The sequence below is a fragment of the Alosa sapidissima genome, chromosome 7 (assembly GCF_018492685.1).
Source record: "Alosa sapidissima isolate fAloSap1 chromosome 7, fAloSap1.pri, whole genome shotgun sequence".
Classification (NCBI taxonomy): domain Eukaryota; kingdom Metazoa; phylum Chordata; class Actinopteri; order Clupeiformes; family Clupeidae; genus Alosa; species Alosa sapidissima.
The window spans coordinates 36159771-36231859 of record NC_055963.1 but is presented as its reverse complement, the minus strand read 5'-3'; the positions used below and the strand labels follow the sequence as shown (position 1 = coordinate 36231859).

The 72089-nt window shown below is 40.9% G+C and overlaps 2 protein-coding genes and 2 long non-coding RNA genes across 9 annotated transcripts; 1 reads left to right on the top strand and 3 right to left on the bottom strand.

The window, feature by feature from the left end:
- Positions 1 to 30595: 30595 nt before the first annotated feature.
- Positions 30596 to 63000, bottom strand: LOC121713414. Its single transcript, XR_006032815.1, has 3 exons — positions 62616 to 63000; positions 62020 to 62084; positions 30596 to 31968 (listed from the first exon to the last, which is right to left on the bottom strand). It is a non-coding gene; the product is annotated as an uncharacterized LOC121713414 (long non-coding RNA).
- Positions 43352 to 49867, bottom strand: LOC121713411 (uncharacterized protein C15orf39 homolog). Of its 3 annotated transcripts, none has more exons than XM_042097983.1 (6): positions 49685 to 49867; positions 48923 to 49020; positions 48215 to 48611; positions 47243 to 47877; positions 45013 to 45305; positions 43352 to 43714 (listed from the first exon to the last, which is right to left on the bottom strand). In XM_042097983.1, the coding sequence occupies exons 2-6, from the start codon at positions 49017 to 49019 to the stop codon at positions 43703 to 43705; spliced, it is 1434 nt and encodes a 477-aa protein (XP_041953917.1). In that variant the 5' UTR covers position 49020; positions 49685 to 49867; the 3' UTR covers positions 43352 to 43702. The 3 variants fall into 3 exon arrangements, with proteins under 3 accessions (XP_041953917.1, XP_041953916.1, XP_041953915.1); XM_042097981.1 differs by having other exon boundaries at positions 43355 to 43714; positions 44997 to 45305; XM_042097982.1 differs by lacking the exon at positions 49685 to 49867 and having other exon boundaries at positions 43354 to 43714; positions 44997 to 45305; positions 48923 to 49023.
- LOC121713410 lies at positions 49989 to 55170 on the top strand. Of its 4 annotated transcripts, XM_042097980.1 has the most exons (6): positions 49989 to 50118; positions 51130 to 51231; positions 51310 to 51364; positions 51982 to 52119; positions 52297 to 54347; positions 54379 to 55170. In XM_042097980.1, the coding sequence occupies exons 2-6, from the start codon at positions 51145 to 51147 to the stop codon at positions 54430 to 54432; spliced, it is 2385 nt and encodes a 794-aa protein (XP_041953914.1). In that variant the 5' UTR covers positions 49989 to 50118; positions 51130 to 51144; the 3' UTR covers positions 54433 to 55170. The 4 variants fall into 4 exon arrangements, with proteins under 4 accessions (XP_041953914.1, XP_041953913.1, XP_041953911.1 ...); XM_042097979.1 differs by having other exon boundaries at positions 52348 to 55170; XM_042097977.1 differs by having other exon boundaries at positions 52297 to 55170.
- LOC121713413 lies at positions 59500 to 61453 on the bottom strand. Its single transcript, XR_006032814.1, has 3 exons — positions 60872 to 61453; positions 60441 to 60537; positions 59500 to 59552 (listed from the first exon to the last, which is right to left on the bottom strand). It is a non-coding gene; the product is annotated as an uncharacterized LOC121713413 (long non-coding RNA).
- Positions 63001 to 72089: the final 9089 nt, after the last annotated feature.

The following is a 72089-nucleotide window of genomic DNA, read 5'->3' as shown; positions in this document are numbered from 1 at the left end:
CTCAGATTCACCACAACAGGAAAAAGTGAAGGGACGCCACCCCCAAGTCCTCGGCCTTGTGGATAAAACAAAAGGTGAAGTGAAATCTGCAACTATTTCGGATACATCGCGAATAGTGAAGGCAAGCCATCAGGTACACAGAGGCCCGTTTGTGAAATATGTTTCAAAGTCATTTAAAAGCAGTAGGCTACGCATGGAACTTGGTTAAACACCTCGCAGACATATCCCAAAATTTTTGTTCAAAGAACGGCAGGTTAACGAATATGCTATAGAAAACACGACTACATGGTTAGTGCCAAGTTCTTCTCTTCTGTTTTAGTCTAGCCTAAGTGAAATGAGTAAGGTTCTCTGGGATAAAGCGAACCTTTCTTCATCAATGAATTTTGACGAGACATAACGAGCTGTAATCATAGGGTGCTAACGTGATGAAAGCGCAATGTTCACGCCAGAATAACATTACCATAACTTGTAAACAATATATTTCATGTTCCGTCAGTATTACTGGTAATATTTGTCATTGCATGTAGACTGCAATTTGTTCAATAAGTATTGCCCAGATGTAGGATAGGCTACCCAAAATGCGCTAATTAAAGCCCACAGCATATACCACCAAAGCGTGTTGAGTCCTCATAATAATAGCGGCTTATTGTTACGTTGTAGCAAATCATGTTATCAAAGAAATAGACGTAGGCTAATGTAGGAATGCACACAGACATATTGCAACAGGTAATGGTGTAGGCCTATCTGACGAAGACCTGAGTGGTTGGAACGTCGTACTTGTACACTGGGCGCAAAGAAGACTATCCTCACATTTTTCCCTTTGCAACTGTCAAAGAAATCCCATGAACACGGGAAGGCCTAGGGAAGCCTATACTGTACATCAGATGGCCTAAAGATTAGGCCCCTCTGCATAGCATTCAGTGATTTGCATGCAGTAATTTCAACACTGACCTTGATCTAGCCTAGTTTGGCTATTTAAAGCTACTTTATTGGCAAAACACAACACAATGTAAATGAACTATAACAAATAACTGTTATATAACTTACAAATAACTTACTATTTTACCGACTATAAAAATAATAATTATGTAGGAAGTTTAGAACCCAGAATTGACCTGCACACTACAAAAGTGCACCAAATTCAACACAAATGACTCAATACAACTGGAGGAGGTATGAGTCCTTTCTTTTCCAGATATCTTAGGATTTCACCGTAGTATTGTTTCAGTATCGAGCATAGTGATATTTATGGCAGGTATCGTACCGAAGTCATAATTTTGGTATCCTGACAACACTATGGGAGACCAACTCCGGATTATCCAAATCCCGTCGGCATAGCAACACCAGGCCAAACCAGAGACCTTGGAGGCTGCAGAAAGCCGCCGGCTAAACGGTAAGTATGTTCAAAAATACATAGAAATATGGCATTAGTCCTCCATCTCCCTCACTACTGATGAAGAGAACAATGCTAGTGACAAAGGTAAGTGATATTTATTGTTTGATATTTATTGCCCTCTAGTTGAGGTAGTAATTGAAAAAGAAAGAGTCAAGCTTGTTCTTCATTTGCTCCCATTTGGCCTCATCAAAGCATATCCGCTCCAGGTGGTAGTTTTGTACACACAGTACAAAGAAGTCACATCACTAATGCCAAGCTGGCCCATCACCTGGTAATAGTAGCAGTGGGGCTCTTAGTTTGTACCTTCCATCTTCGCAAGATAAGTTAAGGTTTCAAAGCTGTCCTTAGTAGGGCATTTTCTCTCAAGTAGTCCATATTCTGGGCTGTTGCTCTGTCCTCCCTCTGTTACTTTATAGTCTGGTGAAGCACCAAGGTGTGGGGCATGGGGATTTACAACAAACCCACAGGGTAACAATATTGTTACTTAGTTTTGTGTATTCTGTTGCTGCTACACTCTCTAATGCCAAGCCCCTTCTCATATCCTTGGTCTGCACTGCTGATTTGTGCTTAAGGCTTGTTGCAAGTTTTTCTCCTAGAGCAGATTCTTTTAAAATCACTTGCTGTAAGACGCTGTGATGTAGCATCAAACCACAGAGTTGTTCTACTTTGAGGTTTGGTGTTGTATTCTAATAATTTACAAGCTGATAATGGCATTGTTAATTTGTTATAGCGTTGCATGGCAATTTGACTCATTACTGTGGTGAAATGAGAGGGTTGGGGTGGTAAAGGGAAATCAGGAAATGCAGGTTGTTGGGCCGAAGATTCTCCATCAGTAGGTATTTCTGTGTTAGTAACAAGGGGAAGCTGTGAAAAAGAAAAGAAAAGTGGTAAATATAATGAAATGGAAGGAGTTGATGTAACTATTTGTCTTTCCAGAGAATCTTCAGAGTCCAGAGTCTGAACACCAGGATACCCTGGAACAACAAGCACAACTGGAGAGAGTGAAGAAGTTAGAGGAAGAGAATGAAAAGTTAAGGGAGAAATTGGTTTTAAAAGAAAAAGAGATTGTAAGGTTGACAGTACACGTACACACACTCCGAAACAAGATGGTAACACCTGAACTGCTACAAGGCAATTATAGTCCTAAAATGTTCCAATACAGCACTGGTTTTACATATGACCGCTTTAATCAGTTGTGCGCCCTATTTGGCATTCCAAAAGATCCTCTGTGCAGTCTACTGAAATCTCCCATAGTATACATCAGAAAAGACAGAAGCACTGATGAGATGCCCATACACAGCCAGCTGCTTTTTGTTTTAACGAAACTGCGCAACTTTACACAGGCTCCGTGTCGGACAAGGAAATAGTTAAACAGTGTGGAATCATTCCACAGCTGGAAAGATTAATTGAGAAAGGGTACTTGCATAAGGCTGATGGTGTAATGGCAGACAAAGGATTTCTTATAGAGGATGAACTCAATTCAATAGGCATTCAGTTAAACATGCCACCCTTTGCAAAGTCCAAAATGCAGATGCCAGCTGGTGATGTTGAAACAAAGCGTATAGCAAAGCATAGGGTGCATGTCACCAGCATAGTAGTAGCCTTAAGGCTGCCCGTGACCAGACAGCAATATAGGTTAAAGGAACCATATGTAAGATGGTGGCCAAAACTGGTACTGCAATCACTTTCAAATTACTGTAGAGCGGTGTGTATCCCCTCCCCCCTGACTAGAGGTTGCCAACACGGATGCCGAAACACTACGGACTTTGTGATTACTAGATAGGTGGAGGGTGGCGCATCAGGCCAAAACACAACATGACATGACAAAACACAACATCAACATCAGTTGAGGGCTGCAACTTCACTTTTTAAATGACAATATCCTGGCCGGACTACTGTTGTCAGTGATATAAGTATTTGAAATGAACATGATTTCTTAATGTCTAGTGACTTATCAGGGCCATTTTATGATTAATTGAATTACATTTCTTACATACGGTTCCTTTAACCTTTAAGTAATTGAAGATAAACGGCAGTAGGCAGTGCAATTAATCAATGAGGCAAAGGGGCTCAAACTCACATTACAAATTTATTAAATTAAATAAACACAGTCAATCACATTGAATTCACAGTTAAAATGTACGTCAAATACGACACTGTAATAAAACGAGACCACAGCCAGTAATACCGCCGCCAGCCACCAGCAGCGCCAGACGCCCCACAGCAGTCCCCACAGTCAGCACAGCAGTAAACAAACGAGCAAGCAAGCAGCAGGCGAGTTAGTAGCTTCAGTGTTCTCCGGCCTAGCCTAGCCAAGCAGTCATCCGTACGGCAACCCACAAATGTTCCAATCGCTCGGTACCTTCCCGTAAGTCCTCCACAGATCGTAGGCTACTCAGCTCTCCACCCGATCACCAGCAGCGATGTAATCGCTCAGCTGAAACAAAGGAGACTTTTGGCAGTACGGAGCAAACTACCACTGCTAATACACGTTGTTGTTCGAGGCAAAAAAGGAGCTACTCACATTGCCGGGTGCAGACCAAATCTGCCACCCGGAATATAGCTTTTGCGTGGATGCCGAAATCCTGGAACTGCTCTGCTGTGTGTCCGACTGGGTAGGCCACCTCTGGCTCGGCCGCTGTGTCTTTTGCAGTTCTGACTTGATACGTCCTCTATGTCTGTCGATCCTGCAAATATAGGGGGAAAAACACTCCCACACACCTGTTCCCCCTCATTAAATTAAGCAACCTCCTTCCTATATGTTCGATTGAGAGTCTGGGAGTCTTTGTTAATTGTCAGTTTGATTTGGGACAGCCGTGACTGGAATATCAAAGTCCACACGTGAAAGCAAAACAAAACACAGCACACAGGACACAAATAAATGCATTAAAACACTACAAACGTGAAACATGATATTTTGCACACCATGACATGCATGTAGAGAGGGCTATTGCAAAAAAAAAAAGTTTAAAATAGTGTCACACAAAATTCCAAACACAAGACTGGGAAATATTAATCATATTTGGTCTGTGGTGAGTGTACTGTGGGGTATTCCAGAAAGGAGGTTTAACAAACACTGAGATAAAACTTGACCTCTGGGTTGTCTGAACCAGTGGCGACTAAACTCGAGCTGTCGGTTCCAAAACACCGGTTACCAGTTAGTTCAATCAACCCTGTGTTAGATAACCTCGAGTTGTGCGCGTTCACGGCGAACTTATAAAGGCATCATCTATTGAGAGTCGAAACCATGAGTGAAACCGGCGAAACGAAGAGCACCGTATTTTTCAGAGGCGGAGTAGCAAGTTCTCCTCGAGGCTTACGAGGAGGAGAGAACTGTGATAACAAAAAAAGAGCAATACTTGAGCATCTGCCAAGGAACGAGACCTTGCTTGACAGAGAATAGCCTAACTGACCGTGTAAATGCGTACATTTAGGATAGCCTATGTCAAAAGCACAATTAAATAATTTAGTGGACATTACGTATTGTATTGACTGCTTTGAATGATGCTTTCTTAAACTAGCCTACCTTGTCACAGATTGAGTGGGCCATAGACTCCTTGAGAATCACAAATGTAATTTTCTATTTTAACGCGGGTTCTGCAGCTGTGGGCCAAGTTAAACCTTTGCGCTCCAGCATCGGAAGGGTGATGAATGTCGGAAGGCATGGGTAGCCTATCCTCTATCCCCCAGTAGCATACCTATCAAGTTGTCCTGTAATTGCACATATAACATGAAGTTACAGCCTACACATTAATAAGTCTGTAGTGGATCTGATAATATTCTAGTAAGGTGTAGGCCTGCCCAAACGCACCCTGTTGAAATGTGTCGCTCAAATTAGACTCCCGGATAGGCGACATCATTCCTGGCATCGTGTAGGTCTACTGGGCCCTGCCATTTCGCCTCCACGTTTGTGATAAGATGTGAAGCATAATCACATATAAAAAGAGAAGTGGCCTATGACCTATCCATTCGACCATAAGGACATTCTGAAAAAGCCAAAGCCCGTTAATTGAAGCTCACCAGCTAAGACAGCCTATCGTCGGTGCACATTAAGTGATGCTGACCTGCCAGTTGGGTAGGCCTACTAATGATCCTCGTGGGTTTGTGTCCATGAAAACGAATGAACTGCTTTAGCGCAAGGCAAACTTTACGCACCGACCGACACTACAAAAACTCCCAGTCGGAGAGCGCGTGTGTAGCCTATTAAAAACTATTTTATCCAAAATGCCATCAGCATTCTTAACCAAACTTAGTGACAACACGCATAGCCCTACCTGCGTGACAGCTGTTATGCAGTCTTTATTTAAACGTATTTATTAATTTTCTATATGTTTTCCCTTTTTTGTAGGCTACTGTACTTGTTTTAATTATATCTTCAATGTGTCTGAGATGTTGTTTCTCCATCTGTCTGGTGGGCCAAAGACACATGTCCACTATGGTGTAGGCTAGCTAGCCTACATTAAAGATTTATTTTATTCTATTATAATCCACCATGTGTAATGTAGGGATGGAGAATGCTTTTCAAGCCTAGAGCCTATATTTAGGATTCAGCTGAAAAACTCTAGCGCTCTTGAAAAACTCGTTTAGAAAAGAATGGATAGGCTATCATGTGATGTCGTGGTCTTATCGCCCTCTCACGGTGAATTGCACGGATGAATATTACATGATTTTGTGCTTCTTTGTCAATTGGACCTTTGTCAAAATGAAACGCCATTGTGTGACAAGTGTAAAAATAGCGGCCTGATTGAACATGCACTAAAATAACCGAACATAACTGAACATAACCTGAACAAAACCTACCCCCTAGGTTAAGTTCAGTGGCCGGTTGCACAAAGCACCTTAAGTTTTTTCCCTTAACACTTAATTTCTCCTCAGGTAAGGGATTTACTTAAGGGTGTTGCACAGAATACCTTAGTTAAGGAGAAACGTCAAGGGATTTACTGCACTAAAAGGGATTTTCCGGCATGAAAATTCTATAGTTTCCACGGAGATTGTTCAACAGCTGTAGCCTAGCTAACTGCCTTTGCCGCGATGCCGTTAGTTAACCCACCGAACACAGTGCTTATATCTTATCATTCATCTTACCTTAATAATATTAGCGGAAATTATCCAGGTAGCAAGTAAAACATGTTATATACATGAACTGAACAATACTGGCAAGTTAGAAATGATCCTGACTGTCATCAGTGCACCAACGTTTTGCCTAGCGAACCGAACCGAAGCTCATAGGCTAACAAGACATCCACATGAAGTGTTAACGTTAGCCTACGTAAACGAAACAATAACAATACGGCATGTTTCTGATAGGCCTATCTATTTGACAGAGGAAGCATATTTTTATATTGTTTTGAATGGTCAAAAGTAGTTAATAAACTTCTTTATCAGCATCAATTCAGTTAATAATATGGTTAAGGTAGAGTCAGATGTCCCTTAGGATTTTCCCCTTAGTTAGACTACTAAGGTCTTTTGTGCAACAGTTTAAGGGATTTCTTACAAGATAAGGACAAACCCTTAAATACAAAGGGAAAATGTTAAGGAACCCTTAAGGAGAAAACTTAAGGGTGTTTGTGCAACCGTTTTTATTTTAAGGGACCCTTAAATCAGATTTTAAGGGAAAAACTTAACTTAAGGTGCTTTGTGCAACCGTATGTTACCATAGTTACTTACATAGCCTGATCATTTTTGAGCTTTCTGGAACTGAAATCCCAGGTTTACCGTTTACTCTGGGTTTACATAGCCAGTTCAGTTCAGAGCCTGTGTTACCATAGTTACTTACATAGCCTGATCATTTTTGAGCTTTCTGGAACTGAAATCCCAGGTTTACCGTTTACTCTGGGTTTACATAGCCAGTTCAGTTCAGAGCCTGTGTTACCATAGTTACTTACATAGCCTGATCATTTTTGAGCTTTCTGGAACTGAAATCCCAGGTTTACCGCTAACTCTGGGTTAACATACCCAGTTAAGCCAGTAAACCTGCTTTCTGGAATACCCCTCTGTCCAATTTCCAGCCTCATATTTTGAGAAAGTAACAACTGTGAGTGTGATGTGTTGGTTGGCTATGTGATAAATAAGACTATGCTTATAGTATGTATATATTCTCAATATAAGAACACATAATAAAACAAAAATTATAAACCTGGATACTGCATCTTTTTTTGTTATTTCTCTCACCTTGTGGCTTAGACCACATCCCAAGGCATATTTCTGGCCTTTCACAGCTGAGGTGCATCTTTATCTACAAGGTAGCTGATAGGTGCATCTGTAATTTCCCTAAGCAGATCGAATATTTCTGGCCCTAGCATTTTCCTAAAAAAAGTTCACATGTACATTAATACATTGTTTGTTTGTAACTACAAGTTTTTGACAATGTGCTGAAGAGAGAAACATCTTACTTCTTGTGTGTAGGTATTGACAATCGGTTTCCTTTTTCTTTGAATTTTGGCCTTGGCAACCACTAAATTTACTACAGGTGTGGCTGATATTTTGCCCCCTCTTGGTTGATGCCATGTTTGTGGAACACTTGTTGAAGCTACCTCTTCTTGTTTCGCACGCCAGAGGTCCAGCGTGTATACCAGGGGCCGTATTCACAAAGAATTTTAAGGCTAAAAGTAGCTCATAAGTGGCGAATTTAGGAGCAACTCCTAAAAATAATGTGCGTGTCACTCCTAACTTTAGGACTCCTAATTTTTTTCACTAAAAGTAATTCACAAAGCATTTTAGACCTAAAAGTAGCACCTAAGTCTGGGACAGCTTAAAAGAAGTCGAGAGGACTCCTAACTCACTAAGACCTATTCACAAACCCTTTTTGTGGCATTTCACGTCGCGATGTTTTGAAATGCGTATGCGGCAACAGGAGCTTTCAATAGCGAGGGAACAATTTTGCATTGTAGGCATAGAAGGGATGCAATAACACCACCAACAACAACCAAAACTACTCATTGTCAACATGTAAATTAAATGTAACGTTTAAAATGTTCTCCTCTTTACAAACGTAGGCATGGTGACAGATTAATTTAATAATGTTGCAAAGATAGGCTACTGCATCAATCCGTAGGCCTATGTTTCATTAGGCTATAGGCTATTTGTTTTGCCTTACTCTTTATTCATTTAGGCTAGGCCTTTTTATTCAGTTATTCATCATCTTCCGTCCTTCACACTACTTGTGTAGCGCACGCATTCTCAGACCTGTCACTCATCATCGTAAGGGAGGTGTTTGGAATCATTCCCGCGTTACAATCATCAGCCAATCAAGGTGGTCACTTCAGTCAAGCTCGTGCATGAGTAATGACGTCATTCATAGCAACGAAGACTCACTCTTAGTTTAGGAGTTGTCATTTTTCCTTACTAAGAGTAGGTCTGAAAGGCTTTGTGAATAACTTTTAAGAGAAAACTCCTAGCTAAAATCTTTTAGTGCGATTTAGGAGTACTCCTAGTGGTAAGATAAAAGGCTTTGTGAATAAGGCCCCAGACCCACAACATGGGCACAGTAACCTGGCAAGCTAATATAGAAATCCTTAGTTTCGGTTAGCTACGTGTTGGCCACACACACGCACACTGTATTGTAGTTTTTATTTGATCATTCGCTCGTATGTGACAGTACATTGTTAGAACAGTAGCTGTTAGTCTAACTTGTAGCCTAACGGTATCATTAACGTAAGTACAAGCACAGGCATAAGTCACTAGTAACAGATATCAAAGATAGCTATTCATTTAGCTGATGCTTTAAGTGAAAGCGACCAGCTGTATTTTTTTTTTACTTACCCTGCAGTACACGAACATGACTGGTCCACAATAGTATTACTAGTATATTGTAAAAAAAGTTGGTGAGGCTTCTCGTTTTTACATTGGGACCGATAGGCTTTAGCTTAAATTGTAGGCTATTACTATCCCCCTCGTTTGTAAACTCTAAATTGTGAATATAGCCCTCCATAGCGAACTGCAAACCCTTTTGCCTTGCTCTCGATGATATCAAAGATGTATTTCTCCAAAATATTTCGCTTAATTCTTCATTAAAATCCTCCATACTCGGTCTCCCCTCTTGTTGTCAATGGTTGTTTACGGTTACTTCCTTGTTAATTCCGCAATGTTTGACAGACGTAGCAACAGTATCTAAGGTCTTAGAATATGGCGCGGGAATCGTGCCTAAAACCTTCCGACCGTCCATCTGATCAACCAACGGATCGACCAACCGAACGTCATACCACCCGCCTTACTTACATGTATCAGAATAATTTCCTTTTTATAAGCAGCCTACATGAACTTACACGTATCCAACATGTGCCCAGAATTGTTGCAACATGTACTTATTCTGTTGGAACATGATGGATACATGTAGGTTTGTGTTGGAACATGAATACATGTAGGAACACTGCACAATGTTGAAACTTCATTAAATGAATATTCATTCGTCTATTTGTGTCGTTATTAGTGACAAGCTATTGCTATTGTTGCTCAAACTATTATGCGTTATAACCATCAGCAAAACAGGACAACCAATTATCTGCGAGATATGAGAAATGCCATAGGCTGGCCTTACCACATTTTCTCTTTCTTACATCAATACGTTATGGAAGCATATGAGCCCACTTCAAATCTCCAAATATGTGATTATGTATCCTAGCCTATAGGCTAAGTTTAACAACGTTTTATGGACAATATCCCTCGGACTGCAATTTGAATAGATTTTGCTGTGCTTTACTCTAAAAGTAGAGTGGCTTGAGATTAACATAGCCTAAATACTGTAATATTGACACTAATAAATACGTTTATAGGCTAACAAATGAAAAGTGTTTTCAGCTGAAATGGCATGAAGGCTATATGTGGACCGCCTGGACCTTTGAGCAAAACATCAGCAGACAGAGAAGCCCTCAGTGTAGCAATGCAGACTGTTCGGGGGACCTGCTTATCCAACTGTGGGTCGCCAGTCGAACTGACAGGCTTATCATAAATTCGCATTTACTTCAATTTGGCTATAGGCTACGATTAAAGTTCACAACTAGGCCTACTCGCAATATGCTGTCGACAACTCGACACTAGTTAACCACAATTTGTAGCCCTATTGGTCATGTTAAGCGTTACTTGCAATGTGAAACTAAAATCTAAGACAGTAGAAAATTATGTTTTTAATTTAATTAAGTCTTTAAACATAATTTTCTACTGTCTTAGATTTTAGACAAACAGACAAAATGCACCAAAAACAAAACCTCCGGAGAGGTAGCTACACATTTGTTGTTGCATGATAAAGCAATGAACGTGCTGGTAGGCGTTTGACATGACGTTTGATGGATCTACCGGATGGTAGGAAGGGAGGTTTTTGGCATCATTCCCGCGCTATATTAGAACACTTGCGAAAGGTCCAGCAAGAGATCACTGAATGAGCCACTAATTCTAATGCACAAAATACATAGTATATGCACTCACACTGTGGAGACAACTTAACAGCAAGGCCTAATGCTCTTCTTGCACGTTGGCATGACACAGGCTAGCTAGGCATACAAGGATACAAGGATAGCCTACAAGAAAGTTTATTGTCACATGCATATAGTTACTGGAAGTAAGACATTCAGTGAAATTATGTCTGCATGCATGCGTAGGCTACTCCTCTGGTTAATGTCCATTCACAATTGGGAACACACACATTCAGTTCACACACCACAGTTTCTATTGACACTTAACACACAGGGCTGGACAAGAGCGTCCGCTATACAGTTCTTTTCCCGTGTGCAAGTTAACGTGTGCAGGAGTCAGGTGGACGAACAACGTTATGGAGTTATGACGTCAGCTTTTCAAATTAAATGTGGCGGCCGTTGTCACGCGGTCTCCTATTATATTATGCTACGCTGTCTGACGGTGGTCAGCGCGTTCCCGAGTGCACGCTGGCACGCGACATCTTATGAAGCCAAGTGCGTGACTGTTTGTAACTGTTTGCTTTCTGTTTGTTGCATAAATATTAACTGCAAACACATAGGTGAGAGTTGATTTGGTTTATATCAGACAATTTAAGTATAGGCCTAACTAGGCTATTTGATCATGTAGTCTATGTTTGGAAGAATTGTATCGCCGGTTCGCATCCGGCCTGATGTTACGGCAGTTTCCGCGGTCTCACGTTGTTTTACGCGACAACGCCCCCTGTTCATTGCGTTCCCGATTGCCCACGACATCTTATTAAGTCAAGAGACTGACTGTTTGTAACTGTTTGCGTCCTGTTTCTTGTGCTTTTTTACTGAGGGCAATCATATTGATCATTGATATCAATTGCAACACCCAGAGGAATAAAAATTAATTTTACAAAATAGGGGAATGCCGCGATCGGCGGACTTTGACCTACAGACGCAGTAGCCGGCGTCACGAGACTCTAATCATGTATATAATGAGCACTGCACTAATCAGCGTCTCCGTGGCACACATAAGGCAGGGCTGTGCTATATAGCTCTTTAAGAATTGCATCGCCGGTTCGAATCCCGCCTGATGCACTGTGCGCCGTTACGGCAGTATTCCACCGATCTCACGTTGTTTTACGTGACGCTGCCCTGTGGTCATCGCGTTCCCGATCGGCCGCCACATCTTATTAAGCCAAGAGCCTGACTGTTTGTAACTGTTTGCATCCTGTTTCTTGTGCTTTTTTACTGAGGGCAATCATATTGATCATTGATATCAATTGCAACACCCAGAGGAATAAAAATCAATTTTACAAAATAGGGGAATGCCGCGATTGGCGGACTTTGACCTACACATGCAGTAGCCAGCGTCACGAGACTCTAATCATGTATATAATGAGCACTGCACTAATCAGCGTCTCCGTGGCACACATAGAAAAGGCAGGGCTGTGCTACATAGCACTCTAAGGATTGTATCGCCGGTTCGCATCCGGCCTGATGTTACGGCCGTTTCCGCGGTCTCACGTTGTTTTACGCGAGGACGCCCCCTGTTCATTGCGTTCCCGATTGCCCACGACATCTTATTAAGTCAAGAGACTGACTGTTTGTAACTGTTTGCGTCCTGTTTCTTGTGCTTTTTTACTGAGGGCAATCATATTGATCATTGATATTAATTGCAACACCCAGAGGAATAAAAATCAATTTTACAAAATAGGGGAATGCCGCGATCGGCGGACTTTGACCTAAAGACGGAGTAGCCGGCGTCACGAGACTCTAATCATGTATATAATGAGCACTGCATTAATCAGCGTCTCCGTGGCACACATAGAAAAGCAGGGCTGTGCTATATAGCTCTTTAAGAATTGCGTCGCCGGTTCGAATCCCGCCTGATGCACCGTGCGCCGTTACGGCAGTATTCCACCGGTCTCACGTTGTTTTACGTGACGCTGCCCTGTGGTCATCGCGTTCCCGATCGGCCGCGACATCTTATTAAGCCAAGAGCCTGACTGTTTGTAACTGTTTGCATCCTGTTTCTTGTGCTTTTTTACTGAGGGCAATCATATTGATCATTGATATCAATTGCAACACCCAGAGGAATAAAAATCAATTTTACAAAATAGGGGAATGCCGCGATCGGAGGACTTTGACCTACACACGCAGTAGCCGGCATCACAAGACTCTAATCATGTATATAATGATCACTGCATTAATCAGTGCCCTGTGGCACACATAGAAAAGGCAGCGCTGTGCTATATAGCACTTTAAGAATTGCATCGCAGGGTTCGAATCCGGCCTGATGCACCGTGCGCCGTTACGACCGTATTCCAAGAACCTAACTGTTTGCGTCCTGTTTTTTGTGCTTTTTTACTGAGGGCAATCATATTGATCATTGATATCAATTGCAACACCCAGAGGAATAAAAATCAATTTGACAAAATAGGGGAATGCCGCCGAGCGACGGACTTTCACCCATCTCCATTGGCTTTACTCTCTTGGATTTGGCTACTGTACCACAGGACAAGATAATGTTCTGGTAGTCACAAATGTTTTTGACCCAGACCTTTCCCTCCCCTAATCAGAGAGCTTCCACCGTAGCTAATACTTGTGGTATACACCTGGTGGGGTGCATTCTTCAGTTACCTTATTGGTAACTGTCACGGTCGCCACAAAATCCAGGATACTTGGGTGTCCACCAAGTATGAAATTGTGGAGTACCTGGATGGAATTGGCACATACTATAAGATCAGGCTGTATTTAGAGGAGCTGTATTTGTCTGCCTGTCTGTTTGTTTGTTTGTAACTTATTTCCATGGTTTGTCTGTTTGTTTGTACCTTACATATATTCTTTGGTTTGTTAATTAAGTGTGCTTGCAAAGCACACTTATTGTTCTTCTTATAAGTTTTATTAGGGGTCCAAGCAGCGTAGCTGTAGGACCCCTATTGTTTCTGTACCGTTCATTTTTGGCCAAAATTCTTTAAAAGTCATACTGCAGCCTAAACCTTAACTCCAAAACTCTTCAAATTTTCAGGTATGGTTACCAGTACCCCCCTCTGCCCATAACCCAATTTTTGGGGTACTGCACCCAAAGGTGGCGCTGTTGGGAAAAAAAGTTAATTATGCTAATTTCTCCTTACCAGATTGACCTAGACTCAAAATTCTTTCATAATATTAATCTCTAAACTCAGATGCATCTTTTTGGCCCTGGTCTTATGGTCTAAAAATGTTTACTTTTGACACCATTTCATGGAAAAGCCAAACATTATAAAATAATCAAATCTTCACCAAAATTCTCACAGACAATGTTTAGACCAAGCCTCACAAAAGTCATCAAAATAATTTGGATAGGTTGTTCCATTTCAGAGATATAGACCAATAAAGTTCGACCACTCAGCCCATTTCTCTAATTGTATTAGCAGTTATCTCATACAATAAGTAGAATAATGTATGTAGATGTAGCAGTAACATTATAATAGTATAAATAATAATATAGATATATGCAGTGTATTAACAGAATATAATAAAACAGATATGTACATAACATACAGCTATGTGCAGTGTGGAAACAGTGTCAGTGTAGTGCAGAAACAACATTATAAGAGTAGTAAGAATAAGTCTATGTGCAGGACGAATAGTATAAAGATCAGTAGAATAACTATGTATAAATGTAATTACAGTAGGCTTTAATGTCACGCAAAAAGTACAACCAAAGCTGAGCTTGATCAACTAGAACGTCTAAAGAACCAGAACTTGAGTGTAGTTTTTTGCTGGGTCCCAGGCCATGTTGGTCTGAGGGGAAATGAGAAAGCGGACAGTGCTGCTAAGCAAGCCCTCAATGAAGAAGTCACAGAATCTCAAATCCCTGCCCCAGACCTTAAACCTATACTGAACTCTTACATCTCAGATAAGTGGCAATCTGAATGGGATTAATGTACCAACAACAAGCAAGGAATGTGAATTTTGGCACATTTTCATGATCCACTGGGTCGTTATGGGCCACACAAAATACGGTGTTGCTAAAATTACTCCTATTGTGGCTATTAGAGACATGCGCACACACACACACAAAAAAACATCACTAATGTTGTGGACATTCCTTTATTCTGAGATACATCAGTAGGCTCTCAAAACAATCCCAAACAGACATAAGGTCTTTATAGAGCAAATCTATATAGATTATTTGTCAAATAAACCAGTAAAACAGAATTAGGGGATGGAATATATAACATTCACACTCATAGCTCATATTTTTTAAATAAATCAGTGAAAAAGTATCCTGACAAACAAGCAGCAATTTAATGCCTTAGTCATATTTCATAATTTCAATTTTTTCTCTAGGTTAGCTGATAGCCCAGTTTGAGAGGTGCAAGACGCGTGACATTATTTATTTTTGCAGCAATCACTGCTGTTGTTTTATTTTATTGATTTGATTTTAGTCATAGAAGCTAAATTCGAAGGCAGGCCACAGGTAAAATCCAACGAACTGCATTCACTCCGCAAGGCAATAGTTGAATAGAGCTTTTGAGGTATTGCCACTGCTCCAACACTGAAAGGCACTGTTAGAATGCTTGGATCAAGCCAGGTTCAGCATAGCGTATGTCACTGTCTGCTCACGTTGGTGACCGGACCAGGGCAAGGACACTTTCGCAGTTCCCGCCGGAAATGCAGTCTAGTTTTGCCTACTGTTCAACATGCTGTCAACTAGTTGTACCCAGCTGCAAGCAGCCCATGATGCGTGGGCCAAGGATTATGCACACTGTTCACGTGCTAACTTTGTGGCCATACAGTGCTCAGCTCGAGAACCAATCAGAACTGTCAATTACCTCGCACCGGCGGATCTACGACCGCACAGAGTGGAGGAGGAACTTTTCCTGTCGTTGGAGTTCGGTGGATATTACAAGGACATTTCTCTGTAATCATTGCTACCGTGCGTCCATGAGACTGTAAGTCTTTGCAAATATGTTTGTGTGCTTATCTGCAGTAACATGTGAAACGTTAGTTATTATTATTCATGTGTAATTGTTGTCGCGTGTGGCGACACATTTGTTATTTCTTTGAAGGAACGGTAGCGTGTTCAGTATACAATGTTTACTCAGCTTAGCATTAATAAGCACTGCCTCTTAGAGCATCTGTGATTCGGTCGCATGCTTTGCTTGCTTTTAAAGAGGCGGTCTCCGTGTTCTAATGGTGCATTCAGAGCACCTCGGGAATGACAAGGACCGCCCCCATGGCTACGTTAGGCCCTTTCACACTGGCAAAATCGCCGCGATTTTATGTACCAGAATCGCGGAACGACTGTCCCTTTCACATAGACCGAGGCGGAACGGCGGGACAAAAGTCCCTTTCACACAGAGATTACGCAAAATTTGCGGGAAGAGGGGACGTCTTTTTGCTGTCTTTTTGTGTCTGAAAGCGAGGTGAAAATTTGCCGGCCTGCTAATCTGTAAACAAGTTCCGGCGATTTGGGGAGCCAGGAGGCAGGACCTATGGGCAGGACCAGCTAGCAAATTTAAACGTGACGTGCAATGGGGGCGTGTAGACTGATATGCGTAAGCCTGAATATGCACCCTTCAGATGCAGCAGGTGTGTAATTTTCATAAGCATGGCGGGAGTATTGCTGCGATTGTGATTGTAAATAAAGACATTGATGATACAGACCTACGTGATGATTCCTGAGTGAAGGTCTTTAGGCTATATTAGCAAATAGGCCTATGCAATGTAGCTATTTACACGTCAGCACATACAGCCTATACATATCATCATTTCTAATCAATATTCTAAACAGGTGCAGTTACCAAAGCAATCGGTATACAATGCATTAAGCATTACAATACCTATACTCTTGTTCAAGAGCATTATCGCCTGTCCTCGAACAATACAGCAGGCATTCCTAGCATTAAAGTCCACAATATTCTAAACAGGTGCAGTTACCAAAGCAATCGGTATACAATGCATTAAGCATTACAATAAGAAGTGTGAATTCACCGATTAGACGTCCACATTTGAATAACCGCGGACTTAGGCTGTATTTGTGAGCCAGGAGGCAGGACCTATGGGCAGGACCAGCTAGCAAATTTAAATGTGACGTGCAATGGGGGCGTGTAGACTGATATGCGTAGGCCTGATATGCACCCTTCAGATGCAGCAGGTGTGTAATTTTCATAACCATGGCGGGAGTATTGCTGCGATTGTGATTGTAAATAAAGACATTGATGATACAGACCTACGTGATGATTACTGAGTGAAGGTCTTTAGGCTATATTAGCAAATAGGCCTATGCAATGTAGCTATTTACACGTCATCACAGCCTATACATATCATTTCTAATCAATATTCTAAACAGGTGCAGTTACCAAAGCAATCGGTATACAATGCAATAAGCATTACAATACCTATACTCTTGTTCAGGAGCATTATCGCCTGTCCTCGAACAATACAGCAGGCATTCCTAGCATTAAAGTCCACAATATTCTAAACAGGTGCAGTTACCAAAGCAATCGGTATACAATGCAATAAGCATTACAATAAGAAGTGTGAATTCACCGATTAGACGTCCACATTTGAATAACCGTGGACTTAGGCTGTATTTGTGAAGTCTGGCGAATGAGTGAAGTGCACAGGAAGATTAAAATAAAAATATTTTAATAGAAAGAAATGTGCTTGAACTATTTACAAGTGCAAAATGAAACATCCAACAGTGCAATGTAGGCATATTATAACTATTTACAAACATGAACTATTTACAAGTGCAAAATGAAACATCAGTGCAACAGTGTATTATAACTATTTACAAACATACAAAAACATTCTAACCAAAGATAGAGCCCTATAGCTGCAAAATATGCAGTGCTAAAAAATGTTTTAAAAAAATCGCAAAATTAAAAACCACAATATGATCATTCCAGCTGCTGATAAGACGCAGACGGCCCGTTGTGTGACTCGTCCAGGTGTTAGCTGGGGAATGGTGGCGGAGGAGAGTGGTAGGACGCTGCAGCAGGTGCACGGTAGTGGCGTGGGGTGCTGTGCTCTGGTACAGGAACTGGGATTCTTGCAATCATGTCCCGCAAAAGGGAAGACTGCGACTGCATGTCCCTTTGGATGTCCTTAAACATGTTAGCCAACAACCCCATCTGCTCTGCCCTCTCCCGCCTGTCGGCCTCCCGTGCCACTCTCTCTGCCTCCTGCACCTCTCTCCGGAGCTGGTCTTCATGCGCGCGTTGGTTTTCTGAACGAATGCGCTCTTCCTCCTTGTCTTTTTGATCCAAGGCCAAGATCAAGTCTTGGATCTCCTTCACCACGAACTGGGTTTTGGTGGCTTTTTTTCGCCTTTTCGCTGGAGGTTCTAGATAACATAATATAACATACTTAGTCAGGTTGTTTCATAGGCAAACAAATCGGTGAAACACACAGGGGAATGCTATGCCCTGTAATTGCGAAAATGAGTAGGCCTCACCTCCTCTTCTCCCCTAAGGGCAAGGAGCGTCCAGATTTCTTGGTCTCCCCAGTGTGCCATGTTTTCTTTCTCCTTGTTGTTGTTGTTGTTGTTGTTGTTGTTCGTTCTGATCAGCTGATCAGTGTGTTTTTAAATCGCCCGGTGGTGGGTTGGTAGCGTCACTAGACGCCCACGTCCCCCCTTTCCGCTTTGACCCATTCACACTGGTGCCGGAACGAAAAAAACTCGGCAAAATGTCTAGGGGGCTTGGTAGTAAATTTGGCGAGACCTTTTGTCCCGCCGTTCCGCCTCGGTCTATGTGAAAGGGACGGTCGTTCCGCGACTGGTACATAAAATCGCGGCAATTTTGCCAGTGTGAAAGGGCCTAAAGTGTCTCGCCAAATTTACTACCAAGACCCCTAGACATTTTGCCGAGTTTTTTCGTTCCGCCACCAGTGTGAATGGGTCAAGGCGGAAAGGGGAATCTGGGCGGGCATTTCAATGCTATGTCCAGCCCACCACAGGAGATTGCAAATAAATCTAACTGATCAAAAGCAGCAATCGCAGAGACAGCACATTATGTCAATCTATAAATTCACAGTCTCCAGTCATTCAATGCCTGCTAGAGTTGACTGTAGCTTGGAATGCAATCAGTTGCCATAATAGGCTATCTTAAAATCCAGCGATAAAACAAAGCATGAACTCATGAGTGTCTGCCCTATATGGATATCCTCTGATTGTAATGCTTATCTAGGCGATATTTGTAACATTTATTTTGTATTTGGCCTGTTATAAAATCATGTAGACTTATTGAACAATTGAAATACATTAGGAACCGCAAAGTTGGAGACATGCATAAAGACATTGCTGCAAATTTAAAACCGGATTACTCTGGAATGGCTAACTGTGCAGGGGAATGCTTTACACCTTTATGTCCGGTAAGGTCTGCTGTTTATTCTGATATATGGTTTGTCATGTGTTGAGGGAAAGTTCGCGAAGTATTCCACCAAGATGAATGGGTAGGGAGACAGGCGCAAAAAAATATGATTAAATTAAAGTTACTTTTCTTGCGAACCGTTTAGTCAAAGTCAAAGTCAAAGTCAGCTTTATTGTCAATTTCTTCACATGTTCCAGACATACAAAGAGATCGAAATTACGTTTCTCACTATCCCACGGTGAAGACAACACATATTTTACCAATTTAAGTCCACAGACAAACATAACATTCAAGTAAACAAAAAAGTAAGTAAATAAGAGGGCACATATAATAATGAAAAAAAAAAAAAAAAAAAATAAGAGCAGCAAAATTTGGTTGAAATTGTGCATAGACAGTCAATAAAATACTAGTGCAAAGTCAGGCCAATAAAAGGCTTGGGTAGTTTTGTTTGACCTAAGTAAGAAAGAAAGTGACATAGTGGTGCAAGTTATGTAAGAGCAGCAGAAGTGTTGTGTTTTCAGGACAACAACAACAAGTTGTAAAGTGTACAAGTGTGCAAGTGTGCAAGTGGAGTAGTGCACGCAGCCATTGTGGGTCCAATGTCCAGGATGTTATGTAGCTGAGGGTGGAGGGGGGAGAGGAGGGAGAGAGTTCAGCATCCTTACAGCTTGGTGTATGAAGCTGTTGGTGAGTCTGGTAGTGCGGGAGCGCAGGCTTCTGTACCTCTTCCCAGAGGGCAGTAGATCGAACAGATTGTGAGCGGGGTGACTTGCATCACTCACAATTTTGGTCGCCTTGCGGGTGAGGTGGGTGGTGTAAATGTCCTTCAGGGAGGGGAGTGAAGCACCAATAATCCTTCCAGCTGTGTTCACTATGCGCTGCAGGGCTTTCCTGTTGCATTCAGTGCAGCTTCCGCCCCACACAGCGATACAGCTGGAGAGGATGCTCTCAATGGTGCTTCGGTAGAATGTGGTCATGATGGCTGGTGGAGCACTTGCTCGCCTGAGTTTCCGCAGGAAGTACAGGCGACGCTGAGCTCTCTTCGCCAGTGATGCAGTGTTGGTGGTCCAGGAGAGGTCTTCGCTGATGTGCACCCCCAGGAATTTGGTGCTGCTCGCTCTCCACCACAGCACCGTCGATGGTCAGTGGCAGGTGTTGGGTGTGACCTCTCCGGAAGTCAACAACAATCTCTTTGGTCTTGCTGACGTTCAGCAGGAGGTTGTTGTCCCTGCACCACGTGGTCAGATGGTCGACCTCCAACCTGTATTGAGTCTCGTCGCCCTTGGTGATGAGACCCACCAGAGTTGTGTCGTCAGCAAATTTCACTATGTGATTGTTGCTGTAGGTTGCAGTGCAGTCATGCGTCAGCAGGGTGAAGAGCAGCGGACTGAGCACGCAGCCTTGGGGGGCCCCTGTGCTCAGTGTGATGCTGCTTGAGGTATTGTTGCCAACACGTACTACTTGAGGCCTCTGACAGAGGAAGTCCAGTAGCCAGTTGCAGAGGTAGGTACTGAGTCCCAGTTTGTCAAGTTTGCAGATGAGTTGTTGTGGTATTATGGTGTTGAATGCAGAACTGAAGTCTATAAACAGCAATCTCACATATGAGTCTCTTTTTTCCAGGTGGGTGAGGGCTGGGTGGAGGGCAGAGCAGATTGCATCCTCTGTAGACCGCTTGGCTCGGTATGCAAACTGGAAGGGGTCCAGGGTGGGGGGGAGAATGGATTTGATATGTGACATGACAAGCCGCTCAAAGCACTTCATGATGATGGGTGTCAGTGCCACAGGGCGGTAGTCATTGAAGCAGGATGGAGCAGTTTTCTTCGGCACAGGTATGATGGTGGCAGCTTTGAAACATGATGGGACGATGGCTTGCTTCAGGGAAGTGTTAAAGATGTCTGTGAAGACATCCTTAAGCTCCCCTGCGCAGTCCTTCAGCGCACGACCTGGGATGTTGTCTGGACCTGTTGCCTTACGGGTGTTGATAGCAGCAAGTGTCCTCTTCACGCTGTCGGCAGAGAGGCACAGGGGCTGCTCATGTAGAGGGGGATGGGTCTTCTGTGGGCAGGTGCTGTTTTGTGCTTCAAAGCGAGCAAAGAAGCGGTTCAGGTTGTTGAGCAGAGGGATGTTGCTCTCACAGCTCTGTGGCGCGGGCTTGTAGTCCGTGAGGGCCTGAATGCCCTGCCATAGGCTTTGTGCGTTCCTGCTGTCTTTGAAGTGGGTGGTTATCTTGTGAGTGTATTCCTTTTTTGCTTCCTTGATGCCACGGGACAGGTTTGCTCTCGCTGTTCTCATGCCAGCTTCATCCCCAGCTCTGTAGGCTTTGTCTCTGGCCCTCAGCAGCCTGAGGACATCCCCTGTCAGCCATGGCTTCCAGTTAGCCCGAGTGATGATGTCTTTTGTGTGGGTCACATCATCGATGCACTTGGTGATGTAAGAGGTTACAGTGTCTGTATACTCCTCTATGTCTGTCCGGTTGTTGTAAGTGGCTGCCTGCTTAAACATTTCCCAGTCTGTTGTGTCAAAGCAGTCTTGAAGAGCATCGGAGGCTCCCTCAGGCCACACTTTTACCTGCTTACGAACCGGTTTGTTCGCTTTTACCCTTTGTCTGTATGCGGGCATTAGCATAACAGTTATATGGTCTGAAAGTCCAATGTGGGGGAGGGGGGTGGCTTTGTATGCTCCTTTGTGTGTAGTGTAGACCAGGTCCAGGATGTTATCTCCTCTTGTTGGAAAATCAACATGCTGGTGTAGCTTTGGAAGTACAGTTTTAAGATCAGCATGGTTAAAATCTCCAGTGAAGATGGTGAAACCGTCTGGGTGTGCCGTCTGTTGTTCACTGACAGCCTGGTACAGTTCACTGAGAGCCGCGTTCTTATCGCTGTTGTTGTTGGTAGGCGGGATGTATACTGCGACTAGCAGAATCGCAGTAATTTCCCTTGGCAGGTAAAAAGGACGGCACTTTATGATCATAAACTCTGCCAGTGGTGAGCAGTGTTTGCATACTACTACAGTGTCCCGGCACCATTCGTCACGGATGTAAACACAGATTCCTCCTCCTCGTGATTTACCTCCCTTTACAATGGCCCTGTCTGCTCGATAGCATGCTAGCTGCTCCAGTTGTACAGCAGAGTCCGGAATGTTGTCATTTAACCAAGTCTCAGTGAAGACGAGCACACAGCAGTTACTTACTGTCCGGTTCGTTGATCTCAGCAGTCGTATGTGATCCATTTTGTTGTCCAGTGATCGTACATTTGCCAGGAGAATGGATGGTATGGCTGGGCGAGTTGGGCTGGCCGCTAGCCTGGCCCGGATGCCTCCGCGCTTGCCCCTCTTCTGCTTCCTCGCACACCGCTTCCGACGCTTTCTTTCCGGGGGAGGAGTAGCAGGCGAGTCCGGTGTTGTTGCAGGCCGGAGTAGTCCGAGTTCCTTTAGCGTCTCTGTTGCAAAGTCCAGAACGCTGCAAAACTTGCTTTTGCAGATGTCGATTAAAAACTGCCTGCTGTACTTGTAGTACGACGTAGTAAGACGAGACGAACACATAAAACTTTCGGACAAACACTTTTTAAACGAACAAAACACCGTACGGTTAGGACAGAGAGGTCGCTGCGTGTGTACGCGCCGCCATCTTGGGTCTGTGTTTACCACAACAACTAACCACTTACATCGTTTAAAGGCTGAAAAAAAGCTCTTTCGAGTGATGCATGTGATGTCTGTGATGAATAGGCTACTTCGCAAGTAGTTCAGCAAATTTGGGTGGGACAGAAATACCTTTACAGAGCAGCAGTTCTGGCCATATCGGCTCTGGCTCACAAGATGTATTTCTTTAACCCTTTGCAGACTGTGCCGAACATTCCGTTTTTTCATACTTGATACCCTTGTGAGACAAAAAGGCTTATTGTGTGGCCATGCTACATGACAGAGATAAGATATACCCACCATTGTAATCAGGAGAACTAGCCCTTTAAAATGGTACATATCATAGTTAATAAGTTTGAGGGTAACACACATTGTTTTTAAACAAAACCTTCAAAATTCAACATCAAAAAACGTGAAAATATCAATTTGTCAAGATGAATCTTTCTTTTCACCTAATGTCTGTTGTAGATATAGTGTGCAAAGGATAGCCAGTGTTGTGTTCTCCTCAGTGAAAAAAAACAGAATCAATTTATCACCTTTGGTTCAGAAGTTATGATTAATTTACTCATAACAGTAACAAGTAGAATTTTTAAAGAGTAGAATGTTTTCATTTCCCGGTTTGGCATCTGACCTAAAAATACAGATATAATGGTCATGTAAAAAAATAAGCTGTTTTACCATCAAAACAAGCTCAATATGGGATGTCTTACTGTACTCTGAAGAGGCTAAATCAATTGTGGGGAGGACAGATAAAGGCTGAAAGACAGACTAGCTGATTGTAACTGCTTCTCTGTGTGCTTCATTCTACTATGAAAACAAGAATATAGAGACACTGGCACATGTCATGGGAAATAAATCATTTTATTTAGAAAAGTCTGTGTCTAAACAATGTGATTAAATAACCAGGAACAACAACTTCAGGTAAATAACATAAACATATGTTTACAAACATGCAGTAACTATTAGAACTACAAGAATGACAAGACAACAAAGATCAACAAATCTTACATGGTGAACAAAACATCAATTCATACTAACATTCACACACATATATATAAACAATTAAAACGTTAGAAGAAATTCAATACATTTAACAACCATACAGCATATAATTCGATACAATATATAATTATCCATATCATTTGCCCCACACATAAGGTGATACACTAACGCCACATTCACACCAGATCCGTGGTGTGTGCATTGTCCCAGCTGTGGCATGGTTGTGTGTGTGTGTGTGTGTGTGTGTGTGTGTGTGTGTCCATCTAAGCCTAGCAGACGATGGGGTGTAAATGCTATTGGAGTTGGTGTCTCTGTCTGTGTTGGAAGGATAGGCAAAGTGTATGCTTTCTACCTGACATGGGACTTGACCAAACTCAAAATAAAGAAATTGTCAGATAAGAAATATAGAAATTGAATTACAAATCTAACCAAACTATTATCACTATAATCCCTCTCATTATTGTTATAAGCAACACTCTTATCACAACCAGAAATGTGCTTGCGCCCAGATGGATGCACACACACACACAAACATGCTTACCCAGCTGAGGATGATGGAAGATTATCTCCTCCTGTAGCACATCATTGTCTTCTTCTTCATCCAGAAGCTACCCATCCATGTCCCATGTCCATGCCATCGTGGTCCTTGGAGTCATATTTGCCATCAGCAGTCGGCTGCTTTCACCTCAGTTGCACGTACTTCTCTCCCTCCATCTAAAATAACAAATCACAGGTCTGATAGTGAATAGGTTGTTTAGTTTTATTTTACATTACTTCCACATAATCTTAATCACCACCAACCATGACTCTTTTCACTAAAAGTATTATTGTCACTGGAGGACTCCAATATTGCTTGGAGAGGTAACATCACTACAGTAAGTGTTATTGCCTTGGCTAAACCATACATAGCATACCAGCTTACAAGCAAAAATTGATTCATGAACATGAGTCAGGAGATATGACAGAAAACATCTAAACAGCGTTTGCATACACATACACACCGTGCATAGGCTACTGCAGTTGCGTAAAGACAAAACACCCCCTTAGAAAATAATGTGTCGACGAGCAGGTTTGGGTGTATGAGCTCCCATCATAGTTAGCCACCCAAAAACCTCATAATCGTAGCAGCCAACCTTACAGCCTAAAAGCTAAACAATACTAAGACACATTTATAACAAATCTTCAGTCATGTATTCATGAAAACAGCAGTCAATGAATAAAATCCTTACGTTACACCATCGGTGATCAACACAGTCTTCACGTCGGTAACATAACATTAACGTTGTCATTCATGTCAGATGTTTCTATCTAAGTAAGCTAAGCAACTTGGCTACAAACAACTGTAAATTGTGCTATACATATTACGAAGGAATGAAAGGTTTATTTGACAATAAAATACCGATTAGGTGTACTTGACATAAAGTTGGCAGTCATGAAGCACGGGAGTGAACTTTATCGCGACTACGCGTCAAGGACATGTTGCAGCCTCTCCTGATGCTAACGTTACCTAACTTAGCTAGTTTTCTATCAGATGACAAGCAAGCAACATCGTTCAAAATAGAACAAATCGTTAAAGTTTCAGTCTTAGTAGGTCTGTAATCTTGGTTGACATATAGTAGCCCCCCAAAAATGACTGAAAATGATGAGTTTACTAAAGATTACGGTGTGCTAAAATACCAGCTGTCATCAGCTGAAGTGAACACACACACGCATTATGTTACGGCCATGCATACAAGGTGTAATTACCAGCAAAAATAACTTTTAAAAACGATTTTGAAGTAATAACATGGATAACAAGTAATAATAACATAAAAAGACTTGTTTTTACCTCAGATGATCCAGTAGTTTCTCCTTTAGACGACGTCAAGATCAACGATGCATAGTGCTTCCTGCTGTTTTTCCTCTAGTGGAGGGAGACGTCAACTCTTGATTTTTCCTTCACGTAGTAAAAGAAATTCGCGCCACAAATCCCTTAACCAATCATATCGCCAGAAAGCCTATGATGTGACGTTTTTGAGGAAGTTTTCAGTGATAAAATTGGTTGGGGTATGGCGGAGTTATTAGACTGAACGTCATCGGTACTGGGGTACCGAAATTAGAATGGGCCGTCTGCAAAGGGTTAAATGCATTATCGCTTCACTACCCAACACGCGAACAAGAAAGAAAAGAAAAAAGAAACCAATGTGCTTATGTCGCGATTTCCGATAGGCCCAGGCCTAGAGAAAAGACAGCTATGGTAACCTAACAATTAGGATTTGCTTTGCCTACACGGCTGTTTGGTTGTCCCAAACTTTGAGACGATCCATACTCGCATTAAAGGCACAATCTGTCAGGATTTCGTTTTATTTCATTCACACTCCACACGACAATCCAGTTGGGGGCAGCATGTAGGAAAAACAATGATTTGTCACAATGATTTGCTAGTGGTAGAAACGACGAAACGCACATTGCCCACGCCCTCCTCTCCTCCTCCCTCCCCCGTCTCCGTTTTCGCTACTGTCTATCCCTACAGTGGGTCCCCGTTAAGTTTGGACGGGTTCCTTCATGAATCACGCACCCCATTTTCTCAGCAGAAATGGCACAAACTGCAGTTGACACAAACAACCACAAGGTGTCACTTGGGTGCCACTACTATTTTTGATGCGACTGACTTACTGCTTCCATGACGCAGCGGGGGCACGGGAACTTAAATTGATCACGGTAGTTTAAGCTTACACTTGACAGAACATTCTAATATGAAAATGTAGATGCAATTGTTGTAAAATGGTGCAGCTCCTTTAAGAAAGCACCGTGTGCAGGGATGGAGAGAGAGAAAGCGAGAGGGGATAGGCCTACAGTATGTGTGTTAGAACTTAGCGTGTGGAAAAAGTACGTGCTGTTGAGACTGGAGCGAGTCATATTCAAAATAATGCAAAAAAAAGCAATTATCCTCATTCATTGCAACCAAAGCATGCCTGCTTGCCGACGTTCAAACGAAAAATATATCAAAGCACCTTTTGCGTTTGAATGTAGCACGAAAAAATGTTTAAACAGCTGGACAAATGATTTAGCTAATTGATTATATAACCTGTACACCAGCAATTGTTGAACATTTACCTGTACAAGTACATTGACAGTAGCCCAGCCTAACAGCATGTTGTAGGCCTACTGTAGAAATTTCACTTAAATTGCAACCGCAACATGCCTGCTTGCCAACGTTCAAACGACAACGAAAAAGATAATAAAACAACAAGAGGGTTGAGTCTGAATGACACTGAGTTTTTAGACACTGAGTTTTTGTAGTTAAGAAATATTTTCGTATAAAAAAAATGGTCATTCTTCAATCTCCTTCACTGACGCCTATGGAAAAGGCTTAACGTCCCAAAACAACGATCAATGATCATCAAATTTCTCTCTCACATTGCTCCTCATAACCATCTATAAAAAAGTGTTTTTTCTTTTCTTTTTGAGCACATCCGAATCCCAGGACATAACGCACTGGACCTTATAATAGGCTCGAGATATAATTCCAAAGGGGGCAGATAGGGGCCACTGCACTTAAAACTTAAAAAGATGAAGCTTTCCGAACTTTGAAATTGCGATTGGGTGAACGAAGCTTTTCGAAGTTGAACAGGCTATTAAAAACTATTTGCGCACCTCCATGTCACAGGAGAGACTGGGCTCTCCCTTCTATGAAAAAGACGTTAGGTTACCTGCAAACTGGCCTATGATTTCATTGCTGAGTTTGCGGCAAAGCAAGAAAATGTTTTTTTTCCAGAGTCAGGATATGGCGAGTCAGTGTCATTTATTTGTCCAATGTTAGCCTATAGATACAGACCAGTACATCTTATCAATAGTTTGAATGTCGTGTGTGTTTCTGCTCATTCACAAATACCGTTCAGCACAATGATTCATGCCCAATTAATTCCCCCTGTTAAAGTGTTCGCCTTTGTTACACTATTTGGTTTCGTGATGTAGCCTATGATAAACACCATATGGCCAAATATGTGACTCAGCAAATGTTATAGGCTATACAATTGAATTTCCCCTCTTAAAGGCAAGCTGGTGTAGCTTATTAGACTAGGCTACTATTAAAATACACCAACGGTAGCCTTGGCTATGTGTAAAGTAAGCTATCGCATGATTTCATGCATTGTGTTCATGCAAGTGAAAAGGGCCTTGCATCTGTCAAGTTCGCACAGGGCCTCGCATCCCCTTGCGACGGCCCTGCAGCTCCTCCTAAGACAGCGAGGAAAAAGTTAAAATACGCAATAAACCCGGGAAAAGTTGACAGGTTTGTTTCGGTCAGGGTGATTATTTGTGAAATTGTGCAAACGACAGCCTTTTCAAGGCATTTCAAGGAAGGAGTCGTAGCATGCAAGCTCCCAAATTGACCCAGTAGCCTAAGGCATCAATAAATTGTTGGGACTGGGGAGGGTCATGCGTTTTTTCTCAATCATTTTGGAGGGTCATAGAAAAAATTCTTGCTGGCGAGGGAGGGTCATGTCTTTTTTGACTAACGCTCCCAAAACTCCTCCGGTAGCCCCTTAATTAAATAAATAACGAACAGTCCCTAATTGATTAATAGCCTAGGCCTACACCAGCAATTGACCTGTACAGGACATTGACAGTAGCCCAGCCTAACAAGCAAATGTTGCAAAATACATCAAAAGACGCAATTAATCAGAAATAAATAATGTAATCTGCATCGCTTTATTTAACAAACTGCAAGCAACAAGAGCATTGAGTTCGCTGTAGGCCTAAGGCCAAACCCAAGAGCAAAGCCTATCTGTTAAGGCAGTCGATAGGCTATATAACGAGCTGTGTGCCTGGAAAGACGATAGATGACGGCTCTGGTCATCTCATACCCTCCCCCCACTTCCTGTAGCCTACCATTATGATGGCCTGTAGCCTAAAACGACTCGTTGCCGTTTTGTGACATTAAGCTTTTTCACGTTAAGCCCCCCTCCCCCATCCCCTTCTTTCACAAGCAGTGGGGGAGCGCGGGGCACAAAGTAACACTTTATGGTAGACAAAGGAGGGTTCTCCGCGCTTCTGTCGTTTGGCCACAATCCGTTGCAACCAGGCCAGGACAGATATTTTAGAGAGGAGAGACGCCGGTGCAGCTCAGATGTCTTCTTAATTTTCTTTATTCTTTAGTAAAAGGTGCAGAACATTATTAAACTTTGACTAACATTTCGATGTGTCGATGTTTTTGACTAACGAACATCGGAAGTTAGTCAAAGTTTAATAATGTTCTGCACCTTTTACTAAAGAATAAAGAAAATTAAGAAGACATCTGAGCTGCACCGGCGTCTCTCCTTCTCTAACACTTTTTGGCTTTGGCTAAATATTTCTAAAATCATTTGAGTTTCACTAGTCACATGTTTTAACAAGCAACACTTGTTATTGAACTAATAACAGACGTGTGTCGAAAATTGACTTTATTTTCCATACGGAGAAATAACATATGCAGAGTCTAACCAAGGTCAATCTTGCCAAAAAACCCTCAAACCTGAAAACACATGAGGCAAAAGTGGAAAACATCACAAAACAAACTAAACTAACACGCGCATGTTTTTGTATTGCAATCATTGTAGCCTACAGTTGTAACAGCGCGTAACAGTCGTTTTACTCCCCGGATGCGCTCATTATAAAGAACGTTTAACGTGTCCCAAAAACAGCTATCAATTAATCACCAAACGTCTTATAAACAAGTATTGCCAGGAGCAACACCTTGCAAAAAATGATAACAATAGGCCTAGGCCTTTATATGGCTCTGCTCCTGCCTAGATTCAAACTCAGAACTGCCTGAAAGTTGCAGACCTGTTCTGGAAATACGTGCATTAACCCAGTGTTTCTCAGTGTGGTCCGGGGACCACTGGTGGTCCGCAAGCTATCCCAAGTGGTCCGCGAGCAGACGTGGTAAAATATGATATAGATGAGTTGTTTGCAATATTGAACCAACTTGTATGTAAATCCAAACAGTTCTGCAACACTGTCTATGTAAGCTATGCCAGTTTAAATCATATGAATCCTCTGACACAAAAAGCAAAGTGAAAATACAATAAGCAAGGTGGTTCAGTAGGCCTATTGTGCTGATATACTGTTGAAGTAGGTCTAATCTATTTTTTTTTTAGCTAGGTGGTCCATGCATTTTTTATTGGTTAAGTGGTCCTCCATCTGAAAAAGTTTGAGAAACACTGCATTAACCCACTCGACCGTCAGACAACGCTATCTGCTTCGAGTAGGCCTATTGGGTAGGACTGTAGCCTACACTGGTTGCTGTGGCACAGTCTTGAGTGACCGAATTAGTTTTTCTTTGTCATATGAATGCTGTCATTTTGTTAACATTACTGTTAAGGAGATGCTGTAGGCAAAGTCTATATTTCAACCTCGTTAGTGTAGTAAAAAAAAACAGAACTATTCACAAGGTTTCTGGGCAGCATTTTTGTTCTGTTAGCAAGCGAACTTCTCATGACTACCGACAAAATAGCCTACTGCCAGCTGACGAAGCTCTCATTTTAAAACATTACTGAGAGACAGACACTGTACAATCAAGAAATCTTGCCACTGAATCCAAAACTATGTTTAACATTATGTACAAGGCATAGGCTACAGTGGACTAGCATGTTGCAGGGGCTGCTAAAAACACAGAGAAACGCACTGAAAACTCGGCCAATCACAGCCCTTGCTGTCGAATGTGCCGTCTGGTTCGACCGTGGAACTCCACAGCGGACTATGCTGCCCCCAAGCAGCTGCAGTTGTACTTACATTTCACCATTCACCATGATCGTGAATGAAGTGTCAATTTTTAACTGGGACCCACTGTATGTGTCTATCAGAGAATGTCTCTGTGTCTATGGTCGCCGCCTAGAAAAAAAAAACTCCTAAATCCGGAAAATGTCTTCTTCAAGCGGCTCACCCTTACCCGATCACTACATATAACAGTTTTTATTAACGTTTTGCTTTTCACACTGGTATTGTTGGTAATGAGACATTTGAGAAATAAATACAAATTTGCTAGCGGCATTTGGCAAGCTAGTCTTAGCAAAGGCTAGGCCTAGCCTGCGTGTAGTAGCGATTGTATGGATGGATAAAACTGAAAATAGTAATAAGGTATTTTTTTCGGGTGGAGACTGACGACGAAGATTACATCCCCCCCTGCATCGAGTCAGACAAGAGTGGGCAAACGTAAGGGCCAGGCAAAGAAGAAAAGGCCTGGGTGTCTAGTGTCAGTCCCAGACCTGGAGAGAACAGTACAGGGACGGCTCGGGCTGTCAGAGCAGCCAGAGAGCGCGCTGACCAGCAGAGGCGTTTGGAGAACAGTCACCGTGAGAGTCTGGCAGCAACACAGGTGTTCTTGCTACGTAGCCAGTAACTAAAATGCTCCATGTAGTCAGTGGTTATAGCCAATCGTTCTGTTTACTATTAGAGGTCATTATTATTACCATTTATTACACGGCTCTTTATAATGCTGTAGAATGCTCCATTCACTCCGATGGGACTTCCCAACGTCCTACGGTCTGATAATTTTTAATACCGGACCGTTGCTAAGTATAACCAGAGAATGTCAAGGAAAGTGAAACTCGGCAGGCCACGGCCAGCGCCATAATGACCGCCTTACAGAACGTTATTCCTTACACAATCATCCTCTACAACTAACAATAAAACTTCCCATTCTAAGAGCACAGTGGCTACATTTCATGTAACATAAAGAATACCTGAATTATGACTAAAATGGTATGTTCATCTTTTCCTTTGCACCTGTAGGCTATGAGTTCATATTTAAAACTATGGGCACAAATGTCAAGAGCCAAAGCTACCACTTGAAATTACATTAGTTTAAACAACTCTTTAACAACAAATAGATTCTAAGAAGTCAGGAACAGGAGATAAAAGCATGATGTTAGTATACCAATCTTGATCAAAGAACACTTTCAGGCACAACCAATGTTTCACCAATCCTGATTCTTGGTATTATAAAACTACAAGACAGGAATAAACTTTACATCTACCAAGTGCAACAACATGAATAGAAATGTAACTTTTGGACTATATGAGGCAGGAGGGAAGCAGCTGGGCACATGGATAGTCCTTAGCAGTCTTCAACAGCAAGAAGTTGGGCTAACGAGTCAGTCTTCATGTTGATGAGCCACAGGAAATGAAGAGGTGATCTGCAGCAGGAAATTCAACCTGTTGACACACCAATCTGAATGAAAGAACATGAACAAATCAGAGCAGGACATGACCTCTTAATCTGGGGGTTGGGACCCCATTGTGATTGAAAACTGCTGGAATTAGTTCTTAAACATAAAGCTACTGTGTCACTAGTCACTGTTTCTACTGTTTTTTTAAAGCCTACTTACAAAGATAACTAGATTCCTCTAAATATTACAAACAGCTTATGAAACAGCAAGACTGGCATCTGTCTGGGGAGCAGGGTTTGCTTGACCAACTTTTTAGGAACCTCTGCAGCAGGAAACAAATTCCCAGAGGAAACTTTTGCTTCTCATTTGTATCCCTTCTGTTGCTAAGGAGGCAAAATGGTGATTCTCTTTTAAGGATCATTTAAGTATTACTTTTGTCACAATTATTTCTCCTAATTTTGCCTTAGGAGAAATAAAACAAGCAAAAGATGAGACACATAGCAATAAGACAAGTAGGAGTCACATAAGAGATATTAGTTTGAGAAGCAGGAGAAGTACAGGAGATCTCTTATATGTTTGAGTGTAGTCTCATTTACAACTTGTTTCTCCTTAGGAGAAATAATAGAGCAAATGAGGAGACATTGCAATGAGAAACTGTTGAGAAGTAGGAGTTACAATTGAGATATCAGTGTGAGGGTCAAAAAATAGGGCACTCCATAGCATTTCAAACTTTTATTTTATAAAACCAAGCAAAACAGTTGTACTTTAAAAATGGACTTTAAGCAATGGGAGCTTGCACAGTTGTACTTTAAAATGGACTTCCAGCAATGGAAGCATGTTAATGCCTTGATATGTTCTTTTTAAAAATTGTGTATTCTTATTTTTTTTTTTTTTGTGAGTGTGTATGTGAGTATTATTTTTAAAAGCTGCACAAGCAAATTGCATTGTACGGACCAACTGCACAATGACAATTTAAGTCTATCTATAAATCATACAACATGGAGAAATGAACTAATAAACAATAACATAAACAAACTAAACTTGTGCCAAAACGTGCCATACTGTGTACAATGGTGGATGAAAGCGTGGGCTGGTCAATCTGCGTCTTTTATCCTGGTGGTGGAACCAACCAAAGGGAGGAGGGAGAGAAGAGCAGAAAATAGAACATTGTTAGTTTGTGAGCCACTCAAAAATACAAAGTAAGACATATGTTTGACCGTCTGCTTTCATAACTATGGGAATTATGATACAGCACAAAGATCAGACACACCTTATTAATCACTTAAACACAGAATGGGGGATGTGATAGCTACCACTCACATTTGCTATATGTTGCCCAATTGAAAAACAGATTGTATTGATATATTTGTCAAGCTTAAACAAGTTTGTTGAATTCCCTCACCTCATCTAGTGAGTAAACTGTATTGTCAGGCTAGGATTAACCCCTATCCAGCTTACCACTAGGCAAAACCTTGTTTTGGTTGGACTAAGCCTATTCAGTGTAAAAAAAAAAATGGGCATCTGAAAATAGTTTAGTTCAGAGTCCTGATGTCAAAAAAGTAATTTGGGCAATTTTTTTTGTCATCTGGGAGCTGGCTCCATAGTCAGAACGCATAACAACTAAATGCAGCGTTGCCTTGTTTAGTTCTGATAGTGGGTTTCAACAGGAACATTTCTCCTGTGATCAGTGAGGTTTAAGTGATGAGTATTGCTGGAACATGTCTCACAGTCTCATTGAAGGGCAAATCTAGTGTAAACTGATTCAAAGCCTTGTTGTTCGAGCTCACCAGGCACTGTCCAAAGGACAAAGAACAATAAAATGTGTCATAACCTAGACAAGTTATGGACAAGAAAGTAAAGCTGACTCAATATGGCAAAAAAGCCTTCGGTATCTTCTTTCCATTACAGGGTTTCCCCAGGTTTGATTTCCCCGATTTTCGATACTTCTTTGATAATTCTTAAAAAATGTATTTGATTTGGGGGCCCAGACCACCTTGACATCATCAGTAATATTGAATATAGTGTTATCATTCACACCAGTGGGCATCCTAGATTCTGCTTGACTCTTTCCACACACACGGAAAATTTCTTTGTTTCTATTTCATATACCTTCGAATTCATATAAAGTGTACAGTTAATGTATAGTATTTTTTAATCTGCATAATTACTATTAATCTGCTTAATTGCTAAACATATTTAGTCATTTGAATACTTAATATTTATTTTTAAACTATTACACCTAGGCAAATTTTAATGTGGTGTGTAGGCCTAGGTGTAATTGAGTGTTTGTCACTTTAAGAAATACGTGAGTGATTACTGTAGCCTTCAGTCTCACGGTTTTAGGCTAGTGAATAATAGTTGCACATACAGTGGGCAGTGCTTCGACTTGGCCAGCTTCACTCGCGGTCCGCGCGTGGGATCATGCGGTATCACGCGACTTTAATTTGTATTTTCCCAGTGTGACGCTGCAACAACCCAAACAACCGGTAGATGGCTCACAAGAGCAGGGTGTCTCGTAAAAGAAATGGAGCCTGGAAAACCCTACACAGACTTCACTACAAACTTTAGCAGACTGGTTTAGAAATAATTTAATAGCCAGAAATATGCCTGCCCTGCCCTAATAAAGAAATATTTGGTTAACTGCGAGTGAATCCCGTTTGCAGCCGTAGAAGAAACGCAGGACAAATTAAACATTCTGGTTTTCTCCGAGTGCAACGATGATAGACAGACATCATTTGGACAAAATATAGAGCATATTAACCTCCGTTGCTCAGTCAAATGCCTTCCTGTTACGTCCTGTTATCACGGAGTTACAGGCGATAAACGATTTTTGATGGTCACAAGTTTACTTCATTAGCGGTTTATTTTTTTGATTATTAAAGAGTGTTTTTCATTTAAAGGTTTGACTTAGTGCTTATTCAGTAGAGCATTTAGTGCTCTTCCCAATCCCAGACGTTCACATTGCATGTTTGTTTGTAATGGATGCAACCGCAAGATACGCTTGTCATAGGCGCCGATACCGTGGATGCTCCGTCTCTCGGGCACCCACTGAAAACATCGAGCACCCACGTCTGACAGCTTACAGTCCCGGCTAAATTTACATTCATTTAAAATCAAACATCGCAGTTTATGTTAAATTCAGCATCTCTCATAATGTGATTGGATATGTTGCTGTCAATTCCCTACTTCATATACTAACCACCAATGAGAGCGTCTCTCGTATGAAAATTCCTGACACTTCCCACCTGAAAAATTAACGCAAGGCTTTGTCTGGTCTTCAGCCCCGAATGTTTAAAATGTATGTAGCCCTGAATATAATTTTAAAAGTAGTCTGACAAAGCTTATTGTTTTGTGACACAGCTAAACACTGGTACCTCATAGAACGTCTAACATAGCCTAGGTGGTCGCAACTCACAAAAGTAAGCAGATAGAAAGGACTCTGCGACAGTGAACAACAAGGAAGGTGGCTATGGCAAACAAAGAGCGGTTGTTTGAATCGGCGTTGGCGTCAACTTTGGAGGAGTTGGACTTGTGCTTTTCTTTGAAAGTTGAGCAACACAATGCACTTAAGTCATTCCTTTCGAAGAAGGATGTATTTGCCGTTTTGCCGACCGGATACGGATATGGTCGTAGCGCTGGCCTATTGCATGCCTAGGCAGTTTGAAAGACAATTCTCTGCCCGCCCCTTGGATTAAGCGAGGTGAATGGCTCGATTCCAGACTATACATTTCAATGATATAGGATGGCCCACCAGGCTAGTTTTTTCCCCCATTTCACCTTGCTTGCAGGCAAGTATAATTAAAATTGAAGACCTTCGTTTAAAAAATTAAGACTTTGGCAACGGAATTTAAGACTTTTTCAGACCTTAATTAAGGAACATGACATTTAAGACCGTTTAAAGACTTTTAAGACCCCGCGGCTACCCTGCATTATGTCAGGAATACCAAAAGTACTTCTATACAGCTCTGGGCTATACCAAAGTCCTTTTAGGCAAGTCCCTCCACTCGGCGGCCATATACCAACGTTTTATGGGCACTCATCGGGCACAGTCTTTGGGTCGAACTGCGCGTGCGCAAGGCTTCACGACACCAATCTTGCTCCAGCGGCGAGATCACAACACATGATTGGCACGATGTCTTCACAACACACCATATGATTGGCTCAATGTATTCACATCACACCACATGATTGGCTCAATGTATTCACATGTCAACGTTTTGCCGAGGAAGGGGTGGGATATGTGTAGACAACGGCCATATTGGTGTGACAAACTAGCCCCATGCATTTCTATGGAGTATTTTTTGAGCGCTGTGTCTCCTCATTAGAAAGTGTCTGGCTATACTTCCCTGTCCATAACTCAGAATTGGCTGTGCCACATTTTCTTTTTCCTATGAACAGCACACAGTGATTTCCAACAAGAGCTATGGATCAATTCATACCGGATTTGTCCTTTTAAGTGATGTGCTTTGAGGTGCCACCCCAAATCCTAGTCTACGATTGGCCATTAACATGGTGTAAGGCGGGACCTTTCTTGATGCACTTGCAGCAGTGTGAAGTGTCAGACGTCAGAAATGTAAGTGGCAAACACACTTGCCTTTATTGGCCTGCGCACAATTGAACTGCGGAACGAAAGGTTTCCCCGATCAGGAAATACTCCTTAATACGCAACTTTGTGTAGGCTTAACAGAGGTAGCCTAAATATCGTGCCTATGACGATGATAGGGCTTTGACTCCGAACTTCGTTATTCGAATATAATTCGATTATTTTAAAAATTAAAGATATTCGAACGAATGTTAGGGATCTCTTAATATTCGAACCTGTAGCCTATGGAAATATGTTTTTGTAAATGTATTTGGTTGTAGCCTAAACGTTGTTTTCAATTCAGATTCTGAGGTTTTTTTCACGCCTTCTGAAGCGAAATCGCGAGCTCATTAGCAAGGCTATTATTGGCCATCTGGGCTCCTGTAGGTTAGCATCCTGGCTGGTTCGCGCTTAGTGAGCTCAGCTCCCACACAGACATTTTTATTTTAAACTTAACCTTCCTCTGATTTTAATCACCTTAGTTATCAATCAAAGCAAACAGGGAAAAGAAATGGCAACACAATCATTAAAAACACTCAAATAAATAAATGTGCAGATAAGTCTGAATGAAAAGCAGCACTGGTTGAAGCCTGGAAATATTGTAAACAAAGTAACGTTAGCTTAATTTGCTAGTTTATCATAGTCTATGGTTAGACTGTTCAGTTTCCCCACGTGTGTTTAAGTTTCAATTGAATACTTTTTCTCCTTGGGACAGGCCCGTTTGAGTCTTGGAAAATACTTTTCCATTTGCATTGGGATTGAGATGATTAGAATTTAGCAGTCAATTTGAATGCAGTAGTTTTGAACAAATTCGTGCAGCGTGCTAATGATGCTAACCGGATTTAATAGCAATTTAGCCAGTCGTTTTGCACGATTAATGTTTGGATTACATGTGCATGCTGAGGAGGGATGCGCCTGTTGAGAGGGAGAGAGAGAGTGCACGGGGCAAGGAGAGTCTGTGTTGAGGTAACATTAGGCCTACTTCTACCGCCTACTCTGGTAGAGTTTGACATATTACAATGCAAGATATATTTAGCCTATTTTATTTATGGACAACATAAGGCAGGAGGTGTGTGTTGCTTTTTATTATGAATGTTCTATCGAACGTATTTTTTATTGATATCGATTACATGTGCGATACATATCGCTATCGTTGTATCGCCCAGCCCTATGCTCAATAATAAAAATTTTGACACACGCATAAATACTCAGCCTTTCATGCACGTAGTCTATTGACATTGACTGATACACTGCCCTCTGGTGGACAGAACAAATAGAACTTAAGTTTGATACCAATATTGGTCTTACTGAAGGCATTTAATGGTTAAAATATTATTAATACATATTCGAATATATTCAAATTTTAATATTAATAAACAAACGAACTTCGAATATGATTTTTGGGCAAAAGTCAAAGCCCTAGACGATGACTGCTTTGAAAAAAAAAAAAACATTTTTTTCACTTGTCTCGCTGGATTGAAGGCAGAATGTGGGCTGTTGCGCAAATAGATGAATGAGGGTCGGGAGATTCCGTTAACAAAAACCTAAAGTTTTGCTAACATTTTCTCCATTATTATCGTAAAATATGTCTCCATGCAGGGCAGGGCTGGTTCTAACCTAGGCTAGGCTACTATATTTGGGTGGGCAACATAGCAAAGCTGTCAAATTGGATCAAAACTAACATAAACACAAAACAAACACAAAACAATCAGTACTATCTAGCTTGAGTTGCTGCAGCCAACAGCCAGGGATAGGCAGTATGTCTGATACATGTATGTAAAATACAAAATAGTATGTTGTCATTTTTATTTTATTTAGTTGGAAAAAAATGGCATCATATTTTGTATCAATACTTTATAGGTTTGTAGTTTAAAAATAGTGCCAAATTATTTTGGTAAAACCAATAACCTACTTTTGGCACTGGTGCTGACTTGTAATTTGCCCAGAGTTGTTGTGATCAGAATATTGAGATTCAGGGAGATAAGTTTCTTGAGAACTTTAGTCACCCAATTCAAACACATGGAAGTCATCCAATTCAAACACATGGAACCGGTTATGTGGTTGCCCTGCAAGAAGTTGCACCATGTGCAACGTGCACAATGTTTGCACACATCCACAATACACTCCTTCATACCAACCTCAAGTTTCTTGAGAACTTTAAATTTAATTTTTTTATTTTTTTTTATGTTGACCCGAAATCCTGGAAACCCAGGAACATCACGTTGTTGGGCAGTGAATGCATGTCGGCTTAACTAGATTGTGGTGGATCAATCATATTGCCTTCTTAAAATATTCTGTGGTCTCAGTTCACTGTTGAATGGGCCTAGCCTACCCTATGCTTGCTCAATATGCTTTGTCTAGTAGAGGTGCTTCAAATTGGCGCTTTTAAAAATCGCTTGTCTCAGAATAGAAGAGGTCCAGGGCAGGACTTCCGTTTCCGCCCCCTGCATGATGGCTGCTTGGTAATTGAGCTGCCGACCTTAGGACAATTAACCCACAGTTTACAAATGATTTAAAGTGGTTTCTCACTTATAAGTAAGTGTATTACTTTGTCTTTACTTTTGACTATAAAAATGAACCAAAACAGACGTAACAGAAACGAAGTAGCTAATAAATCCACGGCCACTCCAGAGGCTAGCGCAACAGTAGCTAATGAAGCAGCCAGCGCAGCAAGTGGGCTGATGGCTGAAGTTCTGACTGAGATGAAAGGAATGAGAAAGGACATATCGGAAAGGTTGGAGAAGATTGAGGAGTCCTTAAAAGGTGTGAATGAACAAATTCGAGGGTGTGAAAAGCGACTGGATGAAGTTGAGCAAAGAGTGAGCAACATAGAAGACCAGGGAGCTCAAACAGACCGACTACTATCCTACATGATACGCAAACAACGCCGCTTGGAAGCACACTGCGAGGACATTGAAAATCGTTCGAGGAGGTCCAATTTACGGATCTATGGGGTGAAGGAAGGAATGGAGGGCAATGAGAATATGCTAGTGTTCACGGCAAATCTGCTAAAAAAGGCTCTGGATACCCCATACCAAGAAGAAGATCTAGGTATCGAGCGCTCACACAGATCCCTTGTGTCAAAGCCTACTGAACCCAACTCCTCCAGATCGATTGTGGTGAAGTTCCTTCATTTTCAAACAAAACAACGCATCCTGTATAAAGGTTGGAATACGAAAAACATACAATTTGAGGGTAGCCGTATCACATTGGACAATGATTATTCAGCAGCACTGCAGCGTAAGCGCAAGGAATATGGAGAGATTAAACGCCAACTGAAGGAACGCAACATTAAATTCAGATCATCATACCCAGCAGTGCTGAGAGTTACCTTGGACGACGGAGAAGTAACCTTCAACTCAGCGTGGGAGGCCGCAGAACGACTTAAGCAGTTGGGAATCGACGTAAGATTGTCAGAGGCCGAAATTATGGATAAAGAGCTACATCAGCTGGGATGGATCAGCCAGTTTCGCCCAGGCGGAGAGCAGATATCGCGCACCCTGGTGAAAGATATTGAAGCCCTTTCTAGTTAAATATCCGACGAGCTTGAAGTGGTAGAGAGCGTCAGACATGAAGTAAGTTTGTCATTCACTTTAAGTTGAGGTATAGGACCCCTTACAAAGACATTCAGCCTTACTGACTCTCAGGTTGTGTGCGCTAATAACGAGATGCTGTAATAACGAGGTGCCTTACTGGTTTTCACGTGTTTATTTGGACTTATGCAGAGATTAATATGTTTTGCCACCATTATCCTGTTACTTCTGGTTATTTCCTTTATTTTTAAAACAGTATGTTGGAACAATTCTCAAAAGTATAGACTTATTTGCAAGCACGGTGGACAAATTCCAGGCGCAAAAAACAAAAAAAAAGATGGGACATTAACCCTTAATGAACAATCTTTTGTTGGGGATAGAGAGTTAAGACAAGGTTGCCTTACTTTAAAAAAAAAAGTATGCTCTCTTTTCATTTGATAATTTACTACTCATAATAATTTCATAATACTCTTTACAACTTGGACCTTTTGGTGAATCCACTAGCATCTACATTGAAATAGTGGGTAGTCCGATAAGGACTTTCAGGGGAAAACTAACGCAAGGATCTCATTAATAACTTGCGTTACTGTCTTAACACCAGACAGTATTGGCCCAGACTTAGACGGTCTGGTCACTCCTTTCCTTCTCTGTCACTGCTCTTAGTTTGGGTAGGAGGCAGGGATCTTGACTCATAAAGGCATGGGTCAACAAGTGGAAGTTACTGTTTTTTTTTCATGTTCCTGTAAATAGTTCTGTTTGTTTTCTTTTACCACTTTTATATGTTACGCACACACCTTGGAGTAAAATGCCTAAGAACAACGGTTGCAATGTTTCCTGCATTCAAGCTGATATACACCAAATCCCAACATGTCAAGCTGTACAGTAGTTACATATAATGTTAAGGGCATGCATAACCCCATAAAAAGAAGGAAAATACTAGACCAACTTAAACGAATGAACTGTAATATTGCCCTCCTCCAAGAGACACACTTATCCGATGCTGAACATAAGAAACTGACTAAATCATGGGCTTCACAGGTTTTCTATTCTTCCCATTCATCTGGATGTAGGAGAGGTGTAGCAATGTTGATAGGTAGATCGCTTCAATTCTGCTTTGACTCTCAGTTTCAAGACAAAGAGGGGAGGTATGTGTTGGTAAATGGTACAATAAGTGGAGTTTGGGTAACTTTGTTAAATGTTTATGCCCCAAATGATAATAGCCCACAATTTGTGAAAGCCATATTTGATTTAGTATTAGAGAAAGCACTAGGTATATTACTGATTGGAGGGGATTTCAACACCATGCTAAACCCGCTTTTGGATAAGAGCCCTATGTCTTCTGTCCATCCAACAACAATGAGTAGAACACTAAACAATTGTTGTGAGGAATTTGCTTTCATCGACGTTTGGAGACATTTACACCCAAAGGGTCGAGATTATACATTTTACTCACACCCCCACTCAATTTACTCTAGAATTGATTATTTTTTTATGCCTAGAAATGAATCATATAGAGCAGTTGACTGCTCAGACTTTGTCTGTCAGACCATGCACCAGTGTCATTGGTTTGGGATGTGGGAAAGGCAGTGTCCTCCAGCAGATGGAGGCTTAATGCCTCTCTGTTGGGGATGCCATCATTTCAGGCTTTTCTGAGAATGGAGTTTGCCCTCTACTTAGAATTTAATGATAAAGAAGATATGTCCCCAATTATACTCTGGGAAGGTGCAAAGGCGGTGTTAAGGGGAAAGATCATTCAATTTGCCTCAGTTATAAAAAAAGTAAGGAAAGCTAAACAGAATGATTTGGAAAAGCAAATACATGACCTTGAAAAACAACATAAAGAAAATACATCCACTGAAAATCTTCAGAAGCTCAAACAGGCAAAACAGGAACTTGAGGAACTCCTGACTGAAAAAATTGAAAGAAACCTAAGGTTCCTGAAGCAGAAATATTATGAGCATGGGAATAGAGCGGGTCGTCTCCTGGCTTCCCAGTTGAGGAGAAAATGCAGTCTAGCTACTGTCCAAAAACTCAAAAGTAACGACCCTGGCAAACCACCCATAGGAAAAATGTGTTGCTCATCTGCTGTTCAATCTCATCTCCTGAGATCAGTTTGAGCTTCTCATATTCATATCATTCTGTGATCATTTGTTTCTGGATTACTTCTCCTAAGGGTCCCTTAGGAGCAAGAGGTAAGCTTAAAAGAGACAAGACATCACTAAGAGATAGTTGAGAAAATCAGTTCAGCAATACTTGAGAAGTGGGATAAACAGAGGAGATCTCATAATTGTATGCCCCTGATCTCAATACGTCTTGGTTATTTTGAAGGACAATTAAAGAGAATAACATGAGATGAATCTGAGACTTTTATGAAACAAATCTGAGAAGTATGAGCCCTAAACAAGATCTTACCATTGTCTTAAGTGTGTCTTCCATGTACTGATTGTTTCTTTTACATGTCTTCCTGAAGCTACATTTGAGAATGATATCGGAGCCATACTTGAGAAATACGAGAACAAATTGAGAATAAATACAAAAAAATAATTATCTTTAGAAAAAAATACTAAAATAAACCCCACCACCACTCAATATTGAAAAGTTTAACACTTTTATTTGGGTATTACAGTACAATTCTATAACAGTACACCATACATATTTGATATATATAAATAAATAAATAAATAAATAAATAAATAAATACAAAACCAAAAGTGTCAGTCATCATTTACTCACCCCCTTACTGTTTTTTTTTTTTTTTTTTATCCTCAAAACCTAAGACTTCTACTCAGAAAGGGGGAGGGGGGAGTAGATGGTGACAATTTCTGGTGAACTATTCTGTTCAGTAAAACAGATACATTTACACAATTGGAACAAACACCATGTGAACTGGTGCATTGTATAAAGCAATCCGGCATATAGACAAAATTACCACTTCCAGATGATAAACAATGAAAACTGACCAGCTCTGCTGAGGTATGTGGAATAATCACACTTGGGTTTGGCTCAAACACATGAAACCATGTGAAAAGGAAACACAGTACCAGTAACACACATACTGGTGCTGGTCATGTAATTAGAATATTGTGGAAAAGTTTTTTTTAATTCCAGTTATTCAATGTAAAACATGAAACTGGAAAATTATAGATTCATTAGACAGTAAGTGATATATTTCTAGCCATTATTCATGATAATTTTGATGATTATGGCTTATATCTAAAGAAATTCCCAAATCAAGTGTCAGAAAATTTCTGACTGAATTTGGGGTTTTTGTTAGCTATAAGCCATAATCATCCAAATTAACATGAATGATGGCTATAAATATTTCACTTCCTGTCTAAGGAATCTATATAATGTACAAGTCTCACATTTACGAGTTTAAATCACTGAAATAAAATTACTGAAATTAAAATAACTTTTCCCCAATATTCTAATTATATGACCAGCACCTGTACTACAAAACCTCAACTTGGTACGGTCTTAACACCTCTGGTCCATGAAAAAGAACACACTCCGTACTACAAAACCTAAACTTAACAATGGTGAGAAAGAACACACTCCACATACTGTAGACTACAGCAGTGGCCTAAGCCTTAGAATTTGCTCTGGCCCTACATTTGTTGACAAAGGCTTTCTTGAGCTTGGCCTCCTCGATTTCATCCCAACCAGGCAGAGTGCCACATCTCAGGACATAAGCTGTAAGACAAGAGCATTACAAATTGGCATGAGTAAATTGACAAAAAGACTTGCCACACACCATACACAACTCCACTTCAGGTTCAAAGTATAGAACACCAGGTGGATGTCCATTTCAGTTCATAGAATTGGAAATCAGCTGATTGGTTTTTTGGGACAACCATAAACAACTCCACCCACCTCACATTTCTGAAAAAGGCTTTCAAAATGTGTGGGGATGTTTTTGGAAGGGGGAGGTTGAAGAGGGACAGAGATGAAAGGGGCTGACGAACTTGGAGGGAGAAAGGGAGAGACGAAGAGTGCTGCAGAATCCACCCTCAAACTTGTAATTTGAAAAACAATCCTTACGGAAATGTAATTTGCAAATAAAAATATTTTTCTATCACTATCCGGGGACATTCCTAGAATTTCCAGCCATTGCTTGGCCATATGACATTGAAGAGCCCCAAAAGTGCGGTTCAACATCTGCATTTGGGCCAAAAGGTTATGGTATGTTTCAAACTGTAGAGGGTGCAGAGAGCCATTTTCACATATAAATGGCACAAACATGTTTTTTTTAGATCACTGCTTGATCAAATTTCCTATTCTGATGCGCTATTTGGAATGTGCATTAATTTTCTATAACTGCACGGCTATGAAGTAGTTCCACTTTTTTTGTCCGTATCACATTTGCATATCCATTCGCCCAAATCGTTGTGAACTGTATGATGAACACAGGATTACAGTTTAGTGGCCTGACCGACATCTGCATCACAGCAACACTAACTTGTGACCGCGTTGGTTTTTGGATGGAGTCCGGATGCGTTTGGCAGTACGAGAAACAGTGATTTTACAAAAGCCAAGACTGGATAGAATCTTTGGATGCAGCACTTGACAATGACAGGTGGAACTAAGGAACCGCTTTTGATCATAGCAACCATCCATTTAGAACTAGTAACGGCAGTTTGTGCTGGTAAGTTTTGATTGAGGCAAAGTGTGGAGGAAAGTAGTTCTGCAAATGAGACTGTGATAGCTATCAAAATGTGTACATTGTTAGCAAAACAACTTAGTAAAGACGTAGCAACAGTACTAAGCAGTGGTATAAGCGGGATAATAAACTTCACGCCGTGCGTATATCGGAAATTATTGCACTTATCAAAGCGTAAAGGTCCATCTGCCTGCGGCATTGGGACCTTATAATCACTTCGAACGTGCAATAATTTCCTATGTACGCACAGCGTGGAGTTTATTATCCCTTACATCCTGGCCTGAAAACACAGAGCTTCATTTTGGGAAAACTTATTTAGGATTCCGTCAACCTTTTTGCGGTCAAGGACCCGTTTTCCTCTTCCTGAGGGGTTGTTGCCGGGTCGGCCAAAGGGGACTGCATTTTTACATTCCTCCAAAGTGAAGAAATGGTCAAAAAGTGCATGAAAGAGACGCATGCTGTTTGGTTTGGATGCTTGATGCAAGGCAGCAAGGCGGAATGAGGATATTAATATGCCGCTCCCAGGAAAGAGCTCCTGCTGGCCTAATGTAGATGTTGCGCCGTCATGATGCCTCTCTCCAATGAGCTCCAGTAGTGTCTGAAGCTCTCTGACCTGGCCTGGATCTGAAAGGGAGAAACAGTACAAACAATACGATAAAACAAAGTTAAACAGCTTTAAATGGCAGGAAAGTTCATTTTAGAACATAAAACCATGCCTATATGACAGGCCTTTTTCAGGGCAAATAGAAACAAGAATTAGATAGATAGATAGATACATCACATGAGACAGACAGACAGATATTTCATTAGATGTATACATCTGTGGGAGGAATATAATTTAGGCCATCCTTAAAAATATTTTCGTTTGCCGTAACCCGACCGACCCTGTCAATTTAGAACCGACCCAAATATTTTTTTTTTTCCCCTTTTAGTCCGACCGACTTGCCGGTTGTAAACTTGCGTTAATACCGACCAATTTTTACTCTAAACAACCAATACAAATGCAATAAAATAATAGTTCTTTTAGTAGGCCCAAGTATTGTGAATATATATTGCCTACATGCAAACGTGGCTCACTTAAAAAAAAAAACCTGTGGCGTCATCTCTACACCATTGGTTTTACGCATGTCACTTCGTTTCATTCACACAAACTGATAACGCTGTTACTAAGTTCTGGAAGAACTGTGGCCAGATCTTTTCTCATCCCTTCTCCCCCTAGTCTAGCGGTGACCGTGTCGGAGTATTGAAATTGGTTGTGGTCTATTCAGCATTTCTCAAAATATGGGTCCGCAACATGGAGACTGCTGAGTCGTGGAGTGAAATTAGGCCCGGTGCTTTATCTGATAATTTGCTGCGCAGTTGATCAAGAAACCGCGGATCGACGAAAAAAGAAAACAAACGTTTCTGCTATCGATGTCATTAAACATGGAGCCCTACAATTAAGTGGTGGTATGAGCATTCATTCAATGCGCGTCTGCACGAGAGAAACTGAAACTAATCGATAACGCTGGTATCAAAGCTCCGCTTCAACCTGTTGGAAGGCTATTTATTTATTTAACGAAACTTAATAGAACGACGTTGTTTTTTGTAACTTCCTTAGAAACAGAGCAGAGACTGTATAATACACTGTATAGCATTGAGTATTGTATAGTCAAATTTCAATATAACGTGGTCAAGAGCTACTGTAGCCTTCTTTCTGGGTACATGTAGATGAGCCCTATGACCCAAAAGTCTGCCATGACCGGGCCTCAGGTCAAAGAAGTTTGAGAAAGGCTGGTCTATATAACCTGCATCAGAATGAGGTTTGCAATGGTGCGCCTGAAGGCACGGGTTGAAGACCCAGTCAGTTACGTCACGATATGCACATTTGTGTAAATTCATTCCTAGGTAATCAACATGACCAAAACTGAACTTTTTTTTTTACTTTGAATCTTGAAAAAAAAAAATATTGACCTACCTACCGACCCATTTTTTATTTTTTTTGGCTGTTACTGCAAACAAAAATATTTTTAAGGATGGCCTTAACAAAGCACAAGTTTCCTCTAGGATTTTTTTAAGCAGTGGGGGCCTGTCCGAACCACACCCCCCCCCCCGTCCCCCGGAACTGACAACTGACACTTCGCTGCAACACAAACAATTATATGTATTCACCTCTATTCACACAATGAGGCATTATTTTCAGTTGTGATTGAGCTGTATATTTGGAGAATCTACAACAGGTCTGCACAATGAATTTTGAAAGGCAACTGCGTCTATTGTGCGTCTGCCCCATTTCTGATACCGTGGGGGAAGAAAATTAAACCGTGGGGGGCCGCCACTACCAAATCAACATAGAGGAAACACTGAGTTCAGCATTACACTGACTTACACTTAACCCTTTAGAACCGGCCCATAAAAATTCTCAGAACTTGTGAACCAGCTTAGAACCGTTTTTATCTTATACCATAGTCTTTTCTGCCTTTTTTTAAGGATAGTTAAAACAGTATGTTTATGTGTTCAAGGCCCAATCACTAATAAAACAATTACATCATGAATTCATTAGAAGAACTTGCATTACTTGCCTATTCTTGAGATAACTTCATTGATTCTTCTTTTTTCATGAAGGATTTTTTCAACCTCCCCCTTGCATCCATCACATGGTGTCCATGCATTTTCTTCCTGCTGTCCAGGGATGTTGCCCTCGTCAGAGGAGTTGCATGCATCTCTCCTGTTTGGTGCCAGGTGAGCTGCATGGCCTCTGTCGGGTGAAGGACCAGAGGTGTTGAGGTCAGACGGTGATGGGCTGGGTGCATTGCTTCCGTAGGGAGGTGGACCAGAGGTGTTGAAGCCATACGGTGATGGGCTGGGTGTATTGCTTCCGTAAGGAGGTGGACCAGAGGTGTTGAAGCCATACGGTGATGGGCTGGGTGTATTGCTTCCGTAAGGAGGTGGACCAGAGGTGTTGAAGCCATACGGTGATGGGCTGGGTGTATTGCTTCCGTAAGGAGGTGGACCAGAGGTGTTGAGGCCAGACGGTGATGGGTTGGGTGTATCGCTTCCGTAGGGAGGTGGACCAGAGATGTTGAGGCCATACGGTGATGGGTTGGGTGTATTGCTTCCGTAGGGAGGTGGACCAGAGTTGTTGAGGTCATACGGTGATGGGCTGACGGTATTGCCTCCGTAGGGTGATGGAACAATGGTGCCCCCTTTTGTAGAGCTATCATAAAAAATTAAAAAAAAATATACATTGAACCATAAATTACATTTTTGTAAACACAAATAGCCTAAAATAGATATAAGTAACTGCAAAGAACTAACTGAAATGACCAGCATAGGCATATCAGTTCAAAACTTTTAATCCCTAAATCTAAGTGGACACAGATGTTTCAAGTAAAGTATATATGTCATTCACATACTATTTACTGAAATTATATGATCACAGATTAGATAACAAAGTTATCCTAATGGTGTTTTTTGGGGGGTTGAATGGATAATGATTAAAAGTTTTTAACTTGTGGGCACAGGCGATTATGTAATACTTATGACTAGCCTACCCATAAGGTGGTGGGCCAGCGGTGTTGCAGCCTGTTGCATGTCCCCCGTCAGATGATGGATTCAACGCTGGGATTTCCTCGCCATGCTCAGACAGTTGGCTCCTATCCACTATAATGGTATCAGACCCTGACGTTGAGTCTGATGGCTCATCGCCTTTTAACAAACTTAAAAAGCCCTGTGGAGTTGTGCGGCCTTTTGGCGGATTAGCCTGGTCTTCCCTTGAAATATATTCAACAATGGCCCTATAAAATTTACCATCTGACCACTTTGCTAAAACAGGATCTCCTGATCTAAGATCTTGCAGCTGCACAGGAGCCTCATCTCTTGCCAAAATGTCAGATCCTGTAAAGACTTTGCCAGTATAACCATCCTCCCATCTGACGAATGCAAAACACCCTGAGAGAGAGAGAGAGAGAGAGAGAAAATGTTTAGCAAACTCCATTTAGGCACAACAATTTAGGATGCTATTTTTCAGTGGTGGAATGTAACGAAGTACAAATACTTTGTTACTGTACTTAAATAAATTTTCCACGTATTTGTACTTTACTTAAGTAGAATCTATAGTGCATACTTTTGACTTTTACTTCGTTACATTTTGCAGCAATTATCTGTACTCCGCTACCTCATTTGAAACATAATATTATGATTAACATTACCGTTACGCTAACAGAAATCATGCCATTTCACAGTATTACCTCAATACTTACCAGGTTGCTCATTGGTGGGCGGGGAGTTCTGCAGTTCCTTCATTTTCTGGGTGGGAACCCGTACTCTCTTCTTTGCAGGTATTTTCGTTTTGTACATCCTGCTAATGAAAAAATACATTTGGGACAAGTATACAATAAATAGACACTATGTTAACAAAATTGACTTCATATCTTTGGGGGAAAGCTACTGATTACATCTGAATTTACCTTCATGACAACTTTCACACTCTACCTTTTCCAACAAGTAAGGTCAGCCAGCTAGACATACCCAATTTAGGCCTAGTTAACAAGATAACCGGGGCTAACACTAAATGTTGCTAAAGTAGCATTAGCTAACACTAAAAGGCGGCTAAAGTAGCACGCTTCAAAAGTTCTTATTATAATTGCCAACCGAACTGTAGCTGCTACTAGCAGTTAACTGCTTGGTGGAGACGAGGCTTTACTCACATAGGTCTGCTAGCCTACAGAGTAAAATATGATTGACTTTATTTTATAATGCTTTACATGACCGCAGTAGTAAAAAAAAAAAAATCGAAATTTCCATTCTTACTCATTTGATTTGATACTCAAACATTTTACAGTCAAGGGCCGCCAAATGAGTGCATGGTCACAAGCTAAGTTTTAATTGTTGAACAGACGCCATTAACGTTACCACCTTCCAAAGGACCACTCCTCAGTTAAATATTTCACAAAAATAATTTCTTTATTCAACTCTTCACAACGTCGTGTAGTTGACCATCTAATATAGAATATGATTCTTACCTCTCCAAATGGTGGCCAGGACAAAACTTGCAACAGCCAACAGAAACGTCTCTCTTTTCTTCTCCAGAACTTCACCAACACGAAATCTTTCGTCTTTCCCGCAGGTGCAACCAATAACCAAATATGGACGAATCTGCTTCCCTGCGCGCGGGCTTTTTCACGCCCCCGCCCCTTAGGTTCTAGTTGGTTCTTTCCATAGACAGTAACGTAGAAGTCTTTTCTTTCGCATGCACTTCTGTATCCCGAAGTATGACATAATAAAATCTCTCACTTTCGTTTACCTACAACTTTTATAAATCCACACCAAAGAGTTCCACACGTCCAGGAAGTGGAGATAATTTCATCAGCAGTGGGACAGGGGTTTCTGGAAGTGGCTAGACTGGCTTGATTCGTTTGGAAGAAGCAAGAGTCTCTGTTAAGAATAACGACTAAAAGTAAGTAATAGCGTAAATTGTTTTGTTTTGAGAATTAACGGACTCTGTTAACACACCAGGTAGAAGTTTTTCACGTCTTAGTGTTACGAAACGCCGATATAACGAGATGCCGCATTCAAAGAGGCATCTACCTAGATATGATGGCTAACGTTACACTAGCTAACGTTAGCTAATATGTCTAGCGAGGCAGCAGAACATCAGATTATTTTTTATTAAAATGATTACAACTCGCTATATATGTTTGCGAAGCTCATATACTTCAGACTCTTCAGAAAGGTGAAAACATGGAAATACACGTCTCAAAGAATAGTTGTGCAATTATTTGGGACAAATCACACAGTATAGCTAATCACATTAAAACTCTGGTAGCTGCTATTATTGATTCAGTGGTGACATTTTCTAAGCATAGTTGGGTCTAAGCAGATTTGTAGGGCATAGTTGTAACGTTAGGGCTGGTTGGCACACTTTTTCCTGGGGTTCAAATATCGTTGTCTTTGTTATCTGTTATCAAATGAAAGTCTGACATCTAGCTTTAAAACAAATGCACTTTTTGTGTACAAATGATTCCACTTTTGTATTTATTTATGATTATAGTGATTATAGTGCATTCATGTGTTGCATGGGGTTGGTTGGCATGTATGTTATAGCCTATTGGTTCTTGATAATTTATATTTCATGCTTATACACAGTTAATTATTAGATTATTTATGTAAATTATACATCATGTTATTGGTAATAACAATGAGCTTACATTACATTTACATTAAAGTGATCAAAATGATAAATACTTTTGCTACTTTAAGAATATGATGCAAATTATTATTTTGATTTAAGAAATTAATAATAAAGGTCTGTTATCTCTGGTAGCTAACATAAAATTGATGCTTGCTAGAAAATCTATTTCTGTTTACTAAAGAGTTGATCAGATGGAACAAACACTTGATGCCTTTTCTTAAGTCTTATTTAAGACTTCACTCTATATTCCAGCAACTTGTGTCTATATTTTTATAGAATTGGAGTGTCAAAATGACCAGACGAAAACCTGGAAAACGATGGAGAAGGACTGGTAATGAAGAAGACCCAAATAAACGACCAAGAAGGATTGCACAATTGGTGAGAAGCCTGGCTTAGCTTTGTTGCTACAAATTTGCAGCAGATATGATATTTAATACCTAATTTTCCTCACTGCAGTCATCCCTACCTGAAGCCACCAATGTTCATGTGGAGACTGATCAGCAATATTTAGGTAAGAGGTGTGTGCATGTATGTCATCCTGATTACAGTAGCACGTGTGAAGAATGAAATTTGAAATGTGAGTTATCTTAGCTGTATGATTTATATACTTTGAACCTTTCACCTCTAAGTTAAGGCTGTTAATAACATAAGGCCATGATCCTTTCATATAGGTCACTGTGTGGTTGTAGCCTCATGTTTGGTTTGCTGCTGTGGCATTCTAGTCATTATTGACAGTGTCACTTGTTGTTTGTCACTGTCAGCTGCTATCATATCCTTCCAAAACCTGTCCCGCTACTCATTCACCTAAGGGCCCACAACTTCTTATTGTTATTTGTGTGTTGTGTGTATGTGATGAGTTATATTCAACCCTGTCGATTACGTGTTACCACAAACACAGAAAGATATTTAAACATAAACTGCTACAATGTGATCAAGATGTGGGGGGAAAAGAATATGCATCCCATTACCTGTATTTATATAATATATTCCATTAATGTCAACTTGCCTCTTGTGTTTTTCATGTTTTAATTTTTTGAGTTTCGTGCAAGAACGTTTCTTGATGATAATCTCTACTAATTGATCCAGAAAATGGTGTGAACCATTGATGTGTGTACTGTTCTCTGTCAGGATGTAGCACCTGGGGAACACGGCAGGAGTTTGGGGTGCCTCCTGGAGGAGCCCAGAACGAACAAGTCCAACCTCCGGTTGTACATGCAGGATCTACCCCACTCACTCTGGAACATCAAACCTCTCACCACCTGCCAGGTATACAGTCTGTCTGTGTCTGTCTGTCTAGTGATGTATAGTATATTGAGCAGATCCTGCTAAAATATGACAATTATTTGAGTGTCAGAAAGTGATAAACAGGCTGAGACAATGTAGGTTTTGAATTGTGACAAGGTTTGTTTGTTTATTTTTACCCATAATGATTTTTGTTACCATCACAAGGGAGCATGGCACAAGAGAGTATGTCAACTGTTTACTCTTTTGAAGACTATGAAGAATCATCTTCCAGATCAGCCTTCAGAGATCCCCCTGATGGCCTAACAACTGAACTACAAGGCAGTGTTGAGTATGATCCATCTCAATCATTTGAGGAAGCTCTCCCTGATGTGGGGGTTTGGACGTATGATGATGGACATATGTTCAGAGAGGGATTTGAAGAGGATTTGAGTGAGGAGTGTGCAGAAGAGTCAAATTTCAAGGACACAACAGACAAGCCATTATATGACAATGCATCAATAACTGTGTCAGAGTGCCTTTTGATCATCATGGCTTATGTAAACTGTCATAAAGTAACTGATAAGGCCCTTAGTGATTTGCTTAAAATGCTCAAGTTGCTTTGTCCCGACAGTCTGAACACAAACTGCTTAAACAGTATACAGAAGTTCAAAGACTTCTTTTTCTCCCGTTCTGCATCATCCCCTATTGTATTGCATAAATATTGCAGTAATTGTTTTGGGTCATTAGAAAGTGCACAATTGGAATGTCTGTCTTGTGGAGCTACTATGTCAGAAGAAAAATCCTCATCCTTCATAGAGATTCCAATTGAGGCTCAAATAAGATCATTGTTTCTCAAGCCAGGTTTTCAGGAGAAGCTTAACTTTAGATTTAGCAGGAAGAAAACGGATCCCAACAATGTTGAAGATATATATGATGCAGAAGTTTACAAACAGCTTGTAGATGGGGGTGGTCCTCTTAGTGACCCTAAAAACATCTCACTTACTTGGAACACAGATGGGGTACCTATTTTTAAATCGTCAAAGTTTTCAGTGTGGCCCTTTTATTGTGTCATTAATGAATTGAACGTCATGGAACGCACAAAAAGAGAGAATATGATATTTGCTGGACTTTGGTATGGGGATGCAAAACCATCCATGGTTACATTTCTTAGACCACTAAGTGACACACTGAGTAAACTAGCAGACAACGGAATTCTTGTGCAACCTGCAGGGTTGACATCTGAACCTTTTCTGTGTAAAGTGCTCACCATTGCTGGAACATGTGACTTGCCTGCTAAGGCATTAGTCCTTAATTCAGTGCAATACAATGGTAAATTTGGATGTCATAAATGTGAGCAGCCAGGAGAGACTGTGAGGACGGGGGAAAGGGGACATGTCCATGCATTCCCATACCAACATGGGGATCCAAAAGGGCCACTGCGCACAAATGAAAAGTTTGCTTTTGATATGAAAATCGCAAATGAGACCAAAACCACTGTTAAAGGGGTTAAGGGTCCCTGTTGGCTTAGCAAACTTAAGGGTTATAACCTTATCAAAGGCACTGGCATAGATTACATGCACTCAGTCCTTCTTGGAGTTATGCGTCTTTTGATGGTTATGTGGTTTTCTACAGAGTTTTCTCGTCAGCCCTTCAGCATGGCAAAAAATGCCAAAGAAATTGACAGGCGATTTCAGGGTATCTCTCCTCCATCCTCAATTAGATATCCTCGATCAGTGGCATCGCACAGAATGTTTTTTAAAGCATCAGAATATCGGGATCTTTTGATCTTTTATGGACCTGTTGTTTTCCGTGGAATTCTTGCAACACTGTACTACAATCACTTCCTTCTACTAAGTGAAGCTATTTTCATTTTATTGATGGAATCCATATCATTTGAACAGATTGATCATGCAGAGAAACTACTGTGGAACTTTTGTTCTCAAATGGCTGATCTCTATGGTGTGCGGTACCAAACAGCAAATGTACACCTTCTCGTGCACCTAGCAGACAGTGTCAGGGCCCTTGGTCCATTATGGACTCATTCTTGTTTCCATTTTGAAGACAAGAATGGATATTTGTTAAGGCTGATACATGGCACTCAAAATATACCAATGCAGATGGTCCATGCAGTCAAACTTGTGCAGTCTATTCCTGTTATTTCACAAACCATAAAGCCAGGGAATGCCATAGCTGAATTTTACACACGGATGACTAAAGATAATAGTTTTTGTCAGGAAAATAATGATTTGTCAAGGGCTAAAGTATATGGAGCATCTAGTGAACTTCAACTGGACACAGTTCACATCTCTTCATTGGAAAGACAGACTGGTCACTGTATCAATTCTAAAACGGTAAAGGTCTTTCACAGGGCACAAGTTAAGAGAAATTATCTCACATCAAAACACTATGGCAAAGGCAATAGAAGAAACAATTTTACAGTTGTTTTTTCTGGTGAAGGTCAAACTAAGTATGGACAGATTGAGTTCTTCTTCACCTCAGAACATTCATGTGCCAAATGGGCCCTTGTTCATGAATTCAAATGTGCAGGTTTTTCCTTGCTGCAAGATGATGTAACAAATGGTACATGCAGTCATGTTGTTCCCCTATTGGAAACCTCTGCCAATACAGTAGTTTCCTTGGATCATATATTGGGTAAAGTTGTTTTCCTTGACTTGGCATCTATGCCTGGCATTGTGTTCGCAGCTCATTTTCCAAATACGCTTGAAAAGTTTTAACCCATTAAGACCTGAACTAGTCTAAGAACCCACAAATCGATTTATCATTGGAATAACATGCTCCCATCTGACCGCTTGCCGTGAATGCTTTGTAGAAGTACAAGGCATCTTTAGAATTTATCGTAAACCTATATTTGATGCAACAAAGGGCCTGTATAGTGTATGGTGGCAAGATGAACTGCCTTTACTGTATTTTCAGGGTGAATCACTTGATTATTTAAAAAGTGTGCACTATTATTTTAAGAGTGTATTATTATGTCTAAGACTCTTTTGACGCTCCATACACAATAGAGCTTTGCTATTAATTCTGTTAAAATGTTGACATCTTGACAGTTTACACATTATAAAAAGTATCCAAAAGGTGTTGTTTGAAGTCAAAAGTGTAATTAATGAATTATATGACTTGAGTGAAAATTGAACATTATGTTAATAAACCATATATCTAAGTAATTTTGGCAAACAGATTTGATTGATTTCTGATATTAAATCATGTCATATTGATTTGATGGCTTGCACTACTCTCATTTTTGCTTTTGCTTAGACGCAAGAAAAGAGACAACTGTAAGAGAATCTGAGAACTCAAATAGTGAGATGTGAGAGACAGAACCATGAATTCTCACCAAGACATAACTGAGATGGTGCTTTCAAGTAAGGATATCAAATTGAGACATATTTGAAAGCAGCACAATATGTCTATTTTTTTTCTCTTAGCTGAGACCAAGAACAGAGACAGCTGTGAGAGAATTTGGAGAACTCACACTATGCTCTATGTGAGACTTATTTCTCAGGAGAGACATTTGAGAAGAATGAGAAAACCACTTTGGTCTTGATTAGTGCTCATTTATATCTAGGAGATGTTAATGTGACATAAAAGAGATCTCGTCTTCAATTTTGCTTTGCTATGGGCATTCCTAACTAAGCCAGATGAGATTTCAGAAACATTTGCAACATTCTACAAAGACTTGTACTCAGACAAAGACACTGATGGCAATCCAACATTAATTGATTCTTATTTAAATTCCATAAACTTACCTAAAATAGATCATATTTCATCTGAGTTCATAGACAGGCCGATTACTAAACAGGAAATTGAGGATGCTATTAGAAACCTAAAGAATAATAAAAGTCCAGGTACAGATGGATACATTAACGAATTTTACAAAACTTTCATTGACCTCATCAGCCCAGTTTTGGAAAGAGCATTCTCCTCTGCCTTTTGAGAGAGGGGAGTTACCTTTAACTTGGAGGGAAGCAATAGTTTCAGTAATACCTAAAGAGCATAAGGATCCTACAGATTGCGCATCATACAGACCAATTGCATTGTTAAACACAGATTGTAAATTATTAACATCTATACTAGCTAAAAGAGTGGAGTCTGTTATTGATACTTTAGTACAACCTGACCAGACAGGGTTCATAACCGGTCGCTACTTACCAGATAATATTAGAAGACTGCTTAATGTTATGGAAGGCAGCAGAAACTACGCTTATCCTTGCATGGCACTGGCTGTCGATGCTGAAAAAGCATTCGACCGTGTATCATGGCCATTTCTATTTAAGACCTTGGATAAATTTGGCTTTGGCCCTAAGCTAATTGGATGGATACAGCTATTGTATACTGCCCCACAAAGCATGGTCATTAATTAATGGACATATTTCACAACCTTTTGGTCTACATAGGGGAACACGCCAGGGCTGCCCTCTCTCACCACTCCTTTTTGCTTTAGTCATTGAACCATTAGCACAGATGATAAGAGAAGATACACTTATCAAAGGAATTGAAATTGGCAATGAAACACACAAAATCTCCCTATATGCAGACGATATATTAGTTTATATTTCAGACCCTTTAAACTCAATCCCTAGACTAATGGACTGTTTTACTAAATTTGGAAACCTCTCAGGATATAAAGTTAATGTCAATAAGACAGAAGCTCTGGCACTAAATCCACTTATCACACAATATCTTAGATCATCACTCCCATTTAAGTGGCCTAAGGATGGTATTACATATTTAGGCACTACCATTCCCCATGATTTAGATAAATTATATAAAGCCAATTATACTAAATTAATGGACAAAATATCTGCTGATCTTAGTAGATGGAATGTGCTCCCCCTTACACTTTCAGGTAGGATAGAGAGTATTAAAATTAATGTGCTCTCTAGGCTGCTATTTCTTTTTCAAACGTTGCCCCTTACACCACCGAAAAGTTTGTTTGTAACTTTAGACCGTCTCATCTCCAGATTTGTTTGGCAGGGAAAACGCCCGCGAGTAAAATACAAAGTGCTACAATTGCCTAAACATCAGGGAGGATGGGGTCTCCCCCACCTGAGAAAGTATTGGTTGGCTTGTCAACTACGGGCACTAACCATTTGGATTACAAATAAGGTGGACACAAGGTGGCTAGAGATGGAGAAATCAGGCTGCTCCTCGGTACCACTGGCATATGCCTCATTTACCAAGAATAAATCCTTAGAAGATACTTTGAACAGATGGTCAAAAACTACTCTTAATGCATGGCGAGAGGTACAGCGAACCTTTGATCTGCCTGGCGACATATCAGGATTGTCAAGTATAGAGTATCTCAAAGATTTTATTCCTTTAAAATTAGACGTGGGATACAGAAGATGGAAATACTTAAATCTAACATTTGTCCATCAGCTGATTGAGACTCAGAAGTTAAAAACATTTGAACAACTTGTTGAGGAATTTGATATACCTAGATCAGACTTTTTTAGATATCTTCAGATAAGGAGCTTTCTACTCAAGCACCCTACCTGGGATGGCTTGAGGACATTGGGCTCTCCGATTGAGCAGTACTTGATGAAGATTCAAGAGGGAAGACATACAGGGAAACCCATTTCTAATTTATATAATGTGCTATCTAGCATGGAGCAAACAAACACTCTACATGTTAAACATAAATGGGAAAGGGAGCTAGAAATAGAAATTAGTGAGGAGAGTTGGGGCAATATTTCCTTACAAATACATAGAGTCACCAATGCTGGCATATGGCGAGAGTTCCAATGGAAAGTAGTCAACAGATTTTTTAGAACCCCCCATATACTTTCTAAAATGGATCCCAGCCGAACACGTGCATGTTGGAGGAACTGTGGGGAAGAGTCAGCAGATCACTCCCATATATTTTGGAAATGCCCTGTCTTAAATAACTTTTGGAGGGAGATATTTGATTTCCTTGATAATATATTTGGCCTTCAGCTGCCTAGGGAACCAGTGTTGGCCATTCTTGGGGATGTTCCAGATGCAGGGATGAATGGCAAGACAAAATATTTATTACATATCCTTCTTGTAGCAGCCAGGAAAACAATAACACTTAGTTGGCTTAAAACAGACCCCCCAAAATGTGAGACATGGAAGTCAGTAGTTAAAGGAATTTACATAATGGAAAATATAACTTATAAACTAAGATTACAAGAAGCACAGTTTCTGGAACGATGGACACCATGGTTGGAACTGATGAAGGAGGATGGGACTTAGGCATATTTGGGAAACTTAATTGTCAGGAATAGTGTCAGATGTCATGCTGTGCAAAGATGGTGTATAATGGTAAATGTAGCAACTGGACTCATTGTTTCTGGACTAACCTTGTACATTATTTTTGGTGTGTGCATTTTTAGTTATTTATTTACTTATTTGTCTTTGGTGTGTGAGATATTCTTTTCTTTGTTTAAACCCCTTTTTTTTTCTTTTTTTCTTTCCTTTTTGTTTAATATTGGGTTACCAGATGTGGTAAACAACTTTGTATTTGAAAACGAAAATGTCATATTGATGTATATGAATGTGTAATTTTACCCAATAAACATAAAGTTAAAAAAAAAAAAAAAAAAGAAGAGGTCCAGGGCAATTCTGCGCAAAACTGTCACATCCATATTTAGCCTAGTTGGCGTTACGGACGTGACAGTTTTGCGTGGTATTGCCCCCGTATTGTTATATAAAGCTCTGTTCTCGCTGTCTAGTTTCGATGATTTGAAAATAACTTACTTATCGTTAACTTAGATATCCATCTGATTGTTTCTCGTCCCGTCTCCTCTCCTCGCTCGTTTCAGGCTATCAGTCTCTTCCCCATAGTAGGCTACTTTACTCACTGACTCGACTTTATCAGAATTCACAGATTTCACTGGCTGAGTAGCAGCAAGCGAAATGATGGTTCCTGAAGCTCCTGAAGTAAATGCTGTTATCCTAACCAACGAAACATTTAGCGCAGCTTTGAAATCTTACGTGAAAATCTAAATTAGGCTATTATGGTCTGGGTCCGGATAGGATCACGTCACGGTCCGGACTCGGATCGCGGTCCGCCATTTGGTGATCCCTGGTATACACCATACAACAAATATTGTTGGTGAGTTAATCATTTTGGCCATGTCATTTTTTTACTTTTGATGTATGTTCAGCCCATCTGTAAAATATCTTCATAAAACCTAGTGGAAATTTCGCCTCTATCATTTCTATGACAATGTGATTTTGTAGCTTTCGTAGCTACACAGTTTGATGTTAACTGTATAAAGGTTGAATAATTTTAGTGCAATAGAGGCCTACCCTTTATAAAAAGCCCACCAATAATGCTCACCACAATTGGAAATAATTTAAAATAAGAGAAAATTACCCCAGCTTCATGGATGTTTTGGAACCTCCAGCCCTCGTAACAAAAGCCTTCTTGACCTTTGCGGATTCCACAGCTGTCCATCCGCAGAGCGTTCCACAGTGCATAACGTAGGCTGTAAATAAAAAGCAAAATCAATCTATCAGTGTGGTAATAATAGCTCTGAAACTGACAGTTTCAGTCATTGATTTTGATTAGCTGAAACATGCTCCTTTCTGTTGTAATTACACAAAGTTACACAAGGTTACACATCCTTGTGTACACATCCCTACGCAAAGAATGGTAAAAAAAGAAGTTGTTACAAGCTGTGGCCAATGTTCCACTTACCATTGTGTGACAGTCTACATGAACTATTTATTGGTGTAGGGGTGTCTTTATAAAACCATCAACTGTGCATAAGTTAAGACAACCAGAGGAATACAATAAATCATCTGTTGGAAATTGATCTTAATGCCTCAATTAAAAAATGAGGAAAAAATCCAACCTTTAAACACACCAATATTCTTTGTGAATGAACCAGGTATCGTAAATTAATAAATGTTATTCCTTAAAATACAGGGGGCATAAGTAAGGAACCCCCTATGTTAAAATCCCATAGAGGCAGGCAGATTTTTATTTTTAAAGGCCAGTTATTGAATGGACTCAGGATACTATGCATCCTGATAAAGTTCCCTTGGCCTTTGTAATTAAAAGTTAGATAGATAGCCCCACATCACATACCGTTCACCATACCTAGATATATCATGGTTTTATTTCAGTTAGGTTAATAGCTGGTTTGATTTGCATGCTACAGATTCTATTAATTGCAAAAGAAATGTTGACTGGTAAGTTATTCATGACTGCAGATGCTGACTTGCCGATTTCTCGATACCTCGACCGCAGCAACGCTACTTCCTAGTTTACCTGGGTTACAAGAATGCCCTTTCACTCCTGTTACAATATGCTGTAATTTATAGCAGGTTAAACAAAAGTGAGAACATATTGTGGGGAAAAATATACTTACCATTTTGGTATGCTGTTTGTTCAGCAATTTGATCTGATGGTCTAGCGTATCTTTCAATTTTTTAAGAAGCTGCCGGCCTCTTTTCAGTGGAATTGAGCTGGAACCAGTTTAAACCAGTGGCAATAACGTTAGCTTCGTCATCTTGACTGACATCCCAAAGACATTTTAAAATTCCGTGCATTTTGGCTACAACATGGCTTAACACCATTCAAAACATACAGACTAAAGCTGTATAAGGCAAAGTAAGCTAGCAACGTTAAATTGTCTAACGTTAGCTTTATATACAAGCGGCACAGCCAGTGATGTAACTTACAAGTAGCTAACATTAACTAGCTAGCTAACTTTATGTGCTGCTTCGTCAGGTTGTTCAATGATATATTGAGTCTAAAAATATGCAAGAACGTTAGCAAATTACCAAAATGTTAATGTACCTTCTCTGAGTTTTCGTGGTGGCAAGTTCTGCACAATCCTTCATACCCACACACCGTTTCACTTGGTTTCACTGGGCGCCAAATCTAGACTGCATTTTCTGGTAGGAGTCTTCTGCACGCGAGTTTGTCACCTCCGACCATCATAGACCTCTGGAGTCTACAGTAACTTGATTTCTCTAACTTGCTAACAAGTCGCAAGTTAGCTCTGGGGTAGCAAAAATCAAATTGTGTCGCCTTCACGTACCATTGATTATAATATCTACTCGAAGGTTGAACACAAAAATGCGTTGAGGAAAACATCTGCGTCTCCGATTTCGTCGTCTCCCTGCGCGAGAATTTAACAGGTGATCTCCTTATATGGGCATAGATGGTAGCTTTTTTTTGTAGACAAACTTCAGAGGTCTGTCAGAGCATCGTCATGTGTGGTGGTCACATCACATGGTTAGGCCTACTGTTTGCAAATGTGAACTTGAAAATATGTGCAATTAAAACAAATAAGCCAATGAAAATCATTTGAGAATTGTTGTACAACAGCTAGAGCTCTTACACATCAGACTGATTTATAAAACAAATAGGTCTGGATGAGCATTACATTAGTTCACTTAGAGAGCTCTCTGATGGATAAGCCTGAGTAAAATATGAGATATATAAATTGAGCAAGTCTGAGTATTGTATAAGCCTTTGCTGAGATCTCTTTTGTAAATCAAAAAAGGACTAAATGAGTAGAATGAGAACGGTTCAAGCTTGTGAAGAGATCTCTTTTACAGAACTGATGGAGCCTAATCTGAGATTTACCAAAAAGATCTGAAATGAGAATTGCATGAGTTTACAGAGAGAGCGCTCTGGTGAGATGTATAAATTAGACAACACTGAGCATTATTTAAAATATTGATGATCTCATTTGTATATTAAAGGGAGTCTGCACTGAGATAACTTAACTCTTTTGCTCCAGAGACAAACCTGAGAAGCGGGAGACAAAAGCAATAATCTCATTTTTATATCACTGTGATCTCATTATTGTCTAAGAGAAACAATTGAAAAAGAGAGGAGCTCTCATTTTAACATTTTCTTTCCTCTGGGTTACTATCTGGGCATTAGCTAAGCATTTTGCCACATTACTGAAATTAGATGATATTACATTTTCATACCTGTTGGGCAACAGCAATGTAATCGTTACACCTTCATAGGGGAGGACTGAACTGGAATTCTGATCCTGTGAAAACAGATACAAACACACACATGGGTATATTGTGGTAAAGACATGTTTGAAGAGCTTCAAAGGAAAATGGTGATGAACAGGCCCGACACAATCTAAGCAATTTATAATGTTACCGGAGATGGATAGTATTCTAACGTATCTGAAAGTTATCCTAATCGTGTAGAGCTAGCATTAGTTGTCATTTTAGTATCTTATGCTGCCAACATCATTCGTTAGCGAGAACACAAGCCAGTGAACATTCACCAATATCAAAATGTATTTATTGCATATTGGAACATTACACTCTATGTATTGTGTAGGACACAAAACTTGGTCACGTACAAATAATAGTATTTGGCAAACTGCTTAGCATATGCAGCAAGGACGCTATCGCTAGGTTGGTAACGTTAGCAATGGCGGTCGAACGAAGTCAATTTACCGTGATCTACAGCTGACAAACATTACCTAGTGGCTCGAGAGCTAATTCTACAATATCTCCTTTGCTTAATCAAAATTATGAATTATGTTTAACAGATGTTTACTTACCAGTCAAGAAGAAATGTCGCAAGTTCAGAATCGAACTGCATCTCCTTGCTATCCAAGCTGTCTCCATCGGTGGAAAGCACTCCCTAGATTAACGTGTATTTGCTTGCTTCCCATCTGATATTCTTTTCGCCTCAGATCGAGTTTTTTTTAGCTGGAGGCGATGGAGGTCTCTTCCTAGAACTTTCGGCCATTCTCGCAGTACACTTCACTGAAGAACTTGAACTCCGTGGGGGAGAGGGTGGGAGCAGAGCGTTCGTAATTGCGTTGTCTCTTTCTCGACTGCTCTGGGCTGCACTGAAGACGGTTTGGCCGGTATGTTACTCCCTGTCGCCACCTCAGACATAAACTGGTATTGCAAGACTGGACGACCCGGGGCTAGTCGGTTAGCACGCTAATTCGGGAGGAGATCTCTGCAATGCTATGCATACAGTGGGCATCGCTTTCAAATGACCACTTCATTCGCGCATTACGCGGCGTGAAGCTGCGTGAAGCTTTAGTACCACTTTCAGCCACTGTGCGTCGCTCTGCCACTGTACATCGCTCTGCCTGCCGTCCCTTACATAATTGTTGCCGAGAGTAATCCCAGCCTACGAATTCAATAACAAAATAAATCATGCATAATTAAACATTACCTCGATTTAGGCTACTTGGGTATGGCTTAAGGCTTGACTACACGAAAATCGAAATCGAAATTTGCTGTCTACATTATTGTCAGTGTTGGGGTTAACGCAACTACGCAAATCAAAACAGTGGTGTGATAATTGAGCCAGTAGAGAAATAACTGTTCAGAATTAATCTGTAGCCTTGGGTAGGCTTCTGCAGAAAACAATGTTGTTGCCGATTTAATACTATCTGGCGACGTTTTTAACAGGCTACGCAATAGAGGCTTAGACAACTATGACCCACGTTTTGGTTTCGTAAATTAATTTGCCCTACTTCTTGACTACAATGTAGTCAATTGACTGCTTGACATGTCATTTTTATTTTTCTGTACAATAAACAATTACATCTGCTTTATGCCGCAGAATTACATTCATATTTGGCTAACTGCAGACGCGCCACTTCCCTTCCCATATTCCAAGATTAAGATAGTATGAAGTGCTTTTTGTATAGGCTACTATCATAAAAAATAGTTAAAACAAATAGCTATTTGCAATTTGACAAAACACTGGTCCTCATTTTGCGAATGCGAGGACGATATGAGCCTGTTGCATTTAGTTAGATGTCCGAGTCACGCATAATGTTTGAAAACCACTGGCTCGTAATCACAATAATTTAACACACGACAGTTGGATAAACTATTTCATCATGTCCCCATGCCTACATTTTTGTGAGTAGCATAGAGATCGTTAAAAACAATAAAGTATGGCTCTCCGTTTGGGACATCGAAAACTTATATTTTTAATAGACTACCGTCGAAGATGCTGACTTGCAAAAGCCTCGGGATAACACGTTATCTCCACTATCATCAGTCATGCCCCTTGATCAGTGGGGAATGAAATAAAAGTTTGATAACCACTGGCTTAACAAGTTACCTACAGTCCAGAACACAGAATCTGTTGCAATATTCTGATGATCGGCGATGATATCGGCAAATGTTTGTTTTCCAAAGTAAGAATTTCACTTCACCATGCACCTTCGACCTTCTGTGTCCTAAAACTGGCATATTTTATGGCATTGTGTCATGTAAGTTCGTTGCAAAATCTAGAGAAATGTGTGAGGTGGTCAGCGGGGGACAATTGAGACACACATTGGATTGTGTTATTACTTGAACATTCCACACTATCCACAGCTGTGGTAGGCCTATCAGGGGCAGGAGGATTACTGTCAGTGCAGGCTTTATATAAAATTCTTCAACAGAAGGCCTCGAATGTTGTCTTGTTTGTGGAGCGCTTTGCTTCGCTTCTGTAATTTCGGCTTCATTGAAAATGAGGGTTTCCCTCAATGACCCTCCGAGAATAAATAAAGGTTGAATGAATGAATGAATGCAGGCTTGCCAAAAATAAAGGCATGTGGTTTGCGCAGCCTACAGTAAATAACAGACCCGCCAGAATGTGCGTTATGCTGCTTTTTTACGAGCAATATGTTTTTGGTACCCTACGCACACTGCATGTTCTTAAATAACAATGATCATCAGTAATATTCGACCATTAATTTGGGTAAATGGGCAAGCGTGACCACCTTGATTGGCTGATGATTGTAACGCGGGCATGATTCCAAACACCTCCCTTACGATGATGAGTGACAGGTCTCAGAATGCGTGCGCTACAACACAAGGACGGAAGATGATGAATAACTGGGGCCGTGGCTATTCACAAAGGCTTTTATCTTACTACTAGGAGTAGGCTACTCCTAAATCGCACTTAAAGATTTTAGATTGGAGTTTTCTCTTAAAAGTTATTCACAAAGCCTTTCAGACAACTCCTAAACTAGGAGTGAGTCTTCGTGGCTATGGATGACGTCATTACTCATGCACGAGCTTGACTGAAGTGACCACCTTGATTGGCTGACGATTGTAACGCGGGAATTCCAAACACCTCTCTTCCGATGATGACTGACAGGTGACAGGTCGGAGAATGCGTGCGCTACACAAGTAGTGCGAAGGACGGAAGATGATTAATAACTGAATAAAAAGGCCTAGCCTAAATGAATAAAGAGTAAGGCAAAACAAATAGATTAGTAGCCTAATGAAACATAGGCCTATGGATTGATGCAGTAGCCTACCTTTGCAACATTATTAAATTAATCTGTCACCATATCCCTAGGCTACGTTTGCAAAGAGGAGAACATTTTAATTTGATTCACAATGAAACGTTAGATTTCATTTACATGTTAACAATGAGTAGTTTTGGTTGTTCTTGGTGGCATTATTGCATCCCTTTTTATGAATGCAAAATTGTTCCCTCGCGATTGGAAGCTCCTGTTGCGCATAGTTTCAAAACATCGCAACGTAAAATGCCACAAAAAAAGCTGTTTATGAATAGGTCTTAGTGAGTTAGGAGTCCTCTCGACTTAAGCTGTCCCAGACTTAGGTGCTACTTTTAGGTCTAAAATGCTTCGTGAATTACTTTTTGTGAAAAAATTAGGAGTCCTAAAGTTAGGAGTGACACGCCCATTATTTTTAGGAGTTGCTCCTAAATTCGCCAGTTAGGAGCTACTTTTAGCCTTAAAATTCTTTGTGAATATGGCCCCTGAATAAAAAGGCCTAGCCTAAATGAATCAAGGCAAAACAAATAGCCTAGTAGCCCAATGAAACATACGGATTGATGTAGTATCTTTGTAACATTATTAAATTATTCTGTTACTATGCCTACGTTTGCAAAAGAGAACATTTTAATTTGATTCACAATAATGTTACATTTAATGTACATGTTGACAATGATTAGCCTAGTTTTGGTTGTTGTTGGCGGTGTTATTGCATGTTAGTTATGCCTACAATGCAAAATTGCTTCCTCGCGATTGGAAGCTCCTGTAGCTGCATAGGATTTCAAAACCGCAGGTTTGTGAATAGGTCTGTGAGTAAGGAGTCCTCTTGACTTCTTTTAAGCTGTCAGAGGTGGGAAGGTGTGATTTTTTGGGGGAAGGGCCGGATTAACTGGGCACAATTGTCTGATGGCCCCCCTTCCCCCCAGCCAACGTGAATCGGGTGGTTAGTTAATAGGCCTATCGTGAAGATTTTTCCAGCCATCTAAGGCAGGAGCGCATCTGTGAGGCCAAGCCTCACCAAGTAGCTCGTTTGTTTACAACTAACATTCCATTTAATTAAACTGCTTTATATGCTATGCCAAAATAGTTTTCAACATTTTGAATATTAGTGTCGGGTGAATTGAAATGTTCTCAAAGTAGCCTTATGGCTGAAAGCTGCTTGGGACACCCCCCCCCCGTCAAGCAATATAACCATACAAACGCGCTTCCTGCACTCATTGTTTCAAAAGGAGTAATTTTGGCTTTGTCAGAACTGAAGAGCTGTGGACGGCACGGTATGCCCAATGAAAATAAATTAACGCTACGCAACAGAACACAACACAGACCCCGCTTCTCTCGCGTCAGTCACTGACAGTAACCTAGAATAAATGCATGGGGAAAAACACTTCCCCATGACAAAGACATCGTAAAACACTGAAAGTTAATATTTTGTCACTAGCAACATTCATCTGTCCTTTGTCAAATGTATTATGTTCCAAGTACCCTATGCGTAATTCTGCTTCATAAAGTTGAACAAATACATTTGCTTATTTCACAGAAAAATATAAATAGCCAGTCAGTGCAGAGTTGGTAAGTTATGGTAGGCCAACTTGCAGTGAACATACAAACAGGGGAAATTATTTCTCTTGCAGCTGAGTAGCCTCAGGTGCGCACGTAGACATAAGGCCGAACATGCAAGCGCCAATGAATCGTGCTCTCACGACAATCGCGCCGTTAAACTTAAATAGGTTAACATCACTCTAAGTTCGCATTCAAGCAAGGAAAACGATGATTTGAAGACATCTGTTTCGTTGGAAGGGCAAGGGGTAGCAACAGGGCAACACAGAGACAGGCCCGATGGCAGGGCTGTTATGAGAGTATTAAAATATGGGATATTCTACGGGAAAACATTAAAACGGCAAGACAGCGGGGAAAGTTAAAATACGTGATAAACACGGAAACAGTTGGTATGCATTGTTTCGGTCCCCGTGCACAGGGATTATTTATCATACTATTAATCACATATGATTATTTGTGAAATTGTGCAAACAGGCGCAACACATTTGAAAAGGAAGGACTGGTAGCATGCAAGCTCACGGGAAAGATTGATTTAAGAACGTTATCACAAAGTGTGTGGCTGTGGCGCGGGCGGAAGACAATTGGCAGGGGAGGGTCATGTCTTTTTTAACAATTCTGTCGGAGGGTCATTGAACAATTTCTAGCAGGCAAGAGAGGGTCATGCAACTTCCATCTGAAGCACTCAAAATTCCTCCGGTGGCCCCTTCAATAAATAACGATCAGTCCCTAGATTGCTGCTGGGCTATATGTCTTGGTTCTGTTAACAACTCATTGTCAAACGCATAGCCTATCTCACGGTTGCATCAATTACAAACAAACATGCAATGTGAACGTCTGGGATTGGGGAGAGCACTAAATGCTCTACTGAATAAGCACAAAGTCAAACCTTTAAATGAAAAACACTCTTTAATAATCCAAAAAAATAAACCGCTAATGAAGTAAACTTGTGACCATCAAAAATCGTTTATCGCCTGTAGGCCTAACTCCGTGATAACAGGACGTAACAGGAAGGCATTTGGCTGAGCAACGGAGGTTAATACTCTATATTTTGTCCAAATGATGTCTGTCTATCATCGTTGCACTCGGAGAAAACCAGAATGTTTAATTTGTCCTGCGTCTCTACGGCTGCAAACGGGATTCACTCGCAGTTAACCAAATATTTCTTTATTAGGGCAGGGCAGGCATATTTCTGGCTATTACATTATTTCTAAACCAGTCTGCTAAAGTCTGTAGTGAAGTCTGTGTAGGGTTTTCCAGGCTCCATTTCATTTTACGAGACACCCTGCTCACTTGAGCCATCTACCGGTTGTTTGGGTTGTTGCAGCGTCTCACTGGAAAAATACAAATTAAAGTCGCGTGATACCGCGTGATCCCACGCGCGGACCGCGAGTGAAGCTGGCCAAGTCGAAGCACTGCCCACTGTATTCTTCGATTAGAAAATGTCAGTAGTGTTATTTCTTCACATTCTATTGATATGTATAGTTGATTTTTGAATGCATTACACTTCAAAAGTTCACAAAAAAGACACATTGTGCCTTTAACTGAATCTTATCAACCCGAACTGCGATGTTGAGTGACAGGATGCAATGCCTAATAATCTCACTGCCTTCGGCATAACTGCTAACAGTGCGCCTAGGCCTACTGTTAAACACCTGAAAAATATTAAGCTGCTGTTTTCTTTTCATGACTAGCACTAGGCCTACGCTTGAATGATTTATGACTGAATGGAACGTTGCGTTTTTAAAGAACTGCTTATCACGTTGTGTGACAAAGTTTACACTAATCATCATCTTCTAATGTATCCTTATGTTGAGATGTCCATTCTCTTTGCCCTAGGCTATCATTTGTGCGCGAAGCATGTTTCAATTAAGACAGTACACAAGCTATTTTTATTGTTGTAATATTGAACGATTTCATGGATAAATTGTACGCACAGTACATTGTACGGCCAAGGCAAGGGGAAACTCTTCTCTTCAATTCCCCTTCCAAATTACGTTTTACTGCCTGAAGACATCTATCGCAAGAATTTAACATTCTAACAGCAAAGCAAATGCAAGCTAACCAAAGTGCAGTCAGTTCTCCCGCCATGGTTTTTGAAATCACACACCTGCTGTATCTAAAGGCCCACGCACATAAGGCCTACGACTATCACTCTACACGCCCCCTGTTGCACGTCACAATTTAATTTACTATAGCTGATCCTGCCTCTTGGCTCCCCAAAATGACGCATCATGTGAACAGATCAGCAGGCCGGCAAATTTTCACCTCGCTTTCAGACACAAAAAGACGTCCCCTCTTCCCGCAAATTTAGCGTGATCTCTGTGTGAAAAGGCCTTTTGTTTTTCCGACAGCAAGTGTGCAAATGCTTTGCCATCGGAATGTGTGACAAACACGGATGCCACAACAAAGGTTAAAACATACTCACTAATCCTAAACAAACAACTGTATTTGCTTAAAATATAGTGTAAGATGCTCGTGAAAGAAAGATATGCAGCTTTCAAGTGACAAAAACGTCAAATTCCCAAGTTCACATTAAAACTGTTGGACATGAAAGGCCACATGGACTACAAACGAACTACAACGTGACGACAAAAGTGATGACGAGCCCCTAACTGGGCAACTCTGTTAGCAAAATCTAGCCCCAGTTTCCGACCTCTGACTCACACATTAAGTGACGTGAATGACGCGGAATGATGATGTTTTCACTCGGAGAAAGGTTTTTCCGAAGCCCATGAACGCTAGGTTAATGCGGCACGGTAATGTGTGCTGTCTTAAAGGGACCGTATCCTATTGCAGTCTATCTCTGCCATGTCAATTAGCACAATTCAGCAACTGTAATAGTTACCTTGTCTGCATTTATAATGTATCTGTATCTGCACAGAAGGTATTTATATACATATTCAAATGTATAGGTATTTATACATATTCAGATGTATGTATATGTACATATTCAGATTGTAAGCTACAGCTGAGCAGTGGTTATATTCTTATTGTAAAGTGTCAGACTCTTTTCCTGCTTGCATAGAATAATTAAGCTTTATTTCAGGAATATATTAGTATGTGATGTGCACAATGTTATTGTCACATATATGTTTATTGCACTTATTGATACTTCGTTATGTCTTATTCATTCTGTTTATAGAAACCACGGTCTTATGTCAAGTATGTCAAGAGATCTACTAGATGAGTGGCATGTTTCTGAAATGTGTGAATAAACCAAGAGTTTGGAAAGTGACATCTTCCTTTTCTTATCGGACAACCTGAGACGATTGCTGCCTAACTAAATCAGCAGTAGTACACATCAGTCTTGTGTCGGGTTCATCTCCCAGCACCCTCTTTGACACCAACTGCTACTTAACTACCCATGCCTATGACACCTGTGGTGTACTGTGTTGCCTGTACTATTATAGATTATTTCCAAGACAAATTTCTGTTAAAGTAGACAACAGAATGACATGGCAGGTTAAGGAAAGCATCAAGAAAAGCAAAGATTAAGAAATCGTTTTTGACATAGGCAACCAGGGAGGGGGTGTTTTTACACTTTTCAGACACTCAAAGTTTGAAAACTGGATATTGTTTTAGAACCAACAACCTTTCTACACTGCTCAAAAAAATTAAAGGAACACTTCAGGAAAAAACATCAGACCTCAATGGGGAAAAAAACTCATGCTGGATATACTGATATGGACTGGGTAATGTGTACTGGGTAAAGGATGGCACATTATTTTTTGGTAATAAAAATGATCAACCTACAGAGGGCCGAATTCAAAGACCCCCACGAAAATCAATGAAAAAGGTGAAAAAATGACGCGACAAGCTAGTCCATTTTGCCAAAATTTCATTGCAGCAACTCAAAATGGTACTCAGTAGTTCGTATGGACCCCACATGCTGGACAATGAGACGGCGGATGGTGTCCTGGGGGTCTGCTCCCAGATGTGGACACGGCCATCATTGAGCTCCTTGACAGTCTGTGGTGCAACCTGCCGGTGTTGGATGGACCAAAACACAATGTCCAAGAGGTGTTCTACTGGATTTAAGTCAGGGGAGTGTGGGGGACAGTCAACGGTATCAATTCCTTCATCCTCCAGGAACTGCCTGCACACTCTCGCCACATGTGGCCGGCCATTGTTGTGCACCAGAGGAAACGCAGGGGCCTCTGCACCAGTACAGGGTCAGACAATGGGTCTGAAGATTCATCCCGATACCTAAGAGCAGTGAGGGTGCCGTTGTCTTGCCCATAGAGGTCTGTGCATCCCTCCAAGGGTATGCCTCCCCAGACCATCACTGACCCACCACCAAATCGGTCATGCTGAATGATGTTGCAGGCAGCATAACGTTCTCCACCACATCTCCAGACCCTTTCACATCTGTCACATGTGCTCAGGGTGAACCTGCTATCATCTGTGAAAAACACAGGGCGCCAATGGCGGACCTGCCAATTTTGTATTCTATGGCATATGGCAATTGAGCTCCACAGTGCTGGGCAGTGAGCACAGGTCCGTCTAGAGGCCATCGGGCCAGTGGTGTAGTCTATGTAGAGCGCAGGTATACGCCGTATACCCACCTCATAATTTTGGTTATTTCAGTATACCCACCTAAAATGTTCAGTATACCCACTTAAAATTCATTTTTCAATATTTAGGAAAACATGCCAGTGAATTTCGCTAGGTAGCCTTCCCCCCGACCCCGAGCTGCCAGGTTAAAGCAGCAGCACAGCAGCGTTCCAGGTTTTTAGTTGGGGACGACGAGGATGGCCAGGCGCAAAGGACAGCAAGACCTTCGGAACTTTTTTTAATAAGGTTGCCCGACCTGACGTTTCCGAAGGTAAGTTAAGAGTCAAAAACACCATTCACGCTTTTTATGAGACTTGTATTGCTACCAAGTTACCCTTCTAGGTTGTTTAATTTGTGGACATAACACGGTAATAACACAGGCTAATCATGCTGTAGTCTAGCTTTCGTTCTTCTCTCAATACTAGCAAGCTAACATACTCTGATCCACGTTACCCTACTTAGTTTTAATTTCTGGACATTTGTTTATCTGGGATTCTTCTTTGGGATTCTTCTTTGGTAATAACTCCTAATCGCCATGTCTGTCTGTAAACGGTCTACATGATGTGTACTGTGGCTGTCTATATTAAGTATCTATCATTAACTTTATTTACTAGCCAGAACCATGCTATCTCCATGGTATGCATGGATGGAGAGATA

Bases quoted from the DNA above. Each gene is read 5' to 3' on its own strand.
- LOC121713411 (XM_042097981.1), bottom strand. From the start codon at position 49,019: ATGTACAAAACGAAAATACCTGCAAAGAAGAGAGTACGGGTTCCCACC. The intron at 48,612-48,922 runs GTAAGTATTGAG...TCTCTCTCTCAG, and splicing joins GCCCACCAATGAGCAACCTG to GGTGTTTTGCATTCGTCAGA. The intron at 45,306-47,242 runs GCAAGTAATGCA...TCTCCCTTTCAG, and splicing joins TGAAGTTATCTCAAGAATAG to ATCCAGGCCAGGTCAGAGAG.
- LOC121713410 (XM_042097977.1), top strand. From the start codon at position 51,145: ATGACCAGACGAAAACCTGGAAAACGATGGAGAAGGACTGGTAATGAA. The intron at 51,232-51,309 runs GTGAGAAGCCTG...TCCTCACTGCAG, and splicing joins CAAGAAGGATTGCACAATTG to TCATCCCTACCTGAAGCCAC. The intron at 51,365-51,981 runs GTAAGAGGTGTG...GTTCTCTGTCAG, and splicing joins GACTGATCAGCAATATTTAG to GATGTAGCACCTGGGGAACA.